Source organism: Mus musculus, chromosome 7 (assembly GCF_000001635.26).
Source record: "Mus musculus strain C57BL/6J chromosome 7, GRCm38.p6 C57BL/6J".
Taxonomy (NCBI): domain Eukaryota; kingdom Metazoa; phylum Chordata; class Mammalia; order Rodentia; family Muridae; genus Mus; species Mus musculus.
In genome coordinates, this window is record NC_000073.6 from 63,983,263 (window position 1) to 64,055,351 (window position 72,089).

Below are 72,089 nucleotides of genomic sequence, written 5' to 3' on the forward strand. Positions count from 1 at the left end.
TTATTTTCTTTCTCTGTTTAATTTATGTTGTTTTCTCTCCTTTTTGAGTTTCTTAGAGTAGAAATTTTGTCTTTGGGTTGAGGTTATTTGTGTGTGAGTGTTTGAGTGTGTGTGTGCACGTGCACATGCTTGTGTGGTACATATGCGAGCACATAGAGAACAGAGGTTGATACTAGCTATCTGTCTTAGTTAAGGTTTTACTGCTATGAACAGACACTGTGACCGATGCAAGTCTTATAAAAAACAACATTTAATTGGGGCTGGCTTACAGGTTCAGAGGTTCAGTCCAGTATCATCAAGACAGGGACACGGCAGCACCCAGGCAGGCATGGTGCAGGCAGAGCTGAGAATTCTGCATCTTCATCTGAGGGCTGCTAGTGGAAGACTGGTTTCCAGGCAGCTAGGGCGAGGGTCTTAAGCCCTTGTCCACAGTGACACACCCACTCCAACAAGGCCACACCTCCTAATAGGGCCACTCCCTGGGCCAAGCATATACAAATCATCACATTATCTTCCTCAGTTAAGTTCCACCTTCCATGCTGAGGCATAGTCTCACTTGATCCCCAGAGCTTCCCCATATGGCTAGTCTAGCTAGCCAACTTGCTCTGGGGATCCCTCTGCCTAAGGCTGGGATTACAGGTAGGCTGCTGTGCCCTCCTGCCTGGCAGGCATTTTCATGGACACTAAGGATCCAGATGCTGGTCTTCACTCCTGCATAGCAAGCACTTTAGTCAGGGAGCTACCCCTACTCCTCCTTTTCCTGTTTTTAAAAAAAATATGTTTATTAATTCTTTAAGAATTTATGTAACAAATTCTGATCACATTCGTTCCCAGCTCCTCCAAGCTTCACACACATGTTCCCTTTTAACCACGTTTGCAACTGTAGATTTTCCACCAGTTTCACTGACTCCACACAGGCGACAACATTGATAGTGAGAGATGTGACATGGATGACTTGGTGGGGCATTTGAACATCTTGGTGCCGGTCCCCAATTTTGGTATGAACCCAAAACTGTTCTAAGTCTATTTGAAGCCCTCCCTTTTTTTCTTGGAATGGTACGTTCTGTATGGGGAACAAAATAATAATGTCTGTCAGAAACAGTGTAGGCAGCAAAGAGTCAGATGTATATTTTTAAAGTCCTAGGAGCAAAATGCAACTTTTTTTTTTCAGCTGGCTGTGGTCACATGTACCTTTAACCCTGCCACTCAGGAAGCAGGGGCAGGTGGATCTCTGTGGGTTCGGTGGTGGTTTGGGGGGGATGGTGTGCTATGGTGTACATGTGGAAGTCAGAAGACAAATTGCAGGAACTGGTTCAGTCCCGGATGGGCTAGCATTGCCTCTGATCCACAACCCCAGCCCATTCTAGTACTTTTTAATGCTAACTCCAATGTACTGCCCACTAATCATATTTATAAATAAGTTTTAAATGGAACCCCCAGGAGTCAAACCATCAAAGTATACAGACATATGTATCTTGGGAACACTGACCTTGGCAGTCTGAATTGCTTCATTAATATTGGATAAAGTAGTCCTCAGAAAGAAGAATGTTACTGGACATAAGGAGGGGAGTTGCATGCAATTAAAAGTGTCCTTGTTTGTTTGTTTGCTTGCTTGCTTGCTTGCTTTTTTTGAGACAGAGACTCTAGACATAGTCCTGGAATTCACTATGTAGATCAGGCTGGCTTTCAACTCACAGAGATCTGTCTGCCTCTACCTTCTGAATGCTGGGATTAAAGGGGTGCACCCCCACACCTAGCTAGAAGTGTCCTTTGTTTAAAAAAAAAAAAAAGACATAGCCAGAGTATACTGAAGCAACAGCAGGAAAATCTTAAATTCCAGGACAGACTTGCCCTCAGATATATGCCCTAGTGACAACAAACAAACAAAGAAACAAGCAAGCAACAGCAACAACAAAACCCCAAACAAGCTATCACAGACTGAAGTGCTTTACCAGAAAATCTCTCTGTTTAGTTCTACCCAGGGTCTTGAGCAAGTCACTGAGGTTGAGAGAGGCTCTAGAGAAGAGTCTGAGATGGAAGGATGTGCTCTTACAACCAATGAAAATATGGTACTCATGTGTCTCCCCCAACCCCACATCCCACCCCACGCTGCCTCCATGTGTGTTCTGAGCCTCTTGGAGTTTGCATCTTGCGTCAAGCCGAGGAAAGGTTGCGTGAACACATAGCGGGAAGCCATCCCCAGCCAGGAAATAGAGCTTCACTTCACCATTACCCATTACCCAGTCGTGCCAGCACCCTTCCCAGCCTTGAGATGGGAATGAAAGAGTCTGTACTTAAAGTAGCCAGCCTAAGGTACTTTCCTATGGTGGACCGAGAAGAGGAAGATACCATTTTAATGCACATGCTCACAATCACAGAGCTTCAAGAGGCTTAGAGACAATACCATCTCTCGGTTCTCCTGGAGACCTGTGTCGCGGAAGTCTGCCTGACCCGGAGACACTGATGCAGTTTTTCACCCCTAAGATGCAGAAGGTACCTGGTTTTCATGGTCACTAAAACAGACACACAAGGGAATCAGCCAAGAAGTCTTAAGACATGGAAGAAGGCTGGAAATCATAAGAACAATGTGTCTGACTGCAAAGGAATGAAAAGAGAAATTGGTCACACCGAGACATGTGCAGAGTCCCCATATCTGTGAAAATTAAAGATCTTTTTCTCAAAACACCACAGGGAGGTAAAGGGGGAGGGGCCAAACAGGAAACTTGGTGAACGGGGAGTATCTGTGAAGACACAGCCTGCACAGATCACGGGGGTGGGGGGGGGGTAGGGGGATGGTGGGGGGGATGGGGTGGGGGGGTGGGGGGGCAAGTTGAAGGGCTTCCAGGGAAATGTGTGGTTTGTGACAGGGTGGGATATAACCCAGCCACACCCCAATGATGCTTTGTGAGATGCAGAGGGAACAAGAAAGACAAATGCTGCACTCAGTGCATGTGTGTGTATATTCATGCATGCGTGTGTATATGAATGCTGGTGTGTGTGCGTGCACGTGTGTGAGCATGTGCATATGTGCTCTGTGTCTTGTGTGTATCAGAGACATCAGAACACCAGGGAATTTTCCAGACTGCAGTTTCTGACAGACAGTGAATTGATGCTTTGAATGTGCTCCATGCTATCCAGATGCTTGCAGAGGCAGTGGAAACGCTTCGGTTGGTACCAGTAGAAGAGGCTAAGTTAATGGGTGGCTAAGTTAATGGGTGCCGAGCAGCTGGGACCTGAGGGTGTGGAGCTTAGCTAAGTCTCCTCTGCCTCCCTCTCCGACCTGACTCCCGCTGGGTAGGGGCAGGTCGGAGCTGCTATGTTCTGACCTCACAGTGAAATCTGAATAATTGATGCCCTAGTCTAATGTTTCACCCAATTGTCATAACGCAGAAACACAAGCCCAGTGTATGGAGGCTGCAGACAAAGAGCTGTTTTCATCGCTCGCTTTCCCCCAGCCTCAGGTCTGTGTGGCTCTCTCTCCAGCACATGATCTGCGACAATTATCCTGTGTTCTCCCACCCTTCCCCAGGGAACCAGGGGAGGAATTATTAGGGAGGTGGCTCCCCAAGGGCACAGGGGGAGGTCTGGAACCTCCTGCAGTGTGGCATGTGGACTGTGTGCCCAGCTGCTGCTTGACACTCACTTGGCAAGGCCTTCCCTCTGCCAGGGCTGCCTGCAGGGCCTCTGAACACAGGGCTCTCACCCAAACAAGCAGCCAGATGGGTCCCCAGTGGCTTGTGAGCCGGCTCCCTGCACAGGAGGTAGGACATGAGGGTGGGAGGGGCCACCTAGGAACTCCCTGAGCCCCAGGCAGATGGAAAGCCCAGCCCTGCTTGCGTTGCTTGCTCTGGCATTGGGGGCAGGGTTCATTTCTAACTCTCAGAGCAAAACAAAACACAGGAAATGAACTTCAAACACTGTTCGGGAAGCTGGGGACAGGTGACAATTCAACCTCATTTGGCTCTGCTGGAAAAACTATGACAGGATATCTAAATCGCGGGAGGACAGTTGGTGTCAACCATGGCCACTATGGAGCTACAAAGATCGGTGCAGAGAGAGGGCGGCTTGTGTTTGGTGTAAGGTTCCCAAGTCAGTCTCATAGGCCAGATTTGGGAAATCAAAGGAACCTTTGCGTTTAAGTTGAACACTCCCAATTGACCAGCAGCAGTCCCTTTTGTCGGTTTGGCTGGTTTGCTGGAGTCCAGGTAGCAGAAAGCAGGTGAGAGACTCTGGGCAGGACTATGCTGCTGCTCTTTGGTTTATTCCTAAGAAAAGGAGGTGTAAGTGGAGGAAAGCAAGGTGCAGGGAGGGTGCAAACAACCTGGCTCACGATATAGGAACAATGCTATTTGCTTGGCTTGAGGCTAGGTGTAGCTATGTAGTTCTAGAACTACATTCTCCTGTCTCCGACTCCTTAGCATTGGGATTATAGGTGAATGATATGATGTCCAGCCAATAGTATATTACTGAAAAATTACACATTATTAGGCTCAAGAGTACCTGGGGGACAGGTGCAGCTCTCATTAAATAACCAGGCTTTGGCTTGCATGTGTGGGGTGCCTGTTATTCAACCTTTGGGAACCAGGCTGAGCCCTGCCTAGCAAAGGTGCCTCAACGCTGGGATGGGGACAGATGGCCACAGCCTTTATTAGAGATAGGAGGATGTTAGCTCCGAGAGGCTCTCACAGGCTCTCTCCTCCATTGTCCACTTCCTTTACAAGGATCGAAGCATGAAGAGTTCAATGCCCTGGCCTGCATCTGAGAGAATGTACAGCCACCTGGCCTTCCACAGCACTGGCCCTGTCTGCAAGGTCTTTCCCCTGCCTCTTAGAGAATCTGCTCCCAGCTCTCAGACAAGGTGGTGGCCTGTGGGAGTTGAGGGGGCTGCTACAGAATGGAACCTGAGATAAGTCTCTCATGGCCTTACGGTGAGGAAAGAATCCAAACTGGAAGCGAATGGAAAGTAGACTGAGCTAGAGATGGGAGTATAGAGAGGGTCTCCCTTGTCCTTAGTGGTTCATTCCTACTGCCAGGAACAGGCTGTCAGTGGATTACCCTTTCTTCTTCCCCAGGAATTACATTCTGCTTTCAAGGGAAGCCCTAGCGCGAGACTCACTCCACCTCATCTGTGTCCAGTGCTCCACTAATTTCCATGGTGCAGATCTCAGCCCTGGAGGTTCATCTTCCTAAGGAATGCTGGGACTCCCTGGTCCTCTCTCCTGGTGCATGGTCCATTCTTCTTGTTCTTTACAGGCATGCTTTTCAAGACACCCAACTTTGCATGGCACTGCTTGTCAGAAGCCAGAGCCTAGGGCCAACCCCGGGTCCCAGATAGCATGTACCCAGCAAAACAGTCACTATCAGGAGGGACCTTGGGCGAAGGGGGCCTGCTGGCTGATGCAGCATCCTGACCTGTGAGTAGTTCCAGGGGTCTAGAGCTGGGACAACAGTCTTCTCTGAATACTACTCTCATGAAGAAGAGAGAAGACTGATTAAATTAAAATATGAAAGAGAGGGTCTCCCTGCAGCATCCAGGGAAACCCTAATTCTTGGCAGCTGGGGGGTAGTTGGGTAGGAGGAGTGTGAAAGGCTGGTTTGGAGGACAAGGCTATATGGGTATTGTGGAATCCTCAGCTCCTGCCTGCTGTGGTCTGCAATTGGGAGGTGTGGGAGCTGCAGGCTCCTGTGAGTATAACAGCCCCATAGAAGTGACCATTCTCGTCCCACTTGATAACCATGTAATGGTCTCAAGAAGGATAAGAGTCTAACCAGATAATGTTCATCTCACAGAACCTGCTTCTGTGGCCTCTCAGTATGAGATTACTGATAGGCAGGGAGGAACAGACCCCCATGCAGCCAGCTGGGGGGGTGCAGAACCCTTTGAGGGAGGCATTACAGTCTGGACATGAAGTGTCAGACTTGTTCCTCAGCTGGTGGAGCAAATCATCGAGGGTTACCAGCTAGTTCCTGAGGGCTCTGACCAAATAGGTTAGTCACTGATGGGTTCCTATTAATGGCATTACTGGCAGGTGATGGAAACTTCCAGCAGCAGAGCCTCCGTGAAATAAGTGGGCCATTGGGAATATGGTCTCAGTAGCTAAACCTTTACCCAGATCCCTCTTTGCACAGCTGTGAAATTCTCTCTCCCCACAAGGCCACAGCAATGGACCAGAACTTCATCTGGGAGCCCAAATGGGTCTCTCCTCCTCTGACATATTTATCTCAGGCATTTGTAGCAGCAATGAAAAATCTAGTGTAGGAGGCAAGTTGTTTTGTTTGTTTTGGGGTGTGTGTGTGTGTGTGTGTGTGTGTGTATGCATGCATGTGTGAGCATGTTTAATGGCTAATTGTTAGAAAATACATATAAGCCTGTCAGCACACTCCTTTAATCCTACCACTTGGGAGGCAGAGGCAGGTGGATCTCTGAGTTCAAGGCCAACTTGGTCTATAGAACAAGTTCCAGGACAGCCAGGGTTATGCAGAGAAACCCTGTCTTGAGAAATTAAAAATAAACAGACAATGTAAAACAAATAAATCACTTTTAAGTGCATAGGCCAGAGGTGGTCAGCAGACTTATAGTGCTGTGTGACCATCACATCTGTCCTGGTTACAGTTACTAGTGCTCTGATGAAACACCATGACCAACACTTTCACATTACTGTTTATCACCAGAGGAAGTCAGGACAGGAAGTCCAACAGGACAGGAACCTGGAATCTGGAGCTGACACAGTGACCATATAGCTATGCTGCTTACTGGCTAGTTCCTCAGGGCTTGCTCATCCTGCTTTTGTATAGAACCCAGAGCCAATAGCCCATTTACAATAGGCTGGGCCTTACCCAATGATCACTAGTTAAGAAAATGTCCTATGGGCTTGCCTAAAGCCAGATCTTATGGGGGCATTTTCTTCCTTTGAGATTCCCTCCTCTCAGATGACTATCAGCTGTGTCAAGGTGACCTAAAACTAGCTAGCATAGCATCCAAACCACAGAAGTCTTTTTCTCTTGCAAAACGGAAACTCTGCCTGGTTAAGCAACAAACTTCCCAACTTCCCTCCCAGCTCCAGACAACCATCTTCCCCACCTCTCCATGAAACTGAGGGCTCTGGACACTTTGGATGAGCAGAGAGAGCTATCTGGGTATGTCCTCTGTAACTGGCCGACTTCACTTTGTGTGCCTACCATCCGCAGCTTCCTCCATGGTTTGCAGCAGGTGTCACAGGGGAGGGAGGAGTTTCGGGCTGCAGATTTCACAGGTCCAGGCACCACCTAGAACAATAGCCTGTGCCCAGACCCAGGAAGAATGGAAGTGCGGATGGGTTAGAACCATCCCCATAGGCAGCCCTTCCCTGAGGCAGAACTTCCTATTCAGGCAGGGACCTGGGGCAACATTGCTCCCGTGTTATAGGATGACTCTTGGAGTAGCTGGGAAGGGACAGCCCAAACTACACGCTGAGGAATGCCAGGACCATGAGGAGAAAAGCGAGGAGAGGTGAGGTCCAAACCCAGGTTGCTGCATTTACTAATGTGTCAAAGAGGAAGCATTGTTGAGAAACTCAGTGTGACTGCCTTTTGAGGGCCAGGGATGACAGTAAAGCTGCTGTGGGTGACAGGGTGGCCATAGAGTAGTTGACAGGTGGTGCCACTTTATTGTCAGAAGCAAGGTGGCTACAATTATCTCAGTGAGTGGCCAGCTGGATAACAGCTGGGGCCACCATCCAAAGAGGTGGGCTCGTGGGAAGTCAGCTAGGGTACTACCCAGTTCCAAAAATTAATACCCTGGATGGACATCAAAGAGACTAGAAGCACCCTTTTCCCAAACCCTCTCATCCCATGCCGGTTCTCAGGCAGAGGATCCAGGTTGAAGGAGAGGCGCATTTAGGGCAGATGTACCACCAAGGTGAGTGTGTGAGTGATGAGCCTAGGCTTCCAACAAGGGACCCTAATCATTCCCATTTCGTTGGTTATCCAAGCACAGGGCCATGGGGAGCATCGAGAAGCCTTCAGGACTGGGCCAGTCTGAACTGACTCGGTGTAGAGATGGCAGGGTCTCCATTGTGTCTATTAGAGAAGACCATGGGGAACCAGGCCTGGTATCCCTGCTACATGAGGCAGTCCTGGGAGTAGTCTATCTCCTGTACCCCATAGCAGCTGCTCTTGAGTACCCCACTTACCATTTCTGTAAGGCAAGATAAGATTAAACTGCCCACCCTCCCTTTCAGTTTTGGGAGGTGAAGCCGACTACAAAGGGAATGGCTGTGTCTCTTTTACAGCTGCTCAGGCCTCATGACAGCAAGGGCCAGGCCAGGCTTGAGGAAAAAGCTGGAGTGGTTGGGCCCAGACAGGGCTCCATGGAGCTGCAAGGGGCTTGAGTTTGAAGTCCGCGTGTTGGCATGTGCAGCCCGCTCTTCAGGGCAGATGGTGTTCCCCAGGCTGTGGGTAGAAGCTCCTTTGTAGACAGCATTCACACAGCCTGGGTTTCAACCCAAAATAGCTTCCTCTCCTCACCCCGAGCAGGGTGGCCAGCTGCTCCTCCTGCGCAGGTTCCTGGCCAAGGTGCAGCTCCACCTGGCCCATGTGCGGGTGGCACCAGGCTCCTGTACCTGCAGGGGCAGGCCATATTGGATGCTCAGGGGTGGGGTGGGGGGGCTTCTGTGGAAACCACCCTTGTGAGTTGGCAGTCAGGGCCAAGAAGGGAGGAGCCTTGGAGAACATGATGTAAGGGATTAGCCTGCCCAAGCCTGGAGCCCAGTGACATCCACCTGCCTCCCAGGGCAGCTCTGGAGCCAAGGCTACCCTTTCCCTAATTCATTCTCTATCTGCCCCCCCCCCCCCCCCCCGCAATCCCACCCGCGCATGCGTGCGTGTGTGTGTGTGTGTGTGTGTGTGTGTGTGCGCGCGCGCGCTATTTATTTATTTTTTTTAAATCACCAATAGCAGCCTTCTTCAGAGGCCTCCTGAAAATTTACCTTTCTGTCCAAGTCCAAATTTAGCCCTGACTTCCAGGCCTCTTACCATCTGGGCCTGCCAGGCCTCTGCCAAATGGATCAACCTGCCACAGAGTGGAGAAAACCCACTGCCCTGCTGCTTCCTGCATTGGAAAGCCCACTGTTCCTGCAACACACACCCACTGGGTTCGGGAAAGGCGTCGCTGACGCAGGCTTTGAGGCTATGCCTACCACTCCCTGATCCCCGCCAGGACCATATGCCATTTCACGTTTCAGACCGTGGCCATACACGGTGATAGTATCCATTTCACTTTGCACTGGTGGTCTTTGAAACCAAAGCCAAGAAGGCTGGAGCTGGGATTGAAAACTTGGGCCACCTAGAGCCTCCCTGGAAGGCCAGGCCACCCAGGGAGTGCCCCATGTTCCTTTGTTCCCAGCCAACCTGGATTACATTTGGGCCTCCTAATCAAGCTTTGCAACCCAGGAGGTCAACGTGCTGGTATTTGTAGATCCGTGCCAGACACTAGCCTGGGGAATCAGAGATGTGGACTATAGGTCTCTACTTCTCACAGCTGGCAAAGATGAAGAGAGCCAGGAGGAGGTTGGTCAGGGTGTCTAGAGATTTTCCCCATAGTTTAGTGTAGTTTGTCTTTTATCTCTTGACCACTGCAAATGCCAAATCTAGATAGAAGGAATAGTTCCTCACAGGCAGGGTAGGAGGTGCATGTCCAATCCTGTGGCTCTAGCCCTTCTTCTAGAACCTTCTTGTTTACTTTTGTCCCATAGCCTTGTGGCTGGAGTTAAATACTGGCTTGGCTCATGGTCCACCTTAGTCAGCGGTCCACTGTCTGATTTTCATCTTCAGCCTCTGCAACAAATTGTCAGTGTGGCTCTCAACCTTGGCCAAGCCATGAGTCCATTTTCTAAGGACTGTCTGATACACGAGACAAAGTAAAGAAAGAAGACTGATTATTTTAGGTTCACAGTCTCCAAGGCTGGAAAGTTCAAGGTCATATGGCCACAGCTGGAGATGGCTACCTGCCGCTTCCTAGGCAGGTAGAAGCTGAAAGATAGAGAAAGTATGCGTGCACAAGACAGAGAGGTCTAGCCTCCACTATAGCTAATACATTCTTCTGAGACATCTGCCTTGGTGATCCATTCCCCGCCCCACAGCACAGAGGAACTAACGTTCCTACGCCTGATTATTTAGAGGTCACGCTCAAGCCATAGAATAACCAAGAATTAAGAACAGGACTTTGCAGGCTGGAGAGATCCACCTCTTTGCAGTTAAGATGTACTTTGTGTACTGCTCTCCCAGAGGACCTGAGTTCATGGCCCAGCACCTATGTAGGATGACTTACAGACACGTGTGATTCCAGCTCCAGGGAATCCAACTCCCTCTTCTGCTCTCCATATGTGTACCTATGTGTACATACCCATACATATACACATACTAAAAATAAGTAAATTAAAAAAAAAAAACACCACCACCACCGACAACAACAACAAAAACAGCAACAACAGAAAAACCCAAGAAAACAACTGGAGTTTCTTTTGTTTGTTTGTTTGTTTGTTTGTTTTTGTTTTTTTGAGACAGGGTTTCTCTGTATAGCCCTGGCTGTCCTGGAACTCACTTTGTAGACCAGGCTGGCCTCGAAATCAGAAATCTGCCTGCCTCTGCCTCCCGAGTGCTGGGAAAGGGAACTGGAGGATGCGGGCATCAATCCTGCTACCTCTCACATGCTAAGCGAGCGCTCTACCATTTGAGCTAATCCCCCTCTCAACTGGAGTTCTCAACCCGGCTAGCTGTACTTCTGAATGTTGACCGACTACGGATGCTTGGATTCTGTCCCCTAGGTTCGTGGGAATCCCCTTCTTATCCCATGAATTCTGTGACAGTCAGGGTTATGTAGGGGAACAGAACTGAGTGAGCATATAAAACAAAGGAAATGTATTAGATTGTCTTATAGGATATGTGCTGGGTAGTCTAGCAATGAAAGTCTGCACCCTGGCCAGACTGAGAACTGCGACCTGCTCAGTCCCCAAGGCCAGAAACCTCAATGATCCCAAGCTGGCACTGAGTTATGGAGGATTCCTGGAGATCTGATCTTTAGTTCATGGTGGAAGGTCAAAGAAGCTGGGTTAAGCAACAGCTAAGGATGGCAGCAGCAGAGGCAGCAACCAAAGGCTGCACTTGCCAGCAAGGTGCAAGGCAGGCACATGAGACGTATTTCTCACCTCTCTATGTCTGGGCAGCAGATGGTGGGTTCTACTACTCCGAGGAAAGGGCTTTTCTGTCTTAGCCAATGGGCCCAGGATATACCCTTGAAGACCTACCCAGAGGTGTGTCTCTTAGTTGTTCCCATATCCAGTCAAACTGACAACAATCACATTTACATTTCACTCTCCTTTCCCAGCTCAGCCTTCCTTCTTTAAAAAAAGATTTATTTATTTTTATTATGTATATGAATACACTGTAGCATTACAGATGGTTGTGAGTCATCATGTGGTTGCTGGGAATTGAACTCAGGACCTCTGCTTGCTCTGGCCCAAAGAATTATTTATTATTTTATGTAAGTACACTTTACCTGTCTTCAGACACACCAGAAGAGGGCGTCAGATCTCATTACAGATGGTTGTGAGCCACTATGTGGTTGCTGGAATTTGAACTCAGGACCTTCGGAAGAGCAACCAGTGCTCTTAACTGCTGAGCCATCTCTCCAGCCCTCACCCTTCTTTTTAACAGCTTGTTTTTGATGATAACCTCCAAGCACCAAAGCCACAGCATAGCCTAATGGTATCTTATCAATGACAGTCTTTTTAAGAAGATGATAGGCCATCTTCCCCATATTCCCTGGGGCTTAGAGGACAGAACTTACATACTTGACACACATGTTGCTGTGCAGCCTATTATGTTATGAGATCCTACAGGCCACATATCACAAGTGTTGGCGGACATGACAATTATTATTCTGTGTTTGGCAGTTGGATTGGGTTAGAAGGTCTAGGAAGCATACCTTTGCCTGCCTGGTGCATGTGTAGTCCTCCTTATTGTCCTTTCATGTGGCCATCAAGGTCTTTCTTACTGTATGGCAGCCTCAGGACAGCCTGGGCATGGTCTATGAGCCTAGGGAGCCAAGAAAGTGGGCATGGTTATAAAGGGTAAATGTGATATTTTCTCGACTTGTGACCTACTGTCAGGATTCGGGCTTCAGTGGTTGGGCACGTGTCTGATACATGTGACTTGTGACTGGGTAATGTCCTTTGCTCTCCTCTGAGCACCATGGGCTCCTGTGCATTTGTACCACATGGGGACAGTGGTGGCCAAAGGATGACTAGTAACCAGGCAGCATCCTTGGGAGCCCAGAGCCTCTGGGTTATAATAGCAACAGGAGTAACAGGGACTCCTTACCAAACCATTTGGGATTCTTTCAGCCCTTCCCTCAACAAGGCCTCAGCCTTGGCTTATAAAAAACTCTTAGACTTTTAGTAAAAAAGAATTTATCTGCTTCTTAACTTTCCCATGTTTGAACACAAAAAAAGCTGGGTGTGGTGGGACATGCCTTTGATGTCAGCACTCAAGAGGCAGAGATAGAGGCAGATGTATCTCTCTGAGCTTGAGGCCAGCCTCATCTACAAAGCCAGTTCCAGGACAGGCAGAACTATACAGAGAACTCATCTCAGAAAAAAAAAAAAAAGTAAAGAAAGATCAGTATAACTATTAACAGTTCAAGGCCACATTACTAGGATAACACAGACTGTAAGAATTTACCAGAGGAAGCTCAACATTGCTGCAGTTTACTGTGTAGTTCAGTCAAAACCTGGTTCGAGACAGGTAGGACCTGAGTTACCCCTTGTGAAACAGCTGATATCCAAATTTACAGTTTGTTAGTTAAGGGTGTGCAGCTCTCACCAGCTCCTACATTTCCACACCAACTTAGAAGCTTCTCTTTGAAATGTGAAACTTTGGGCCTCTGGCTTTGCTTCTTCCCTTATTCCTGTAGAGGGGAAAGGCCTGGAAGAATGCGTCCTTTGCTCCAGCCTCTACCACAGCCTCCGGTCAACAGACTCAAGAAATATAGAATACATTGTTGTAAACAGGAGCATCCGTCTTAGTTTTTTTCTCCTCATTGCCAGTGATAGAATACTCTGCAGGCAGAGCTGAGAGTTCTGCAGCTTCATCTGAAGGCTGCTAGTGTAAGACTGACTTCCAGGCAGCTAGGATGAGGGTCTTAAGCCCACACCCACAGTGACATACTTACTCCAACAGGGCCTCACCTTCTAATAGTGCTACTCCCTGGGCCTAGCATATACAAACCATAACAGGTACAGCCTTTGATGATAGTGAAAGGCAGGAACTTGAAGCAGCTGGTCATATCATAGCCACAACTAAGAACAGAGAGAGGTGAATGTATGCACCCCTTTCTCCAATTATCAGTTCAGGATCCCACTAGGGAATGGTGCTATCCAGAGTGAGTCCATCTCAAGTCGATGCTATCAAGGTAACCCCTCGCAGGCATGCCTATCCACTAGATGACTTTAGATTACATCAGGTTGACAATGTTACTGGTCACCTTCTGTGCCACCAGGACGCCAGAACTTATTTCTCTTATCTAACACCATTTTGTTACTTACCCTCCCTCCCCAGCTTCTGATAACCACCTTTCCACAATCTGTTTCTTTGAGATTGCCTTTTTAATGTTCTTCATCGGAGTGAGCCCATATGGTATTTGCGTCTCTGTGTCTGGCTGATTTCATTTATCATAAGGACTTCCAGTTCTGTCCATGTTACACAAGTGGCAGGATCTTATTCTCTGCTGTGGGCTGGAGAGTAGGCCACTGTATGCATGCACTACATTCCCTTCACTGGGCCATGGGCACCCCGACTGGCTGCGTGTCTTGGTTGTTGTGAATGTCTGAAGTGGTGGTTATGCTCTGATTTGCTTAGCGTACATTGTATCATGTAAGGAAATAACACATTGTACCCCATGAATCAGCCCAGCTAATGTGGACATCGGAGATGAGAAGGATAGAGTCTGCCTCAGGGCCTTACCATGGGGTGAGCCACTTTAGTGCACGTCAGCATCTTTCCCTGACCTGGGAAGTTTCTTCTTCCCTAGTTCTTGCTCAGTTCACTCCCCCCTGGTCTGCTTATTACAGAACCTTTCACTGCTGTCCAGAGGCAAGAGACCAGCATTGACACCTCTGTCTATGCCCTTGTTCTATTTAGACCAGTAGTCCTTAACCCTCCCAATGCTGCAACCCTTTAATACAGTTCCTCATGTCATGCTGACCCTCAACCATAAAAACATTTTTGTTGCTACTTTATAATCAATTTCGCCACTGCCATGAGTTATAATGTAAATATATGCTTTTTTGTTTGTTTGAGGGTTTTAGGTGACCCCTGTAAAAGGGTCATTTGACCCAAAGGGGTCATGACCCACAGGTTGAGAATCACTGATTAAGACTCTCCTAGTGAAGGCCACAGGCCAGAAGGTGACCAGGAGTGCCTGCTTGTAGGTGAGCCTCTGAACACAGGAAGGAGCTCCCAGGGACATGTCTTTACCTTGATACTCTTACTATTTGTTTCTTCTTCTTTTTTTTAATTTTTAAAAATTAATTTATTTATTATATGCAAGTACACTGTAGTTGTCTTCAGACACCCCAGAAGAGGGCAGGGGCTCTCATCACGGATGGTTGTGAGCCATCATGTGGTTGCTGGGATTTGAACTCATGACCTTTGGAAGAGCAGTTGGTGCTCTTAACCACTGAGCCATCTCTCCAGCCCTATTTGTTTCTTTTTTAGCCTTTGCTTGTGAGAAAACTCTTTTCAGGAGTGGCTCAGCCCTCAGGAGCATCTTGCCCTTGGGGCTCATCTGCCAGCGGGCAAGCATCTGTTGAGCATCTCCTGGCCTGGACCTCACTTGCCTAAGCCTGTGATGGACTGGCAGCTAGGTCCTCAAGGTCTCTAGCTTTCTAGCAGGTAGCAGAGAGAATGGGAGGAGAGTAGTGACCTGGAGTCCTTTATCTCAGGCCCAGGCCTGGAATTTCAGGGCCACCATCCTCAAGGATATGTCAGAGACTCAAATGGCTCTTTGGACAGGACACAATGCCAGGACAGGCAGAGCGATATAGCTTGTGAAATGAGGCATAGGCAGACGTCTGTGAGGACAGGACAGTGTTTGTGTGTGTGTGTGTGTGTGTGTGTGTGTGTGTGTGAGAGTGTGTGAGAGAGAGAGAGAGAGAGAGAGAGAGAGAGAGAGAGAATGTCTGTGTGTATTCCTATTTACATGTGTGTATGTGTGCATGTGAGTGTGTATATGTGTGTGCTTGCCTGTGTGTATGTATGAGAGAGTCTGTGTGCGTTTGTCTGTATGTCTATGTGCATGCATGTGTATATGTGTGTGAGTGTGTATATATATATGTGTGTGAGAGTGAGAGAGAGTGTCTGTGTAAGTCTATGTGTGTATGTGTGTGTGTGTGTGTAAGAGAGAGAGAGTATGTGTGTGTCTGTGTGTATGTCTGTGTTTGTGTGAGTTTATGCATTGATGTGTCTGTTTATCTGTGTGGCTGTATTGGTATCTGCATGTCTATTTGTATCTGTGTATTTGGGTCTTTGGCTACTAATTTAGTGTTTGGGGCATCCCTGGCAAAGGCCTGTGCACCCAGGATAAAGGGTAACAATTTCTGTTCTACTCTATAAGCATCCCTTCTATCTCTGTCTCAATCCCCAAACACCTGGCTTAAAACATACACTTCTACAGCAAAGCAAACAGCCTTTTCTAGACTCCTGAAGCCTCTAGTGCCCTCTTCATAGTAACACCCCCACAAACCTGCCTTGGCATGTCTGCTGTGGCAGCTGGGAGCCACTCAGCAGCAGCAGTGTGGTCCCTGATACCTCAAAGATGCACAGTGAAGGGACCCTGCACGCATCTGTCCCCAGCTCTGGGTCAGGCAGGGTGCCAGAGAGTGTTCAGTTCAGCCCAGCTAAGTTTACCTCAGAGATCAGAACAGAATGACAAAGAGCCCATGTCCTATGCCCTTAAGTAAACATCACTGTTCTCGACAGAGGTGGGTCTTCAGGGAACTTGGAACAGATGCCACCCCGGTAAACCCTTCTCTTGTGTTTAGCACAAACCTGCCAGCCCCACCTGCCTGACAATAAGAGGGAGGAGGAGCCCCAGAGCCCAGCTGCAGTGGAGTGGCCTTGCATGTTTTTCTCTTCTTGTGGTTTCATGGGGTTAGGCAAGGTTTCATTTCTCAGCACAACTGAAGAAAGCGACTCTCAATGCCATCTGTGGAGGGGCCAGGAGACCTGGGCAGGGCACTATTCCTCACCCTCACCCCTCACCCGTACTCTTTAGGCTTTCCCTGAGCCCATGGACTAACACAGCTATGTGGAACTCCAGTATTTCCCAGGAACATCTGGAGATGGCGAAGCCTGGCCAGGGAGTGTTCTAATAAGATTAGGACCCAACTGAAGGCTAAGGCTGGCACTGTACAGGGCCCTGGCAATGCTATCACCTACTGCATGCACAGGCATTTCAAGTGGGAAGGCCCACAGGGCCAACACCCCCCTTCTCCAATGGCATGGCTGAAGTGTCACAATGCCCTAGCTTCCTGGAAGTCAGACTGTCCCAGTTTCACTTCTTAGCTTCCTTATTCCCACCCCACAGCCAGGGTTGACTCTCTGTCTCTATTCCTGGGGTCACTCAGGAAGTCCCTGGCAGGTGCCAGGTGATCACCCAGTGAATTCAGGAAGCCACTCTAGGGTGGGAACAAACAACGGAGTAAGGCAGAATCTGCTTGACCCTATAGAGCCCTAGTGACGCTGTCGAAGGTCCCCCAGAGCACTCCTGTCAGAACTGGCCTGGATCTCACACCCAGAAGTGAGCACACTCCTCCCTTGGGGTACAGGGGTTCCCATGTACTTCATGGTGTCGTCAACCCAATGGGTTGCCCCAACAGTATCTCCAGGTCCAAGAATCTTCTGTTTTCTGTTAGTCCCTGTTTTGTCTACCTGTGGTAATATATCAACATTCTGCTCAGACATGATGACCAAATAGTCCCAGTGTCTGGGAGCTTGACTCTCTGCTCTTTCAACCTTCTTCAGAGCTAGGGGAGACCTGTGACCCTCACCATGGCCAGCTAGAGAATAACTGCTTTCCTGGCACAAACATTTTTTTTTTCAAGATAGGGTTTCTCTGTATAGCCCTGGCTGTCCTGGAACTCACTTTGTAGACCAGGCCGGCCTTGAACTCAGAATTCCACCTGCCTCTGCCTCCCTAGTGCTGGGATTAAAGGCGTGCGCCACCACACCCGGCTACAAACATCTTCTTACTCCTTGAGGTGGAGCAGGCTCTTGTAGCTATTGCATCACAAGGAAGGCCCAGAGATATGCTAAGACAACTGAAGTGGAGTTATTGTAAGCACAGGGGCCTGATAATAAAGAGATGGCCTCTGTGTTCTTACAGCCACGCCGACTTGGGCCACGGAAGCCCTGGCAGAGCAGATGGAGGATGGGATTAGTATCTTCTGCCCCCCCCCCCACTCCCGTGTGCCCAGCAGCCTCGAGGATGAGACTACCCTTATCAAGAGTGGCTTAGCCCACAAGTTGCTTCCCCTCTGCCTCTGTGTCAGCCTTCAGTAGCCCCTTTGCCATTTTGCCTGGCTCAGGGCTCGAAGAGGGCATGGAAGAAGGCAGGGGAGTTAGACACAACCACGCAAACTTTCTATTAGGAGAACGAGCCTGAAATCTTCGCATGTCTGTAGCAGGGTGACTGTCCATGCTTGCTGATGTGCATCCTCCATACTATTTGACATTCCATTCCTGCATTTCACACTCAGGACATCCAGAAACATCTCTTCCTGTGGTTCTCTCCCCAGGGCTCAGTCCAGGACAGAGAGGAGATATCTGTTGGAAGCCAGAGGAACCACTGGATGGACACTCTATGTATTCTCCCTCTGAGTGGGAGTGTGTTATCTCGGGGTGTGTGTGTGTGCATGTGTGTGTGTGTGTATGTGTATGTGTGTGTGTGTGTGTATATGTGTATGTGTGTGTATGTATATGTCTGTGTGTGTCTGTGTGTGTGTCTGTTTGTATGTGTGTATGTGTCTGTGTGAGTGTGTGTGTATATATGTGTGTGTATGTGTGTGCATGTGTGTATGTGTGTGTATGTATATGCATGTGTGTGTGTATGTATCTTGTGCATGCTCCCAGCACCAGATCTCCCTACTCTTCTTTTGCACCTTCTCTCTCAGTGCCTAAATACCCTCCTCTAGGTGCTCCAGTCAGAGTTTTTCCTCTATAGATTTGAAGCTAAATAAGTTATGCCTGTGTCTTGGTAAGATGTCGACAGAAGGAATCACAAGAAGCAGGTGAGGGAGGGCTGCTGGAAAGCATTGGTGATGATCACATGGGTGACCACACCAAGGCTGGTCTCCCCTCCCCCTGCCCCTGCCTCTGGACTGGCTCATCAGTTTACTGGCTAATACGGGCCCTTGCGTAAGACTAGGAGCTGAGTGTGGGAACAAGAGGAAAGCACAGGAGCCGCAGTGGGTTTCAGTTCAAGTTTTGGGCCATGCAGGGTGCTCAAGGCATGGGGAGATGCCAAGAGTAGGCGGAGCAAGCTTCCTCTGCATCTGATCTGAAAAAAAAAAAAAAAAAAAAAACCGACACGGGGAAAGGCTGTCCCCAGGTGCACAGAGGACTGATCCCCGGAGACCAGTCCCCAGCAGGCCAGCTGGGTGAGGAGGGCAAGGTGGGACTCCTTTGAGGCCATCCAGGGAACTTGTGGTGGTTGGCTGCATGGCTAGAACGTAGGTGGGGGAGGGGACGGGGTAGATAATGGGGCCTGGGAAGTGTAGGAGTGAGTGAGCCTTGTCAGGTGCCCAGTCAATGCACAATGAGTGACGGGTTCTGGAAGATAGTGGGGAGAGATAGCATTATGACCACGAGATTGCCAGGAACTCCTAAGACAGGGCCAGTCTGCAAGTCCTATAGACATCCTTCAGTTGACACAGGGAATATTCGAGCTCAAGGACCCAGGACATAACGAAAACCTGGAAAAGGAAGTCACCTTTTCAGGTGGAAAGCCAGCGTCAGGTTTCTCCTGTTACTTAACTCTAGAACAAATTCTTATTATCTCCTAGGTCTTCATACTCAGATTACCCACAGCAAAAGAGGTTCTGCTAAAACAAGCAGGCCTGGTAGAGGTCTTCTGCAAGTAACGGGTTCTAATGGTTTAGGTAAAGAAGAACTTGGGATAAGGAAACCCTGCTGGACTTCCAAAGAGCCCCAGGGCAGGGTGTAGTGGCTTCTGGGAATGGGAGCCTAGTGTTCCCAAAATCCAGGGTCTAGTAGGTTTTTTACAGAGTCTCAGCCAGCCCCTACAGCTCCTTTCTATGCAGGGGTCAGCTCAGACCCTTCTTAGAAATAGCTGTCCCTGGGAGCTCTGGCGGGTGGGGGGCTTGGTTAGTTGATATTGTTGTTCTTCCTATGGGGTTGCAAACCCCTTCAGCTCCTTCAGCCCTTTTCCTAACTCCTCCATTGGGGTCTCCGTTGCTCAGTCCAGTGGTTGGCTGCGAGCATCTGCCTCTGTATTTGTCAGGCTCTGGCAGAGCCTCTCAGGAGACAGCTATATCAGGCTCCTGTCAGCAAGCACTTCTTGGCATTAGCAATAGTGTCTGGGTTTGGTGTCTGCATATGAGATGGATCCCCAAGTGGGGCAGTCTCTGGATGGCCTTTCCTTCAGTCTCTGCTCCACACTTTGTCCCTGTATTTCCTTTAGACAGGAACAATTCTGGGTTAAAATTTTGGAGATGAGTGGGTGGCCACATCCCTCAACTGGGAGACTTGCCTAACCTCTGGATATGGTCTCTACAGGTTCTCCCTCCCCTTTGTTGGGTATTTCAGCTAATGTCATCTCTGTTGGGTCCTGGGAGTCTCTTGCTTTCCTAGCATCTGGGACATTCTGGTGACTACCCCCCAGTTCCCCATGCCCCATTGCTACATACCTCTATTCAATTTTCTGACCCTCTGTATCTCATCCCTGTCTCCTTCCATACCTGATCCTGTCCTCCTCTTCCCCTCCCCGTCCTCCTCTCTTCCTCTCAAGTCTCTCCCACCCTCTACCTCCTATGATTAAGAAGAACTGAAGCATCCACACTTTGGTCTTTCCTCCTCCTCCTCCTCCTCCTCCTCCTCCTCCTCCTCCTCCTCCTCCTCCTCCTCCTCCTCCTCCTCCTCCTCCTCCTCCTTCTTCTTCTTCTTCTTCTTCTTCTTCTTCTTCTTCTTCTTCTTCTTCTTCTTCTTTTGAGACAGGGTTTCCCTGTGTAGCTGTTCTGGAACTCACTCTGTAGACCAGGCTGGTCTTGAACTCAGAAATCTGCCTGCCTCAGTCTCTGGTCTTCCTTCTTCTTGAGCTTCATATGGTCTGTGAGCAGGGGCTAAACCAACCAACCAAAGGGTACATATGAAGGGACCCATGGCTCCAGCTACATATGTAACAGAGGATGGCCTTGTCTGGCATCAATGGGAGGAGAGGCCCTTGGTCCTGTGAAGGCTTGATACCCCAATGTAGGGGAATGCCAGGGTGGTGAGGTGGGAGTGGGTGGGTGAACACTTTCACCAAAGCAGGGGGAAGGGGGATGGGATAGGGGGTTTGTGGAGGGGAAATGGGAAAAGGGGATAACATTTGAAATGTAAATAAGTAAAATATTCAATTTAAAAAAGAAGAAAAAGAAATGGTTATCCCAAGTCTCCTCAAGATTGCTGTAAAATGGTTAGGAACTCCTAGACCAGATCTGCACTTCTCATAGGACATCTGGTTGAGTCTATCGAACATGAGCCATCTGGTCACATCTCAGCGTGGAGGATCTGAGCAGCAGCAGTAGCAGGAAACAGCTCCATGCATGTGTGAGCACTTTAGTGGGGCAGAAGTAGGGAGGGCACATGCACCTGAGTGTACACAGGGTGCGTGTACCCCTGTGGATGTGTGAGAGGCCCGAACAGAATCGGATGTGTTCCTCTATCTTCTGTTTTTTTTTTTTTTTTTTTTTGTTGTTGTTGTTTTTTGCCTTACTGCCTTGAGGTAGGGTCTCTCAATGAACAAGAAGCCCTCCTTTTTTGGCTACTAGGCATGTTGACTAGGGGCTTCTTAGGCTCTTCCTGTCTTCTTACCCCCATGTGGGGCTTATAAACACTCATAGATATGCCCAGTTTTCAATGTGGGTGCTGTGGGTTCAAACTCAGGTCCTCATGTTTGCACAGCAATGACTCTTACCCACTGAGCCATCTCCAGGCTTCAGCCTGAGTTCTCTTCAGAGATCTTTACTCAAGTGACACTAAGATTCTTGACAGCGTCCCCCAAAAAAGAACCGCAGGATGAATATGAAAGTTTCAGTTTATTTCTATTTTTAATAATTTATTTGTCTTAATTTCATGTGCAGTGGTGTTTTGTTTGAGTGTATGTCTGTGTGATGGTGTTAGACTTCCTGGAACTGGAGTTACAGACAGTTTTGAGCTGCCATGTAGGTGCCGGGAATTGAACCCGGGTCCTCTGGAAGACCAAGCAGCCAGTGCTCTTGGCTGAGCCATCTCTCCATACTTCCAAGTTTTATTTTATTAAGAAAAGATTTAAACACGGATTTAAACATGGACATTAGTTGAGAATGTTTTAAAATAATAAGGATTCTCTTCAGGTTTGGTAGAGAGATATGCCTGTGGTATTTCAGGCGATTGTCTCCTTAAATGATGTTGGGGGGCGGGGGCGGGACCTGTGGGAGGAGATCTTACAGCAACTGGAAAAACATGCTTATAGACTTTCGAGGGGAGGATCTCTGAGCTTATGGGGGTGTCTCTGAGGTTAGCAGATTAGCGAATATATATATGACTGCTGATAGGATGTTAATCCTATTGTCACATCCTACATCCTACCCCGGAGTTGTTGTCAGGAATTTAACAGTTTAGGGAAGGTACAAGATAGGATGTCAACAATCAGGCATGGCTGATCACCTCTGTGGAAGCCCCCCTCTGAGATCTCATGGACAAAGCAGGGTTAGGGAAAGGATAGTACATGCCCAAGTGTGGGCTGTCCAAAAGTCACATTTTGGTGGCCTTTGAAGTTACATTGTTGAAAGGGTTTCTAAGGACTCTCCCTGTTTGCCTCTAATTTTTTTTTTTTTTCCAGTGAGATCACAGGGTAACTTCTGAGACACACTGGGTGTGATTCCAGGCTGATCAGAGAAAACCACAGATCATGAGGTTTGCACAAGGGAGCTAAGACATTTTTTACTGTTTTTATGCCTGCTTATAGATTCCCAGAAATTGTAGGTTAACATCTAGGAAAGAAAAAGGTCATACTTAAAGATCATATACTCTTAGTCCTTAAGCATCTGTTGCTATTAAAAATGCTTTTGAAACATTACATAAAAGGGATATTGTCTCGATGGAGATAATCATATCAACATGTGTTATTAGTTGTATTGACTTTTTCAACTCTTAGCAGGTAGAGGACTTCAATTAGACCCTGGAGGGAGGGGTTCCTTTCCTTTCTCCTACATCCTTAACTTCCCTACCTTTCTTTCTTGCCTCAGAAATGTCTTCCTAAGTCTGCATCTGACCCCAGCAAAGTACAGGTGGTACTAAAAGTATGGCTATACCCACATTCAACACATGCACACAGATATGTGCATATAAATACCTACAAGCACACGATATGCATATACAGATACAGACAGTCATACAGAAACTGATTTCTTTAGCAAAAAGGGCACCCAAGTGTGTCTTTCTAAAATCAGCAGTGTTTGAATGTGGTGTCTACAGGATGGTTGCCAATACAGGGCAGGATGAGTTTGTTGATTTTTGTGGGATGCCCAAGAGTCTGAGCCACAGTGTGACCTTTTCACAGTGTTCAGTTTATATAGTCAACACCATCCAGACAGCCATGCCCCACCATTCTCTTCCTGGTCCTCAGGACTGTCCAGGTCTAAGAAGCCACACAGAAGACAAAAAGCCCATCCTTAGACTTAGCATTTCCATCTTCCTCCTGCAGAACTTCGTCCCTGGGCAAAGCCTTGCTGGTGTCTCTGGGGGGAATTTCAAGGAAACCTTCAGAACCAGTTCGAAAACTAAACAGGAGACTTGAACCCACTAGAGCTGTCTCCTCTACCCCAGGCTGTCCCCTTCTTCCTCTTCACTGAAGTTTTCTGAGCCCTATGACCTCCTCTGGAGCTGCAAGGCCTTTGACAGACTGTTCAGGAACAAGAATTGGCAGCCTTGGGGCCCTATGGAGGGTTTGAAATGAGCTCGGGGCATCCCCATTCCTCTATCCTTATTCTTCAGAACTGCTTGTGCCTGCACTCCTGCAGATTCAGCTTAGCATCTGCTCTTACTCTCCCAGAATCCCTGAAACCTCATCTAGGGCCCTCAGGGTTTCCACTGGACCAGCTCATTTGTGCCTTCCTAAAGCGGAGTTTATCTGTCTGTGTTTCTGCCTCAGAGGACAACAGCTGGCAGAGATACCAAAGGAAAGCAAGGCTCACTGTAGCCTCGCTTCTGCCATGTGTCAGGCCACTCGAACTTTATTAACTCTAGGAATGAAGATGTTTATATGTGACGAGACTGAAGCTCGACTTGTCATCTCTAAGTGCACGTAGCTGTGGATTCCTAGAACTGGGCAGCCCTGCTCTACAGTGCGACAACATGAAGGCCAGCAGTCATTGGACAACAGGTATCCATCCCCAGCGTGCCCCGTCCCATGTAGCTCTGACATCCCCGCACATGGACACTAACACTGTCTCACCTCAGCAATCCCTAAACAGGGGCCAGGGCCTGGGCCTGAGCAGTCACCATCTTCAGGGAGGCTGGTTCCCTGGGGGTCATTGGTGCTGCCTCTGACAAAGCCCCTTCTTTAGCTTCACTGACCACAACTTGTCCTTGGATATGACAGTTCAAGTTGAATGGCCTTTGAAACCTCCAGTGCCTTCTTGCTCTGACTCATGCACTCTGCACAAGGTCATCTTACCCAATTGTCAGATGTCTGCTTCTGTGACTCTCTCCCTATCACCCTTCCTTTGATGGCTGCAGCTGGGCCCCTGCTCCCATGTGTAGCCGGTATTTCCACCAAGTAGGCTGCTATGGCCTAAAGTATGCCCCGTCCCACTGCCATCATCCACACATTGAAGCCCCCAATCCCTCCAGCACTCCTCAATGTTGATTGTGTTTGGAAATAAGAACTTGAAAGGGATTAATAAGTTAAAATGAGATCACTAAAATGGACCCTGATCCTGTGTGACTGGTGGTCTCAGGAAGAGAGTAGGGCACAGGGATACTGAGGATGCCAGAGGGAAAAACCAGGTGCCCACAGCGGGAGAAGTCAGCCTTGGGCACTAAGGAGAAGCCTCAGCAGAAACCAGCTTCATAGAGACCTTGGGTTCGGCTGACACCCAGCCTCTAGAACTGGGAAATCCAGTTCTCTTCTTTAAGTTATTTCTCCTGGCAAGATGGCTCTCACAAACTAACAACAATAGTAATAATAATAAATATTTCAGGGAGAAAGGAGTTCAGCACCTGTGAAGCAAAGCCAAGAAGTGGCACCTGCAGGCTGGCAGAGCTATCGCTGGTCCTGAAGCTGAGAGACAGGTGTGTGTTATCCCTTCTGCAGCCAGACACCCAGCTGTCCTGGTTTCTTTCCTGTTGCAGTGATGAAATACCCTGCCAGAAGCAACTTCAAGGAAGAAGTGGTTGCTCCAGTTCCAGGGTACACTCCTTCACAGCAGCGAGAAGTCAAGGCAGCAGGAATCTGAAGCAGCTAGTCACATGTGTAGTTGAGAGCCTAGAGAGAATGATTGCCTGCCGGACTGGTGAGCTCCAGGTTTAGTGAGAGACTCTGTCTCAAAAATTAAGATGGAGATAGATGCAGGAAAACCCTCATATTGACATCTGATATCCACATGCACCTGTATACACACTCATGAATACACACACACACACACACACACACACACCCCTTATGGACTAACCATCTATAAACAATCTTTTCTTATTGCTATTCCCTAAAAAGGTCCCCATCACACCATTCTCAACATATCTGCAGTGTATCAGGAATTATACCTCACCTACACATTATCTTCAGTACATAGGGGAGTGTGCAAAACTTATGCTAGCAGAGTTATATGTATAGGAAAGTATATAAAAGCTGTATACTACCCAGGTCTTAGGGGGATTTCGGTTTCCTCGGTAGTCTTGGACCCAACACCACACAGGTCCTACAGAATATCTGTACATGAATCACAAAGCCATAGCCAGACACAGTAATGCCACAGCACTCATTGATGTACACAGTCACTCTAGAATTTTCCCTGTGCCCTTATAAACCCATTCCATCCATCGATCCTACCGCACTTTGGATGAATGCTCTCAAAGGTAGGCATGACTTCTTTCACTCAGTACGTGTGTATAGGGAATTAATCATCCATGCTCATTCCTTCTAAGGTTCAATTTCTCTCTCTCTTTCCTTCTTTCTCTCTCTCTCTCTCTCTCTCTCTCTCTCTCTCTCTCTCTCTTTCTTTCTTTCTTAAAAGATTTATTTATTTTATGTATGTGAGTACACTGCAGCTGTCTTCAGAGACACCAGAAGAGGGCATCAGATCCCATTACAGATGATTGTGAGCCACCATGTGGTTGCTGGGAATTGAACTCAGGACCTCTGGAAGAGCAGTCAGTGCTCTTAACCGATGAGCCATCATCTCTCCAGCCCTAAGGTTCAATTTCTAAAGATACAAGTATTTGTTTACTCTATTATTATTGATAGGTACTTATGTAATCCCTAGTGTTTTGGCTATTAAAGCAATGCTGTGGTCATTCTAGGGTGTCTTTCATGGGATGTAGAGTGTGTAGACCCCATGAGAGGAATTTCTGGGTCATAGCTTTAGAGACAAGTCTGTTCCTTAGAGTGATGGTATCCAGCGGCCCACGTCAACAGTGTGTGGGTTCTGGTTTTTCTTTTTCCCCAGCAAAGCTTGGGATTTATTCTTTCACTCCAGTGGCTGTGATGTCACAGTGAAGGCCTTTCCTCTCCCCTTTCCTCTCCTCTCCCTCTCTATTTCTTTTCCTTATTTCTTCCCCTTCTCTTCTCCTCCTTTCTCCTTCTCCTTCTGTTTTTAGCTATCAGCTTTATTGTGATACAATTTGTCTGTCTAAGAATATTCAGTTCATTTGAACATTCTGACAGAGCTGAGTGATCATCACCAGTCACTGAGTCCTGACTTAAGGTTTTACTGCTGTGAACAGATGCCATGACCAAGGCAACTCTATTTTTTTTTTTTAAGATTTATTTATTTATTATTATATGTAAGTACACTGTTGCTTTCTTCCGACACGCTAGAAGAGGGAGTCAGATCTCATTACAGATGGTTGTGAGCCACCATGTGGTTGCTGGGATTTGAACTCAGGGCCTTTGGAAGAGCAGTCAGTGCTCTTAACCGCTGAGCCATCTCACCAGCCCCCCCCAAGGCAACTCTTATAAGGACAACATTTAATTGGGGCTGGCTTACAGGTTCAGAGGTTCAGTCCATTATTATCAAGGTAGGAAGCATGGCAGCATCCCGGTAGGCATGGTGCAGGAGGAGCTGAGAGTTTTGAAGGCTGCTAGTGGAAGACTCCATTCCAGGCAACTAGGATAAGGATCTTAAAGCCCACACCCACAGTGCCACACCTACTTCATTCTAATAGTGCCACTCCCTGGGCTGAGCATATACAAAGCATCACAAAGTCCCCAAAGAAACACATAACCTTTGGCTAGTACACCCATATCCTTCTTTTTTTTTTTTTTTAAGATTTATTTATTTATTATATGTAAGTACTCTGTAGCTGTCCTCAGATACTCCAGAAGAGGGCATCAGATTTCGTTATGGATGGTTGTGAGCCACCATGTGGTTGCTGGGATTTGACCTTTGGAAGAACAGTCGCTCTTAACCATTGAGCCATCTCACCAGCCCTCCACCCACATCCTTTTTAACCCCAGTACTGGACAACTATAGACCTACTCTGTATCTCATATGAATTTTTCTCTTCAAAGACTTTTATATGTATGGAATCAGATAATATATGGTCTTCTGTGACTGGCTTCTTTCAATGACAAGTCTCCTTCATTCTCCATTCAAATATGGACATGTATCCCTGAATAGATGCACACTTTGCTCGTCCCATCATCATTTGAGAGGGCCTCTGAGTTATTTCTACTTTGGACCTCTTATAAACAGTATTGCTGTGAGTACTGGCTGTGTAGGGATTTTTTTTTTTTCATCCATTTTGGATGTACACCTAGGAGCAAAATTGCTGGTCAAGTCCCTAAACTTTTGGATAATTGAAGATTGATTGTTTCCTAAAGATCCATACCAGTTTACACTCTTGCGAGCCATGCCCCAGTCTCTCAGGATCCTTGCCAGCATGTGCTTTTGCCTGACTCTCTTTTCATGAAGTGTTGTGGATGAGATGGTCTCACGATGATACACTGTAGTTTAAATTCTTCCTTGAAGAAATGGGGTTGAGTTCCCTATCAGATTTGTTAGCCATTCAGAGATGTTCTTTCATGAAGTTTCCACTTAAGCCTTTAATGTTTTCTTTCCCCGTTGAAGTATTTGCTTCTCCACTCCCTTTTATGGTTCTGGGCCCAAACCCAAGACTTCATTTATGCCAAGTGAGTGCTTTACCACTCAACTGTGTCCTCAGCTTTTCTACAATCTTCTTATTGATTCTAAAGACCTCTTTACATATTGTAGACATCAGCCCTTTATTTGGATGTGTTTTGTAAATATTCTACACGCCCCCAAGTTGTACATGTATGCATGCCTTCTTCCTTCTCTCCTTCCTTCCATTCTTCTGTCCTTCTTTTCTTCCTTTCTCCCTCCCTCCCTCCCTTTCTCCTTTCCTCCCTCATTCCTTCCCTCCCTTCCTCCTTCCTTTCCTTCTTTCTTGGTCTATATGGTATAGTGGCCCATGCACGCCATATGGAGGCCAGAGGTCAATGTTAGGTGTCTTTCCCTGTAGCTCCTTACTTTGATTTTTGAGATGGCTTCTCTCACTTACCTGTAGTTCACTTTTTCAGATGGACAGACTTCCCAGTAAGCCCAGGGGCTCCATCTGGTTCTGACTCTGACATCTGAGGCCGTGCTACATACACAACCACCAGCCCTGGCTTTTTCTGTGGGAACTGAGGAACTAAACTAAGATCCTCACACAGAGAGCAGGCACTTTATCACCAAGCCTTCTCCCCAGCCTCAGCTTTTAATCTATTAATAAATCTTTAAACATGAGTTTCTAATTTTACTATGGTCACCTCTGTTTGCTTTTCTTTCTTTTCTCCTTTTCTCTCCTTTCCTCCCCTTCCTCACTGTTGCTGTTGCTTTGGTCATTGCCCTCTTTATCTTTCCTTCACAGTTTCTTAGAGGGAAGTCAGAAGTCGCCCACACAATCTTCACAGACACCAGCTTTACCATAACATTTGAATACAGTGGCAACTTCCTGTCCCGAAGCCTCGCCTTTTCTGGTACTTCTGCCCGAGCAACTGTAGGTAATAATCAAAGGACTACCCAGTGCCTCGTTTCCCATGGTCAATGAGTTCATCTCCACGTGCATGGTCAAAGAGGAGAAGAGCGAGCCCAGCCGCAGAGATCCAGCTCTGTGGTCTGTTCCCTGAGTCAGTCAGTATGTGTCTGCTCAGGAAAAACAGTCAGTGCCCGATTGCCTCACATGGGAACTGGCTACAGAGAGAGTGCGGAGGCCGGATGATGAAAGAGTTGCTGAGAGGAGAGGGCTGGAGAAGCAAAGGAAGAAGGCTGTGTGTGTGTGTGTGTGTGTGTGTGTGTGTGTGTGTGTGTGTGTGCTTCTGCTGCTAGGGTAGGAAGAGCACATACCCATGTCTTGGGTAATTGGTGCTACTGCGACAGACTATCTCAGACCCCACCCAGCTTAACTTAACTTATAAACAGCAGGGATTTAACCTGCACACTGCTGGGGCCTGGGGCACTGGTGAGCGATGATTCTACTGTAGGCTTCCTGTTTTGTAGTTGGTGCTTGTCTCAGAGTCTTCGGATGGTGGAAGGGCTGAGGGATCTACCCCCTCCCTTTTATTGTTCTCAGTGTGAATGTGTGCGTGCGTGTTTGTGTCTGTGCCTGTGTGCACGTGGGCACATACGGCACATGGCAGGACATGCCTGGGAAGGTCAGAGGAAAATCACAAATGTGGGTTTTCACTTTGTAGCTTATTTGAGAAAAATTCTTCTCTCCCTGTCTCTATAAAGAATATCTTTCGCTGGGCAGTGGTGGCGCATGACTTTAATCCCAGCACTTGAGAGGCAGAGGCAGGTAGATTTCTGAGTTCGAGGCCAGCCTGGTCTACAGAGTGAGTTCCAGGACAGCCAGGGCTATACAGAGAAACCCTGTCTCGAAAAACCAAAAAAAAAAAAAAAAAAAAAGCAAAAAACCAAAAACCAAAAAACTTTCATCCTTTGAAAATCTGTACATATAAACAATGTGTCTTGATCAGACCCACTCCCAGGTCTTCTTCCCTTCTCTCCCACTTCTACAAGGTACCTCCCAGCATTCCCTTCCTACAGAATGTGCTCTCTTTCTCACTCACTTTTTATACACACACACACACACACTTGCTCACACACACACACACACGATGCACAGTCATATGCACAGACACAGATACACACAGAAACACACACACAGATACACATAGGCACAGATATACATGGACATACACAGACATACACACAGAGATACATACACACAGAGAGAGACACACACAGGCACACATGTACACAGGCACACAGATACATATATACACAGACACATACACACATAGAGATACACACACACACACACAGGCACATACACAAAGATACACACACACACACACACACACACAGAGTTGACTGATCTTGTGCAGATAGCTATCATGGCAGAGAGCTCATAGGTGCAGTGCCATGCTGTGTAGAGATGACAGCACTTCACAGCATACCTCCTTATCTGCTAGCTCTTAGATTCCTTCAACCCCTTCTTTCACAAAGTTCCCTGAGCCTCGGTAGGCAGGGAGTCGCAGGCAGGGAGTCGTTCATGCAGACCTGTCTCACTCAACATTAAGTAATCACTTATTATCAACACTTTGACCAGTTAGGAGTTTTTACGTTAACTCATGACCATAGCAAAGAGAAGTTCCTTTGGCTAAGGTTGTGGGAAGGCAGAATGGATTCATGAGTATAAACATAGTATATATAGGAAGCAATTTTGTAACAGTTCCATTTCAAAAGGCAACAGTATAGTCGATTCTCCTCTTGCGCCTCTGACCTCAGAGCTTTTCGCTAGACTTATAGTACCAGCCATGAATTTCATCCTATGGAGCTGGCTTCAAATCTAACCAGAGAGTTGTTGGTTACCCCATAACCTTCCTCTCACCGTCCTCTGTCCTGCCTGGTCGGATGGTATTGTAGCACGCGGTGTTCGCTCCTGGGTAATACCGCAGATGGATTTTCTTCCCAGTAGCTCCATTGCACTTCGGTCACTGTGACACGTAGGAGGACATTTCCAGCTTGATTTTCAGATGTGTTTCTTTGTCCTTAACTGCTGAATAACCAGACTAGCTGGCCTGAAAGCATCCAGGTATTCCCTCCTATCACCCGATGGGATGCTGGGGGTAAATATGCCCCTTCTATCAGCCCACGGGGTGCTGGGGTTAAATATGCCTTCACTACATCTCCATCTTTTTACATGCTGGGGATTCCAATTCAAATCCTCCTGCTTCCATAGCAAGTCCTTCTACTCAACCAAACTCCTCCCCAGATCCCCTGTAGCCCCTTTCTCAAGGGCGCTATTCTAACTATGGGGGCCCTGCTCCCGGAGGCCTCACCTGCTAATACCACATAGGGGTGAGGATTCTCATTAGGAATTTTGTGTAATGAACAGTCAGACTTGTGCCCCTGAGCCAGAGCCCAGGGTTTGCCCCTGCCAGGGTCTCTTGAAGGAAGCTTCCATTGGGAGAGAAGCTGTACAGTGGTTTTGGATCTAGGAAGAGCTAGGTTCTCAGCCAGGGCAGCAGCTGCTGATGTAGGGCCCCGCCCCCGCCCCCCGCCCCCCATCTCCCCATGCCCAGCTCACCACTACTATCTTATCATAACCCACACTCCTCTTTCTGGTCTGCTTCCTGAACTGTTAAACCCAGAAGGCCCCGTATTATGTGAAGAACCAGTAGGCGAGGAGACCCAGCTCCAGAGTCTAGTTTTCCCAGCAGGGCACAGGGTAGGTAGGGACTTCGTGTCAGTCTCGTAGCAGTGTCCTGCACAGCTCTTTTTTTTTTTTTTTTTTTTTTTTTTTTTTTTTTGAGACAGGGTCTCACTATGTAGCCCTGGCTATCCTGGAACTCACTATGCAGACTACTAGGCTGGTCTCTGCCTCCTGAGTGTTAGGATTAGAGTGTGCACCACCATTTCAGGTCCTGCTCAGCTTTTTTGAGCCTGTCCCCCATTGCATTGCCCTGTGACTTACAGGACCTCCTTTGAGTTGGCTGTGGCTCACACCACTTTCTTGGCCCACATTGACTTCAGTGCCTGGCTATGGATCTTTCTCCCTAAGGATGGGTGATGTGTTTGATTTAGAATTAGCTCCTAGGCTCAGTAGATGGCAAATAAACGGGTAGGTAAGAGTGAAAGGCTGGATGAATGACAGGCTTGCCTGTGGGGACACCCGACTGGCTCCAGAGGAGGGGTTGGCTATCTTTGGAGATTCCTTTCCATGCCCTTCAGGAATCTTTTCTTTCTTTCTTTCTTTCTTTCTTTCTTTCTTTCTTTCTTTCTTTCTTTCTTTCTTTCTTTCTTTCTCTCTCTCTCTCTCTCTCTCTGTCTCTCTTTCTTTCTTTCTTTCTTTCTTTCTTTCTTTCTTTCTTTCTTTCTTTCTTTCTTTCTTTCTTATCTCTCTTTCTTTGCTTCTTTCTTTTTAAGATGTTTGTTTATTTATTTATTTATTTATTTATTTATTTATTTATTTATTTATTTAATACATATGCGTACAGCACCATTGCTCTCTTCAGATACACCAGAAGAGGGCACCAGACCCTATTACAGATGGTTGTGAGCCACCATGTGGTTGCTGGGAATTGCAGTTGGTGCTCTTAACTGCTGAGCCACCTCTCCAGCCCCCCACCCCCCACCCCCCAACACACACACACACACACACACACACACACACACACACACACACACTCACACACACACACACACACACACACACACACACACACACACACACACACACACACACGTAGTGTCCGGGTGATATGCCTGCAGTATCAACACTGTGTGCCTGATGCCAGTGGAGGGCATCAGATCCCCTGGAACTAGAGATACAGATGGTTTGAACAGACTTGTGTGTGCTGAAGTCCCCTGGAAGAGCAGCCATTCCTCTTAACTGCTGAGCCATCTCTCCTGCCGGCATGTGTCTGTTTCCTAAACATCTCCCTGACTTCACCATTGCATCTGGCACCCTGTCCTTGTTCTGTGCCTCCTGGGTACCATAGATTGGTGAGGACAACTGTGTCTTCAATGGCACAGACCCTGGCCTGGAGGCACGAAACACAGGGCTGCTGTTTACAACCAGGGCTATTTATAGAGGATTCATGGCAAAAGAGCTATGTGATTGAATAAACGTGGAAAATTCAGGTTTAAGCAGATTAAACGGTGCTGTTTATGGTGAAGCTGTTCAGGTCCTTAAGTTGTTAGAGTGACCGTCCTGGAAGCTGGGACATACCAGCTGCATGGCCCACACTATGACCACAAAATCACTCTTTTTCGGAACACTTTAGTAGAGTTGGTAAGGGATAATTTTAGACATATTTAAATGATTTATCCTTGAATATGTAATGTATGCCTGAGATTCAATGATTCTTAGTACCAGATTTGGTAGGTTACTGGTCTTAGGCAGTGGTTAGAGAGACCAGTAAGCCTCTGTGTTTTACTACAGCCAGTGGAGAGCCTTGCGGTTCTGGAGTGGCAAACATCTTTAGGGGGCAGGGTGGGAGACAGGGCTCAGTGGGAAAAGTGCTTGCTACACAAGTATGAGTTCAGATCCCCAGGACCCATGTAAAAAGCCATACGTGAAGCAGGGTCCCACTTTAATCTCAGCACTTGGGAGGCAGAGACAGGTGAACCTCTGAGTCTGAGGCCAGCCTGGTTTATAGAGTAAGTTACAGGATAGCCAGGGATATGCAGAGAAACTCTATCTTGGTGGTTGGGGGGTGGGGGTGCGGGGTTGGGAGACATACATGGTCACAAGTATCTATAATGTATCTTTAATTCATGGGGGGGATACAAACCTCTGGCTTTCACACATGTACACATACACATGAACATGTACATATGCATACAGTACAGTACAGTACACACACACACACACACACACACACACACACACAGAGAGAGAGAGAGAGAGAGAGAGAGAGAGAGAGAGAGAGAGAGAGAGAGAAACAGACAGAGACTAGCTTCTTGAGGCTGTGACCCTCAGAGCTGCTTGTTTGCAGGAAGAAAAGTCTGGGTCAATCCTCTAGGAGAGGAGGCACCCCAGAAGCCCCAGTTCATTCTCACTTCTCAGTGGAACAGACTTTCCCTGGGGTGGGTGGAGTGTGCAATGAAGGAGAAATGAATGGGTTTATTAGCTATCTGCTCTTGCATAGCAAATAACTCCCTAAGCTTAGCAGCTTAAAACAACAATGTCCACGCTCTCACCTGGTTCTTGAGAATCTGGAATCTTGGCAGTGCTGAGCTGGTGGGCTGGCTCAGCATCTCTCCCACACAGATGGAGTCAAGTTCTCAGTGAGGCACCAGGCATCTGGAGGTTGACATGTGCCTGAGGGGCTGCCTCCAAGTTTACCCTGTGGGTCTGGGCTGCTCTCAGATGCCACAAGCACATCTACATGGGACAGCAGAGTGTCTTCATGACATGGCAACCCGTGGCCTCCACAGCGAATGATCCAAAAAACAAACAAGGGGAGACTACACCACCCCTGCTTGAGCCAGTTTTACAAACTATCACATAGGCGGTTTTGCTACATTCTTTTGGTTTTGAGTTGTTTTACATTGTAGTATTTATGAAGGATAGTCAGCTCTTCATACTAGTGGGTTCCACCTCTGTGGTGGGTCACCTTCATTGTCAACTCGCCAGGATGTGATCCTATAAGAGCTTTCCAAGAAGTATAACGGGGGGGGGGGGGGAGACCCATCCGGAACGTGGGCAGCTCCACCCTATAAGCTGAGCTTCCAGTCTGCATCAAAAGGGAAAGTCAGCTGAGCCTCAGATTCATCTGCCTCTGCTTCCTGACTGTGGACAAAGCATAACCAGCCACTTCACACCCCTGCTTGCATTTCTACCATGATGGACTGCATCTCAAAGGTGAGCCAAAAGAAAACTTCCTTCTGTAATTTGCTTTTGGAAGGCATTTTATCACAACCATAAGAAAAGTAACTAGAGGGGCTCAGCGGTTAAGAGCACCGACTGCTCTTCCAAAGGTCCTCAGTTCAAGTCCCAGCAACCACATGGTGGCTCACAACCATCCGTAATGAGAACTGACTCCCTCTTCTGGAGTGTCTGAAATGTACTTACATTTAATAAACAAACAAACAAACAAATGAAAAGAAAAGTAACTAACATACTATCCATGGATCCAACCAACCATGGATAGAAAATATTCAGGAAAAAAAGGCTATGTATATTCCAAATACACATTGATCTTTTCTTGTCTATGGAGGTGATATACAGCATCGAGTATTCATGGAGCATTGGTGTTAGGAACTGCACATAACCAGAGATGATTTAAAGTCTACAAGTGGACTGTGCAGGCTCTATGTAAGCATTGTGGAAAACACTAGGCCGCTTTATACAAAGGTCTTGAACATCTGTGGATGCTAGAACATCTTCTTGCAAAGATGGTGGTACTGTGGTTTGGATGGGTTTGTCCAACAAGCTGTTGGAGGCTTGACCCCATTATTATGGTGCTGAGGTGGTGGGACCTTTAAGAGGTGGAGCCTAATGGGAGGCGTTGCATCACCAGGGACTTGATTTTGCAAGGGATTAGTTCTGGTCTCCAGGGAGCCTGGAAGAGATGTATAGAGCAAGGAAGGCTTCTCCAGTGTCTCCCAATGTGATACTTTCCTCAGATCTGGCTCTTTCTGTTTCTCTGTTGTGCTGTGACACAGCCAAGGCCTCACCTGAGTTGGATCCGAAGGATCAGGATCTGCCTAATCTTGGATGCTCAACCTCCTAACCGCCGAGCAAAAGAAAACGATCTTTCTTTTATTTCAGGAGACTCTGTGTGTGTGTGCTTCTGTGTGTGTGTGTGTGTGTGTGTGTGCTTCTGTGTGTGTGTGTGCTTCTGTGTGTGTGTGTGCTTCTGTGTGTGTCTCTGTGTGTCTGCCTGCCTGCCACAATTGTGTATGTGCTCTTGGAGGTCAGAAAAGGATGTTGAGTCTCCTGGAACTCAGGTCCTCTGGGACTGCAGTTATCACTCTAAATGGCTGAAACAGCTTTCTAGTCCCAAACTATTTAACATATACAGGTGGTGATATTACAGGGTTCCCAGGAACATCTTGACCGAGTTCCCCGCTTCCACGACACCACGGTGGCAGGTGCCGAACATCTCCTGGTCACCTGTGATGTATCAAATCCACAAATATCTCTGGAGAAACACCTCTGAAGGTTTGTTTGTTTGTTTTTCCCATTCCTCACGAAAGAAGCTGTTGAGTACCCAGGTAGAGTACATGGTACTGGGAATAAAAGAAGACATTGTGATCTGATCCCTGTCTTCCGGGCACTTACAGACCCTGCATGAGCATCCACTGGGGGAATCTCAGACACTAGTAATGGATATTCCACACTGTCAATATTGTGCATTCTTGTTGCTGGAAGTGAGTCACTCCATGTAGCTCAAACTCAGAGAACAGATTGACCACATGAGTTACAAAGAACTTGTGACCCTGCTTAAGAACTACCACAGGGAAATAGAGGTCTTGGTTGGGTTCAGCTAACCGCTGGTTGATCCTGATCTTAGGTGAACCTCTCTCGTTCAGTCTCTCTAACATGACCTGGAATGACATTCTGTGCTATTGTATGCCACCATAGGGCACTGGCGCTGGAATGGATTCTAGCCATACCATTCCATGTCTCTGAGCCTCAGTTTCCCTGTGTGTAGCATTACCTACCTCCTAGCAATATGGCACAGTGAATGATGATCTGTAAACTCAGCAAGTGCAGAGGCGTCTGTTTATTGGAGAAGGCAAGAGTGTTAAGGAGGCTCTTGGTGGTCACTGAAATTGAAGAACAGGCTGAAAGAAGGGATTTGTCCCCTTCACACAAAAGCTCTTTCAACTCCATAGAAAATTGCCTCAGCTTTAGTTATTTTCACTGGGTAAGAAACCTTCTGTGAATATAACTAAGCATTTGGATTCATAGGAAGAATCCAGCTACTCCTAGGATTGAACTATGACTCCAGAATGAAGTCAAGCACTCTTCTGCCTTGACCAATATTAGTCCATGTGCAAGCTATCAGAGGGAGAGCCTCTATGCAGGGCTGCAACATGGTAGAAGGTTCTGACACCATGTCTCTGTCAGTCTGGGAGATAGCCCAGGTATAACCTTCCAACAGGGGACAGAAGATCAAAGCTCAAAGGCTAGCTTGCTATTGGACCCTAGCAGAACCAACTTAGATCCAGGAAATGACATTAGCTCAATGTGATACCAGCTTAGAGCTGACAACATAGGATCAGGGGTGTGACAGGCATACCTATTTCTTAGTTACTCCTCCCATGGGAGGACAGGGACTCCCACTCCCATCCCATCCTTTCCAGATAGAGGCCCTTGCATGCAGGCCACATTCCCAGAATACCTCTGTACCAGCTGGGTGGATGGATGACTGGGAGGAGCCGTGTGTGCTTTCCCGCATCTAGATCTCTGCAGACCTCAGTGTGAGTTGGTCAGATGGAGGATTCAGACCTGATCTCCCACATCGGAGGACAGAGTGGGATCCTTGCTGTGGAGTTAACTACTGCTGTGGAACCGGCCTTGCAGACAGAGTGGCATGATTAAAATGAATCTGTCACAGTGAGCAAGGGTCTGGGAGACAACAGGGATCAACCACGCTGTTTTCACTTGGGGTCTGACCTGGTTAGAGTTGGATGGTGCCTGAGCCCTGGCAATCTCAGATGCATTTTTTCGCATATCTAGCTCCTGTGCAGAGACAGCTTAGACATTCAGGGCTTCTAGGTGTCCCCCTCTGCTTCTCCCTCCCTAGGGTCTTCTCTCCACTATGAACAACCTTCTTCTGGACATTTGAAGCTCCTAAGGGAGGGTCCTAAGAGAGGCAGGCAGAAGCAAGCATGAGAAGAACTTGGAATTTGCTGAGTGTCATCACCGAGTCTCAAATCAAGGATGGCCATTATGATTCGGCCTTTAGGATTGAATATAAGGGAGGGAAAAGCAGGGCTTCTTCTTTCCAGTCCTTACCTGAGCATTGCAGGGCATTAACACAATTGCCTGCTTCTGTTGCCTGCAGGGCCAACAGGGATAGTAGCAAGCAGCGGAAACTGTCCCTGAAGCCAAATGGAGCCTTCCCTTGGTCACCGTGGCTTTTTGGATCACCACATTTTCCTAGTTTTTCTACAAATCAATTTTCTTCAAGGAGAAGCGTTTGAATTTTTAGCTGGTACAAACAAACAAACAAACAAACAAACCAACCAACCAACCACCACCAGCCACTGCAGAGGCTACGGAAGCTCACTCAGTCTAAGGTAGCCAGCTTGTGCCTCCGGCGGCCCGGGAAGGTCACTATGGGATAGGAAAAGAGTTCACAAAAGTACCGCCTTGCTGCCCTGAGGTAGTAGGGGAGGGATGAGGAAGAGAGGTCTTCATAGAAGAGGAGGCCAGGGGTTGGAGAGATGGCTCAGTGGTTAAGAGCACTGACTGCTCTTCCAAAGGTCTTGAGTTCAAATCCCAGCCCAGCAACCACATCGTGGCTTACAACCATCTGTAATGAGATCTGATGCCCTCTTCTGGTGTGTCTGAAGACAGCTGCAGTGTACTTACATAAAATAATAAATAAATCTTAAAAAAAAAAAAAGAAGAAGAAGAGGCGGCCATGTGTTGCCTGAAAGACCTTCCATTCACACTGGGTGGTTTTTGGAGGGTGTGGCAGGGTGGTGGGGCTGCAGAGAAGCAGCTACCAACATCCACGGTCTCCAGTGTTCTGCCCATGTGCTGTCTGTCCACTCCCTCAGCAGAACATGCCTTCAAGGAAGACCCCAAGCTCAGCACTGTGGCAGAGCCCCTCCCCTCCACCCACTGAGCTTTGCTTTATAGGGAGCAAAGGCCTCTGGAGCCCAAGGAGAGAGCTCTCATATCCCCATCTCCAGTACCAGCTGGCAGCTGTGACAGGATTCCCAGGCGATGACCTCACAAACCTGTGCACTGTCATTACAATTGCCAGCACTGCCAGCCGGGAGCAGCAGAGCCCCCACTTCAGTGTGACCTACTTCTTCTGGCTCTGAAATCACACTCTGAGATTGCTGCCTCCTTCACTCCAAAGAATGCACACACACGTTTGTAGGGAGAGCACATTAAAGAGTCTCCGCCCCTCACATCCCACTGAAAGCAAAATCACACTGCAAGCAACTATAGCTAAGTGTGGGGGTTGGAGAGAAGGAGTAATGACTGTCATGGAGGCAGGGATTGCTCTCTGGGGTGTGGACAGACGCCCAGTGCCAAGCAAGGAATGAGGGTGTGGCCGCACTACTCAGCTAGTCCCTCAGACAAGGGGCTCAAAAGAGCATCATAGCACATGTTGGTTAGGATTCTCTATAGGCACAGAGCCCCAATTGGGTGAGTACGTATTATGCAGCCATTGATTAGATTGGCTTATATGATAGACACAGCCCAGCAATGGCTGTCTGCATGCTACCAAGGCTGAAAACACATTTACTGCTTATTAGTCCAATTGGCTACCTCAGCAGCCCCAATCTAATCTAGTGCTAAAGGTCTGAGGAATCCAGGAGAGTCTGGTGTTCTGTCCATGGAAGATGGGCTCCAAGGTCAGCAGCAAAATAGGAAGGACACATTTACTAGCCAGAAGCAAAGGCAATCTGGGAGTGGTGAGATAGGCCTTTTCTGTGAGTTTGAGGACAGCATAATCTACATACAGGGTGTGTGTGTGTGTGTGTGTGTGTGTGTGTGTGTGTGTGTGTGTGTGTGTGTGCAAAGGCAAGCAGGCAGGTGACTTTCTCTGACCTCTTTCTGTCTGGGTTACTGCTGCTGACAGGAACTGTCCACTTGGGGTAGAGCCTTCTCTCAGTTGACTCTTTCTGGTAGATCTTACAGACCTGCCCAGAGGTCTGTCTCTTAGTTAACTCTAGAGCCAATCATGTTGATAACCAGGATCCACACAGTGAGAGTCCAAACCATGTAATCTCACATTTCCTGTTGCAACTTTCTAGTTTCAACACTCCCAACAGAGATGGGCTCTGTAAAAGGTTGTGGACAGATCCTAATTCAGGCTGGCCACAGGTGTCATAAGGGAGGATGCTTGAGCTTGAATATGAACTTGAATTTCCCCCAGAGGCCTGGTGTGGAAGGTGTCCTTCCTACCCACGTGGTGCCTTTGAGAGTTGGCGGACCTTTAAGAGGTGGGGCCTCGGAAGAGTTCTGTTACTTACTCTCTGGGGGCATTGAAAGGAAGTGGGACCCGCCCCTTTTTTCTTCCTTTCTGTGGGCCCTGAGGTAAAAGGGATACTTGCCCCACCCTTCCACCTTGATGTCCTGATAGAGGCCCAGAGCAAAGGGCTGGCTGACCACCTCCCCAAATGAGCCACAATGACATATTTCCCCCTGTATATATCGATGTATTGCAGAGATTTGTCACAGGAATAGAAACCTGGCTGACAAAGGAAGGTTAGACACATGGGAAAAGACCTGCAGAACACATGCACAGAGGACAGATCATGTGACCAGGTAACAAGTGGGCAGCTGTCTGCAGGCCAAGGAGAGTGGCCTCCCAGGAGCCAGACTTGTCAACACCATGGTCTCAAATTTCCACTCCCTAGAACTGTAAGAAAGTAAATTTCGGTTATTTACACTGCCCAGTAAGTGGCATTTTGTTACGGGAGCTCTAGAAAACCAATACATACACCAACACATTTTGATTTTTTTTTTTTTTTAAATTTACTGGGTAGGATAAGTCAGCTGATTTCCATTGCTGCTGCTGGTGCCGGGAAGTGCAGAGCCAAATGATCAGTTGGAGTGACCACAGTGCCTGGAGTGAGTCCACATTTGGGGAATATGATACCAGATCAGTATAGGAGTGAGGGAGTGGTAAGTGAGGGGCGTGGAGAGTGGGGGTGTGGAGAGGGAGGGGTAGGATACATTCCTTGTGAATATGGTTCCCACCTCATAAAATGGGTTTGGTTTCTCTAGATCCCCATATCCCAACTTCACTGCTATGGGTGACATCTGGGACACTTATATTCTCAAGTGTGTATGCTGGCAGTGTATATGTGCTCTGAGCTACGGGGTGCCCACACATTCACCTTTCACTAGGGGACACAGAAAGGACATTTTTATTTTTAGATTTGTGTGTATGTGTATGTATGTATGCCTGTATTATGTGTGTATATGTATGTGTGCAATGTATGTGTGCATATGTGTGTACATGTGTGCATATATGTGTACATGTGTGCACATGTGTATGTGTATATGTGTGTATATATGATTATGTGTATGTATATATGTGTGTATGCATGTGTGCATATGTGTGTATATGAGTGTATGTGTGTGATATGTGTGTATGTGCACATATGTGTATGAGTATATATGTATGCATGTGTGCATATGTGTGTATGTATGTATGTATGTATGTGTATATGTGTGTTTGTGTGTGAGTGTGTATGTGTATGTACATGACCATGGAGGTGAGAAGAGGGCATTGGATCCCTGGGGAACTACCAGTATGGAAACAGGAAGGGGAATGCTGGTGTATAGCTAGCTTTCTCCTGTTTCCCCTTTCATTCAGGCTGGAGTCCAGCTCATGGCATGATGCCGCCCACATTTGGAGTGAACCTTTCCTCCTCAGCCAAATCTCTATGGAAACACCCTCACAGACACATCCAGAAGTGTGCTTTCTAGATAACTGGAAGTGCAGTCAAGTTGACAATCAAGATTAGCTCTCATCCCACCCAGCCCATCTGGGTTCAGGCTCCAGACATTCCTGCATGGAACCCAGACTCCTGGGGAGAAGCACAGCCATGAAACAATGGCTAGAATCCACACACGGTGAGGGCTGCCAGCTGCTCCAGATTTCCATGATCATGCACCAGACGTCTGCCATCCCACGGTGTGGCCTATGTTGAAGCTTCCTTAGTTCCAGAATGGTTTCCAAGCTTGGTTCTGTGTCTTGGCCCCCACTTCCCTGATTAAAGGACAGTTGGGCTGATCACTAGGCACTGGGCCCATGAAGAGGAACATGTTGATGTATGTGAGCATTCCCAAGAACAAAGCACTGATCCATGATATAATGGGCCAGGCAGTAGCATTTAGTGGAAGCCCTCAATTCTTCAAGGTGGGTGTAATTAACATAATGGGCTTCAAGTTCTCAACAAGGACAAGGGGCAAGTGTCCTGACTTTCAGAGCTGTAGGGAATGGAGGTAAATCCTGGAAGAGGCGTTCTCTGTGGCCCAGGGATAGCCTCTAAGACACTGCCTCATATTGGAAATCGGAAGAGTGGGGAATGGTTTCTCATACAAATGCCCATCACAGGACAAATGTATAAGCACGTGTAGCATACTCAGTCAGGAACAAAAACTCATGCATCCGTTTGTGTGGTTTCATTTGCATGGAAGTTGGTTTTCTTGGGAGAATCCATACAAAGTATAGTCAGTTCTCCATACTTGTAATAAGTCTATGGAGCTATGTGCGTTTTAAAGATATGAAAAATTTCTAGCTCACAGATACGGAAGCTGAAAACCCATGACCAGATGACCCCATCTGTACCACCCCTGCTGAGAGTCCTCTTGGCTGGCAGATGGCAGTGGGGGGAGTTAGTGCAAGAGGAAGAGGTCACATGGTAGAAAAGGGAACCAGAGAGAGGTGGGAAAGGGCCAATCAGGCTCCAACAGGCCTTCCTTTTTAAAGCCCCCCCCCCCCCCACCACTGAGTGTCAAGCCAGACCCAGACTACAGGATGAGGGTAAGCAGGTTAGTGATGACAGGGTACCCAGGAGCCATTAGCACAGGGTTTCATTCTGTAGTGACAAAGGGGTCCTCGAAGCAGACAGAAACAGTGAATGTGTAGCCCTGGGTATCCTGGAAACTGCTGGCTGGACATTTTAATGGGAAAAATTTGGATGTTTTACATGCTTTTTGTTGTTGGTGGTGATTTTTTGTTTTGTTCTTTTGATTTTCATATCAGCTGCTAAATTAGGTTGACTATGTTATAAGACATGCCAACCTATCATTCAGTAGCAAGCAAGCTTTTTAAGCTTTTTTTTAATATAAAAACCCTTTTTATTCTTTTTGAGTTTCCCATTATGCACCCCAGTTTCTCTCATCTCCCCATCCCCTCATATCCACCTTTTGCCCTTGCAACCTCCATAGACAAAATAAAAAACACACAAGCAAAACAAAGCAAAAAAAAAAAAAAAAAAAAAAGAAAGAAAGAAAGAAAGAAAAAAAGAAAAAGAAAAGAAAAGAAAGAAAAACTTCCAAAGCCTAGAAAATATCTCATCATGGATGCCATAGTGTTTCACACCGTGTCCCACAGTATATCCCTCTGTCCACACATCTGTCCACATATCTTCACTTGCAAATGTTCATTGCAATAAGTCATTGATCTGGTTTGAGATCTCTGGCTTCTGTGACACCATCAATATTGGTTCCTAACCAGAACTCCTCCTGGTTATCCTGCTGTTGCCCTGGGTCATGGAGATCCTGCAGTTTTGGATCAGCAGGACTGGTCCTTTCATGCATCCAAACATTTTCAGATGATACGGATTTTGGAGCGGGCCTGGGTGGTAGCTGATGTGATGAGCATGCTGACTTTCCTTTCACCAACAGGGCAAGCTCTCCAGTACTGCTCTGGCTAGACCACCCAGTGCTATCATTCCGCCATAGCAGGAGGCAGGTTCAGCCCTCTTGATCTTGTGCCCTCAGGGCTGGCTCACCCACACTCCTGCCTCCCAGGCCAGCTCCACTGTGATGTCTACTACAGGCTCAGCCTGTGAGGGGCTGGACTATCTTTCTTCTCACACACTCAGGGCTATCTTGCCATGTGTCTTCACCATCAGGGCCAGTTCTACTCATATCCCAGATGAGGAGTAGGGCCTATTATCCTGAGTGCTTCAACCAGAGAGGGCTCTCATGGCCTTGGAGCCAGCTCTCCTAATTACCGCAGGTGGCTAGCCGGGATGGCATCACTTCCACAATCCCCTCACACTGGGGCCAGCTATTAGACGCTCACACCCTTGGGGCCAGCTCACCTATGTCTCTTCCATCAGGGCCAGCTCTACTGTACTGCTCAGGTAAGGTGCAGGGTGGCGGGGGCGGGGGTGTGTGGGGCTCTCCCGAGTGCCCCGCTGCAGCCCACAAGGGGCCGGGCCAGCTCTCTGGACTGCTGCAAGCGGCAGAGGTGGGAGAGGGGGCATTACCCCCCGCAGCACCCCCTTCCCCCCTGCACCCATTCTACCTCACAGCAGGGCCAGGCTTTTCCACACTGTTGCCTTTGGGGCTGGCTCACCTGTGCCCCTAACACCACGATCAGGTCTGCTGTGCTGTCCAGGGGAGGTGCAGGGCCTGCTCTCCTGAAAGCTGCAGCTGGTAAGGGACATGAATAGCTTCCCAAGCTCATGACCTTGCAGACAGTTTTCCCAACTACTGAGAGTGGCAAGGAGCATGGGGGAGGACATCACTCCCACACGCGTGCCACCTCACAGCAGAAAAGTGGAGGGATCAGCTCTCTCACACTCATGCCATCCGGGTGGGCTCACCTGTACCGCACCCATGCCTCCAGAACCAGCTCCACTGTGCTGGCCAGTCAGGGGGCGTGGCCAAGTGCTGCAGCCTTCCAGGGACTGGGCCAGCTTTCCTACTCTCCCATTCTTGGGACTGGCTCACCCATGGGCTACTGTGAAGACCATGCTAGGTGCGGGACCCACTCTCTAGAGTGCTACAGCTGGGGAAGGACAGGGCCATCTCAGCGGCTCTCATGACGCCAGCTCTTGGGACTGTGAGGGTCGAGGCAGGGGAAGGACATATCCCTGCACCCCACACCCCCCAGGATCAGCTCTGCTGTCCAGGCGTGGTGCAGGGCCAACTCTCCTGAGTGCTGCAGCTGGTGAGAGGAAGGTTAGCTCTCCCACACTCAAGACCGGATAGGCAGCTTTCCTGACTGCCAGAGGTGGGGAGGGGCAGAGGTGGCATCACCTCTGAGCCCATGCTACCTTACAACAGGTGAGCGGTGGGGTCAGCTGTTCCACACTCATGCCCTTGGACTGGCTCACTGCCCCCGCACCTTCAACCAGGACCAACGTCACTGTGCTGTCTGGGTGAGGCATAGGATTTGCTCCCATGAGTGCTGTCACTGGTGAGAAGTGGGGTTAGCTCTCTAGAGCAACACAGTCAGGGAGGGAGGAAGTTTTGTATAGCCCTTGAACACCCACATGGTCCTCCATGGCTGCCCTAACCAGGGATGCCCCCATGTAACCTAGTGGTAATATGACTGGGATTATTTGTATATGCTTGACCCAGGGATTGGCACTATTAAGAGGTGTGGCCCTGTTGGAGTAGGTGTATCACTGTGGGTGTGGGCTTTAAGACCCTCATCCTAGCTGCCTGGAAGTCAGTCTTCCACTAGCAGCCTTCAGATGAAGATGTAGAACTCTGAGCTCCTCCTACACCATGCCTGCCTGGATGCTGCCTTGCTCCTGCCTTGACAATAACTGACTGAACCTCTGAACCTGTAAGCCAGCCCCAATTAAATGTTGTCCTTGTAAGAGTTGTCTTGGTCATGGCATCTATTCACAGCAGTAAACCCTAACTAAGACAATGAGCCATGGATATCAACCCCTGCTGCTGTGTAGTTCACTATGGCCCCAGGTGTCTGGGCTAGCCACTCACATTAGGCTACTCCTCTGCACTTTTGAGTCTCTTTTCCATCTCTCTTCAAGCTGCTCCACTTCTCTTTGTTTCACATCTGCAGGTTAGAGTTTTTGAGAAGTGTATTTGTGACTGGCTATGGTAGACCACAGCCATCAGTCTCCTTTCCAGTCCTAAGCCAGTGTCCATTAGGAAAGGATCACAACACAAATCAAGGCTGGAGGACTGGTCGATTCAGCCTTGCTGGGCCTCTGAGGATGATCTCTGAGGACAGCCCCACACCTCTTGTTGAGTGTACACAGTTATGACTCATTCAACTCTTCCCAAAGGACTATGACATGTCACTTGGGTGACCATGTTGTAGAAAAGGCAGCTAGCCAGGCTTTTCAAGGTGTTTAGATGTAGCACAAATTGACGAATTTAAAGTGCTTTATGCTTTGTGTTAGTAAAGGGGCATGTGGAATCAGGAGACAATGGCTTCCTAGTCCTGATCCTTCCACATCTCAGCATGTGCACTAGACACATGATCTAGACTCTCTCTCTCCCCCTCTCCTTCTCCCTCTCCCCCTCTCTGTGTATGCATGTATTCACATTGTACACATATGTATATGTCATGTGTGTGAGCACATGTTCTTGTGTACATGCATGTGTGCATTCACATTTGCATTTAGAGGCTGCAGGTCAATGTCAGGTGTTTCTCTCAGTAACTCTCTACCTAGTATTTTTAGAAATTTCTCTCACTGAATCTGGAACTCACCAGTTTAGCTGAGTTAGCTAGCTAGTGATCTCTGAGGCACCCCTCACCCAACATTGGGATTACAGTTATGATTCCTCATGCCAGGATTTTTTATATGTGTGCTGAGGCTCAAATGCAGGCCCTTATGATTGCGTGGCAAGGACTTAGCCCATTGAACCATTTCTCCAGCACATGGCCTGGGTTCTTGAGTTGACTTAACCAGGCTTATCTGGTCACAGACAAGCTTCATTCCTTTGCCTGTAGAGAGGGCTGATGCCCAGTGGACATCTTTGAGGTTCTCCAGATAGCCCAGAGAGTAAACAAAAACCAATGACTTCTGTCTGAGGGAATGAGTACAGGGGACCATCAGTGGATGCCACCCTCCTCATGACCTTAAGGCCATGACTTCAGGTCTTTTTGTTATGAGAATGCTATAGCCCCTGTTCAGTTTACTAATACTTAGCTGAACTCACTGTAATTTAAACCATCAGTATCTACCTTCAAAGACCTTAGAGTACACAGCACTGGTGCAAAGACGGAAAAAGTTTACTTGGCTACTGCTCAGTCACAGCTAATGAGCCACATGGGGTTTCTACACCGGAGTAGGCTTTGTGACAGTTGATCTGATGACCACTGTCTCCTGCCCTGGAAGGAGGATCCTAGGCAGCTTGCACTCCTATGCTGGGAGCCAAGATAGTTTTCCTGAGTTTCTCCAGGATACCAGAGATTCTCTGCTTATGTTCTACTGGAGCTGCTAGAAGGTATGGGACCATACGACCTCTTATCTCCACATGGGGACATGATACAATGGCAACCAGACCTAAACAGCAGCAGGTGGCAGGCATCATGGATGGCATGGAGCATCATGAATGGACTGCATATTCCCTGGCAGTGAGGAGAGCCCTACCCTGCTCATAGTATATAACATCAAGTAGCCTGGGAAGAGATAGGTCAATAATGGTGCGTTGTAACATCAGGGCAGAAGCATAAGGTTAGTGTGTCTTTTGGGTGTGGAGGTGCAACAGTTTGTAGAAGAGTGAGTATCCCTCTGGGCTCCTAGTGTTGGGGGCTGGCTCCTTGGTGTATAAGGTGTAGAGACAGTGGGACCTTTAGGAGGTAGTCTAAAGGTAAGCCCTTACTTAACCCATTGGGTACCATCCTCAGAAGGAATTACAAGACCACACTCTTGGGACCCCTTAAACAGCGAGTCTGTAGGAACACACTCATTCCTTGAGCAGCTCTCTTCCTTCTACACACATTCCAGTGCCAGTGTGGTGCTTCTGCTGATAGGCCAGATCCAGCAGACCTCAGAGCTAATTAAACTTTGCCAAGGTACAGAGTTGTGTTGTCATCAGAAAGCACACCGCCCGAGGCATGACGTTGCATGCTCAGGAATGAATGGCTGTACTCAATAGTCTCAGGAGGTGCTAACTGTGTGGGTACCCAGTGATGCCCAGGACACAGAGGGGCTCTGCCAGGCCTGCTACGTCTGGAGCTAAGAACCGCACATCCTCCCACCCACCCATACTATACTTCTGTCCTCACCTTGGATCTCATGTCTCATTCCTGAGGCTTCTCAGGATCTGTGGCCAGAGGTGGAAAGACCCAAAGGTAAAGATGCCTCATGAGGCAGCTTGGTGTCAGACCACACAAAGATGGATGTTCCTGTACCTCAGCCCCACATAGTGGTTACCACTGACTATGGCAGCAGAGAGCACCCTGCGGCAGAGTCATATCTGTAGGTCCAGAGACTACTCTGGGAAAGTTCATTCCCTGTCTACTTGCCTCACCCTGTAACTTCTCACTTGGGCCTCTGCTCTGCAACTCTGATAACTTCCACCATAAGACCTTCCCCGAAGCTGAGCTGATGCCAGTACCAGGCCCTAAACTTCTAGAACTCAGAGCTAAATGAACCTTTTCTCTTCATACATTAGCCAGCCTTAGTTATGTCATTATAGTCAAGAAAAATGGACCTGTGCATCTTTGTTTTCTTATTTATGTTTTTACTAGGCATGTTGGTGTGTGTGTGTGTGTGTGTGTGTGTGCGCGCACACACACACTCACAAGCGTGCATGTATGTGTGCATATATGGGCATGCTCAACTGTGCTGGCAGGCATGAGTAGAAGCCCAAGGTTGAAGTTGGAATGCCTTCTTCTGTACTTGTCTACCTTAACTTTTAAGGCTGGGTCTCTACTAAATCTGAAGCCTGGCATTTGTTTAAACTGGCTGGCTGGGGAGCCTCTGAGATCTGCACATTTCTATGCCCTAGCCCAGGAATTGCGGGCACACACTGCTATGTCTGGCTTTTACTAGGGTGCTGTGTAGCTGGCATTTTATCCATTGAGCCATCTCCTCAGCTCTGTGTATCTTTTCCTTTCCTTTCCTTTCCTTTCCTTTCCTTTCCTTTCCTTTCCTTTCCTTTCCTTTCCTTTCCTTTCCTTTCCTTTCCTTTCCTTTCCTTTCCTTTTCCCCAGAGCTGAGGACGGAACCCAGGGCCTTGCGCTTCCTAGGCAAGCGCTCTACCACTGAGCTAAACCCCCAACCCCTGTGCATCTTTTCTTAACCTTTGGTTTTCAACTTTTCTCTCACCCTGTGTTTCGGAAGTCTTTCCAAAAACACACAGCCATACTTTAAAAATTCCAGTTTCAGTTATATCTTTGTCTTTTAGTTGGAATACTTTATATGTTTAATTAACTAATTATACAAATTTAATTATTGATATAGTTGGGCTAAAATCTGGCCTTGAAATTTATTTTCATAATTTGACTCTATTGAAATTGTATGTAGAGGCTGGAGAGATGGCTCAGAGGTTAAGAGCACTGGCTGCTCTTCCAGGGGTCCTGAGTTCAATTCTCAGCCACCACATGGTGGCTCACAACCATCTATAATGGGACCTGATGCCCTCTTTGGGTACGGAAGATTGATATATATTCTTCTTCAGAGACATCTTGGAATATCTTGGAATTCTTACTATATGTAAAATTAAGAATTATATTTATAAACCATGAGCTCAACATTTTGCCTTTCCCACAGTGAGAGAGGACCTTAGCCTTTGGAGCTCTGGCCCTGCACTTGGTGAGATGTTTCCCTGAGGGTTGCTCTATCAAAGCTGTGACTGTCTCAGCCACACGACATGCTATTATCACCAAGTTTCAACCCACTTCTTTTCATTTATCCTCACGGAGCCTATTAGGCCTTCAATCCTTCTACTTCAGGCCTGCCTTTAGGATCGCTTTTCTCGTCAGGAAGAAAAGATGTAAACTCTGTGCTCTCTGTCTCGCCCTCTTCTCACAAGCTCTCTTCTCTGCAGCTCTACAGTGGTGCTTACTTTCAGGCCCTGACAGCTGCACCCTATGCCCCCTGTATTTATCATCACCCCTTGAATACCTGGTCTGGTGTCTTTGGCTGATGTCCAACATGGCTTCTCAGTCACCCTCCTGACTCAGTTGTACCCTGAGGGTGCCAGCCTTCATGTGCACAGGACCTCCACCCTGACTCCTTCCTGGGTGGCCTGGGAGACTTGATTGTTCCTTAAGACCAACAGTGGTTCGGAGGCCCAAGCATTCCTGTCTTTTCTAATGAACATATTCCACAGGATGCTGTGGACTGTTGAGTAAGTTATGTGCTCCCAGGAGTCTCCAGTCCAGTATGCAGGTGGCTTGTGAAGTTAAGGTTGTCTGTTTCTCTAATTGATACTAAGATTCTACATGGGCAACACATTAGTGTCTGGGGCCCCTTGTTGGGGTGAGAGTTGGGGACATGACAGTGCCAGTAGACTCAGCAGGATTCTTGGCTCTGAGGACCTGCTCTTTGACCAGAATCCCTGAGAGGCTCCTAGGAAACTCACCCAGTGGACATCTGCCTGGAGTTCTGTGGCAGGCTGGGATCCAGTCCTAACTTTTGCTCTGCTCTGTCCTCTACTGTCCAGTGATGACACTCAGGATGAAAACCAGGCACAGAAAGGACATGGCGGCTGCCAGCTGGGCTCCTTGCTCCCCCTGGGCTTCCAGGGCTATGGGGAGCTGGCAGGCTGCGGTGCCGGGAAAACACATTGTTTGGGGGCGTTGCGGATACAGTACAGGATATTTTTAGCAGATTGTTCTGACTTAGTGAAAAACCTGAAAGATAGTGTTGATGAGCCCCTTGTTTTAGCTCCGCAGATGGCTGAGCTATAATTAGACGCTTGTTTCTGGGCGACTCTACAGTTCTGTAAGAAGACACCTTGCGGGGTGCAGAGCACATGGCGGGAGGGCGCCTTCGTGGTTTAATTTGGGGCTCAATTTTTTACTCTTTACTCTCAAACCATTAACTGTGTTTGTGACAAAAAAAAAAAAAAAAAAGAAAGAAAAGTAAATGATTCATGGGTTTCTCTAGCTAATCTCAGCCTGGAGAGGTCAGAGGTTGACCCCTTTGTTTTCTGACTTGGTGACAAGCTGTCAGGCACCCTCCTCCTACTCAAAGGTGCTTCTGGGGCCTCCGCCAAGGCAGGTTCTCTGTGCTCACCTGCTCTGCCCTTTCTTTTCCAACAGGGCTTTCTTTTGTGCTTAAGTGTGAGACACCAGGCCTGTTCCTTCTCTTGCTCTTCCCGCTTCACAGGGAAGGGGCTGTGGCTTTTCTACTCCTAATTGTTCTGGTGCTTAAAATGGGGATATATGCCTTTAGTCACCAGCTCCATCTCTCTTCTTCTCTGACCCATGGGCTCCCTGAAACAGGACCAGTGTTGGGTCTGTCTTTATGAGTTCATTTCTTCATGCAAGGAGAGAATTAGTGAAGCACGCTCCGTGCACAATGCATGACACAGGGAAGATGCAGACGAGATTTGAGAGAAGATGGGCCAGATGAAGCTGAAGACGGGAGCCAGCCACTCTACTCTTACGGCTGGGATGGAGATACAGACACAGTCCCAGGCAGGAGTGGCCACTTATTGCCACAGGCTGACTCCCACGACCCTGACTGCCTTCAGAGACCAGTCACAGAAGGCAGAGATATGCTGACCTGTTTCCTGTCACTGTCGCAAATGTCCAAGGTGACAAACTTATCAAAAGCATAGGCTTTGTAGCTTGTGGATTTGGTGTCTCGCTGAGGGGTGTGTGGCAAAGCAAACACTTCACCTCACTGGGGGAGTACAAAAGAGTGAGGGTCCAACAGTCCCCACAATCCCAGACTCTGAAGGCTTCTCTTGGCTTCATCCCATAAATAATCTCTCACAGCACCACTGGGGCAAAGCATTTACCTTACTGATCTTCAGGGGATGCATACGGTCTCAACGCCATTAAGAAAGGAGGGCATGCCACTTCCTTGGCCTGTGTCTTAGTTTGTTTTCTCTTGATAGTAACACCATGACCAAAAGCACCCTGGGGGAGGAAAAGGCTTGTTTCAGCTTACATCTTACAGTTCAGGTTCCAGGGGAGGCCAATTCAGGAATCTGGAGGCAGGAACTAAAGCAGAGACCATGGAGGAATACTGCCTACTGGTTTGTTTTCTGTGGCTTGCTCACCTTTGCTTCCTAACAAAATTCAAGACCACCTTCCCAGGGGTAGTACTGCTCACAGTGGGCAAGGCCTTCCTATATCAATCATTAACCCAGAAAATGCCTCACAGGCTTGCTGACAGGCCAGTCTGATGGATGCAGTGTCTCAGTGGAGGTTTCCTTTTCCCAAATGACTGTTGCTTGTATAAAACTGACAAGAAAACAAAACGAAACATCCCCCCAAAAACCCAGAAAAACAAAAACCAACCAGCCAAACAACAACAAAAAAGACAAAAACAAAACAAAACACAAAATAACACACACACACACACACACACACACACACACACACACAAACACAAAACTAACCAGGAGGAATTGTAAGGATGCCATGCTGTATCCTATGTCTATACCACTGTCAGCTTCTACCTCTGTCTGGTCACTGGCTCTGAGAGAAGCCAAGTTAACAGCAGTTATCTGAGGCCTGTGGGGTGAGGAGCTGCCTCCCTCCTATAGTCACGGGTATGGCTTGAAAGCAAGACCTCACACACAACAGCTTCCACGGACCACTGTCCCTGTCACTAGAGGCCTGATGATCACCAGGACAGTCTGATGGTCAGTCAGTCAGAACTGCTAGCTGAGCTCTTCCCAGCCCCCTGCCCCCACTGCTGAGGCCAAGTGAGCTTTCTAAGTTGTCAAACTTCCCGTTGACAGATAACAGACACACCATACAATCTGGATTCTGCCAGTACCTGAGTCAGGGGTGGGGGCTCAGTCACCCTCCCCGTAATCTGTTATCCCCCTGCCTCTCATCTCTCTGGCATCATTTCTTCCTTTCTTTGCAGGCTAGTTTTCAGCCCTTACCAACACAGATCTCCACGTGGCCAACATCCACCAAGATGGGGAACGACCGAAGCCACAGGGAATCACAGAGGCCAGGGAGTCTCACAGCTCTGTCCCCCGCCTAAATTAGAAGCATGGTCTTGTTGATATTTGCCACAATGACTATGCCTGGTTCCTAAAAGAGGCAGGACCCTCTATGTTCTCTCACAAAGCCATGCCCTAACTTCTCCAAACCACTAAGGCCCATTTCTCCCTTGGTACCCCAGCACTTAGGGACTGGTGTTCTTGAAGGGTTTTCCCAGCAGCCAGTGCAGCTGCAGACGCTACATGAGTTCAGGACCTCTGCCTCTAGGGAGCCCATGGGGGAGTGTGCTTCCATTGGCTATCTACCAGTTCCTCAGGTCTCCTGTGCCCCGCAGCAGGTAGGTGCTACCCACTCCCGTGGCACATCCTAATCTTGCACACTGCTGCAAGTGGGAAAGCTTTCTTTCCTTTTGTACATTAGAAAAGTGTACCACACGCAGAGTGTACATCCCTAGTCATACAGACACAGAGTGACATAGCTGTTCTTTGCTTGTCTCTTATTTCATAAAGCTCTTTTCCCTATGGGAAATCCCCCCACCCCACCCAAACTAACCAGGAGGTATTGTAAGGGTGTCATTCTGTATCCTATGTCTATACCGCTGTCAGCTTCTACCTCTGTCTGGTCACTCACAGAGAGAAATACAAATGCTGGGCAGTGGAGATGATTTGGTTGGTAAAGTTCCTGTCACACAAGCATGAGGATCCGAGTTCAGATCCCCAGCCTCACATTAAAAACTGGGCGCAGAAGTGTAGGACTGTAAGCCCAGTGAGGAAGGGGTGGAGTTAGGTAAGCCCAGAGCGGAAGGGGTGGAGTCAGGTAAGCCCAGTGCGGAAGGGGTGGAGTGCAGAAGAGGTGGAGTTAGGTAAGCCCCTTGCGGAAGAGGTGGGGTCAGGTAAGCCCAGTGCGGAAGAGGTGGGGTCAGGTAGATCTCTGGAGCTTACTGATTAGGTAGCCTAGTTGATAAATGTGCTCCCAGATCAGTGAGAGACGCTGAGAATCTAGCTCACTGTGGAACACTGACCCAGCATGTCTGCCCACGGTTCAATCTCCAGCACTGCAAAACAAACAGAATAACCCCTAACTTCTTGGACCAAGGAGATGGTTTAGTGGGCAAAGCATTTGTCATACTGTATGAGACCTACAGTCTCCAACACCAACACGAATGTTGGGTGAGCATGATGGCATGTCTGTAATCCCAGCGAGAACGTCTGGCCTTGACATGCACACATATGTGTGTCCACACATGGGTACATACATGCCCTCTCCATACAAAAAAGTCAAAAGAAAACTAAGGCAGTTCTTGGGGAAGACACCTCATATTGACTTTGGCCTCCACGTACCTACATACACATGCACACACATATGTGCCTATACTTCGAGACATACAAATGTGATGCACACATACACACATAGAAATGAAAAGAAAATGGAGAGTGATAGAGGATGTCATGTGAGGCTGACCTTGGGCCTTCATGTACATGCATAGCCTTGCTCAAATGTGTACATAGCCCACTGTGTACTGTTGAAATTGGCATGGCCATCTCAAGGACCCCATACCCTCAAACCCACAAGGAATGGTAAAGCCTTCTCCCCAGAGTGAGCCTCAGAAGGAAATAGCAAAGCCTTCCTTATAGACCTCAGAGTGAATGTTGACAGTATGTGCAGAAAACGCCCAGCATCACTCTCTTCCCGCTGAGAATCTTTATGGCCTCAAGACTGATTGGGTGGAGACTGCCCCTACTGGGATTATTAGCTAATCCTGTTTCCTTGATCCAGCTGTATACCATAAACTCTGTCTCCTTGTTAGCTGCAGGCACTAACTTCACCTCTCTGTTCAACTCTATAATAACCACACTAAACTAGGGTGCTGCAGTTTCTCCAGTAGAGATCCCAGCCCACCAGATCCCAGCTTTCTGTCCATGTGTCTCTCTGTCTGGCCCATTTCTGAAGCTGCACTGGAGGTGGCATCCTACACACACACACACACACACACACACACACACACACACACACACACACACACACTTTTAAATAATTATTCCTGAAACCATAGGAATATAGTGCTATACTTAAGATGAAGGACTGCCTCTCTTCTAGCAGCTAGTTGAAGCCATGGTTCTGCCTCCTTTTTGTTTTCAGTCATCATCTCTGGTTAGATTCACAGTGATACACACCCAAGATGCAGTGTCATGCACACCACATCGCCAGCGCTGAGCATACCTCTTACCCACGGTCACTACCTGAATGCCCCAATGCTAACTTCCCTAAGAAACCATCCCCTGTCAAACACCTGTCAGTTGTTCAGACTGACATAGAACGCCCCGTAGGCTTCCCTCTTGGCCTCTCACTCCCTGTTCTGTCGGAGCTTCTCTGTCTTCTCTGTCCTCTGTGTTTTCTGCTGCCTGACCCTAGGCTCCCCTTTTTAAAATGAGTTTACTGTTTTCATGGGCAAGTCTTCCAGGGTCTCCAGAGAGATTTTAAAGTCACCACCCATTCAGTGGAAGGTAATTATAGTAACGCAAACTGTCAGCCTGAAAGACAAAGATTGCATTTTCTCTTGTTGATGGGTTCTAGACTTTGAAGATTCACAAGCTCATGTGTGTACAGAGGAAAGGAAGGCAGAAGTGAAACTGTCTAGGGGGATGAAGGGACTATGGGAGGGGCGGGGAGTGAGAAAGGAAGTGAGGCAAATGAGCATTATATATGTATACATCATATATAATATATTATATAGCATATATTATATGTCATACATCACACATCATATCTTTCTTTCTTCCTTCCTTCCTTCCTTCCTTCCTTCCTTCCTTCCTTCCTTCCTTCCTTCCTTCCTTCCTTTCTTTCTTTCTTTCTTTCTTTCTTTCTTTCTTTCTTTCTTTCTTTCTTTCTTTCTTTTTTTTGTTTTTCAAGACAGGGTTTCTCTGTATAGCCCTGGCTGTCCTGGAACTCACTTTTTAGACTAGGCTGGCCTCGAACTCAGAAATCCGCCTGCCTCTGCCTCCCGAGTGCTGGGATTAAAGGGGTGTGCCACCACCGCCCCACACATCATATCATGTATCATATATCACCAATCCTATATATCACACATTGTATATCACATATTATATATACCTTTATGAAAAGGCCTTGTGTGACAGTATACCTCTTTAAACTTGGAAAGTGATCCGCCTGGTCATACAAACATGTGTTGAAGATTATTTCTCACCATTATTCAAAAAGCCTTGGGTCACTGCTTCTGCCTCTGCTTCTGTCCTCGTGAAATCTAATGCTAGTCTTGATGCTCAACCCTTCGCTGTGCTGTCCCCGGCCCCCTCTGTCAGCGTGTGCTCGATTTCCTCCTGATGGGCCTGCTGTGGCATTGATTCTTAAGCTCTTCCCATGGCTCGGTTGCTAACTTCCTTGTATTCTTTCTCTGCGAACCTCTGTCTCCCCTTTGTTTTCGCTGTTTTTCTCTTTCATGACCCTAGTTAGTAGAACTTCAAACAACCAACTGACCCTGCATCTGCCTTTTATCTCTTACTGCCCATCTCTTTGTCTTTCCCCTAAGCATGTCCGTGCCCCTGCCTCTGTCTGTCTGTGTCCTTGCTGTGTTTTGCTCACTCTTTCCTCTCCCTTTCCTCTTGCCTCTGGAGTGTATGTGTGATCAGGGCTTCAGTCTCAATCGGCTTCGGCTCCCTTCTAATGCCTACGAGTCTTTGCTGTTTCAACAGCAGTCTGTTTTTGCTCCTTGCTGGCAACTCTGTTGCCTGCCCCAATACCCCAGGACATGCTCCAGAGTTCCCTGGACGTTTGTTGGCAGAGCAGTGGCTTTAGATCACTGTCCAAAGCAGAGTTATCTCTAGGGTGATCTTTATATGTAAATGTTTTCAAGTCTTTCATCTGGGGACATGGGGACCCAAGGCTGTTGACTTTCTGGAGGCTCAGTGAGGGAAGGGCTTTGGGGGGCTCTTCCTGGTGTGTTTGAGGTCTTTTCCTTTATGTCTCAATCTCCTTTACTGCTCAGACTCCTCTCACACTGGTCTCCTGTTGTTTCTGAGGTCCTTGGGCTCGGATGCATCCTTCCTCAACTTCTCCACAGGCTTCTCTGTGGAGGGCAATGGAAAGGCCTGGGAACATGGCTTTCTCCACAGAGTGTGGGCCAGCCCTGCTGCTCCCCTCCCCTCCCCTGCCATATCTTGCCTACAACTATTTCTAGAGTCACATGAAGGAATGGACCCTCAGTATCTCTGCCTGCTCTCAGCTTCACCCTCTACCACTGTACTTGAACCTCAGTCAGAGTCCCCATGCCCCAGGACTGCTGTGAGAACTAGTGAGTTCTTTACTGCCATAGTCTCACAGTTGGCTCATCGAGACACCCATCTGACTAGCTCTGGTCCCTGATTCAGGCTCCACTTTGCCAACATAGGGCAAGGAAAAGAGGCAGTGCCTAGTGATGGTGTGCCAGCCCAAGGTTGTGTGCATAACCATAAAAATCCCCACAGTCTTGAGCCCCTGTCAATCATGCCTGACCCAGTTACCAGCCAAGCGTTGGTGCTAGGGAATGGATATGGTCTCCCCAGTGAGAGAGGCCCTCCCCCAATTCAAACCAGCAATCATGATGGCATGAGACAGCAGTGGAAAACTGCATGGTTGCAGAAAGGCTCTCTGCCACTTGCTGTCTAGCCAACAAGGCAGTTGCTTTTATCTACCTCTGAAACAATGTCTGTCTTTGGCAGAAGCAAGTACTGGTGTGATACTGATATGGGTGTGCACTGATCCAGGGTAGTCATGGGGCCCAGGCTACTAGGGTTGACCTTGGAAGAAGAGTCTTTCCTCTGTTGCTTCAGGTTTCCAGTGAGGCAGCACAGGGATCATGACCCTGTATCACCGTGGAGACTAAGCCTGCTGCTGGGATCCGGGTTGAGCTGCCTTCCATTTCTGCGGAGGGCTCTCTGACGTATAGCCTTGCCCTGAAGCCTCAGATGCCTGGAGACCAGGTCAATCCCAGACAGTATTATCGGATGGTAGACACAGCCATTTCCCACGGCTGTGTTCCTTGTAGATTATATAGAGCAGTATTGTGGTCACAAAGCTGGGTATCAGGGAATCCAATAAACCTGGGCATCTTGCTGGCTAATCAGGGCATTATCCAATGCTTACCTGGACACATAGACATTTAGCTCTAAGTCTGATGGTGGAAAGAAAATGCTACTCACAAGTTCTTCTTGCTCCCAGAGCTCCTTTGTTTTCCAAGGGAAAGAGAAGCAAGGTGTGGATGCTGAAGAGACCAGAGGGCCGAACACTACTGAGACCTTGCCAGGAATGGGGGGACATACAGGTAATTGGTGACACATGAGCTCCAGACACATTCAGAAGTCTCCTCTGAACAGTTTGAACTGACAGCTGCTGGGTACATCACCAGCCCCCAGCACAGACTGCCCTGCCAGTCATTGCCCCCGGGGATTACCACCATCCAGGGGCATCAACAGTGCCTGGGTAAGTGCTCACTACTAGGGAACATGAAAAAAATAGCAGTCTATTGCAAGAGTGTGCAGAATTCTGGCTGCATGACCTTGATATCTCACAGACCTCAGCTTAGGATGGGACACTGGGTGTGCTGTGATTTGTTCCCCAGAGCCAGCAGCCTCCCAGATCTAAATATGAGGAGTGGCTGACCACCAATCCCTGCCAGCAGAGCCCGAAGGTGGGATGGGGTGGCCGTGGCTTCTCAAAGGCACAGAGCTGGCTGTTTAAAGAACAGGACACATACCTTCAGCTTGGACTGAATCACTGCAGCAGAACAGAGGATGCGGCAAAGGGGGTGCTCTGGTACCACCCCCCTCAGAGCCCCTCGCAACTCCACCCCTTCTCCTGGAGCCTGTGTCTGGGAGGGCTTGTCAACACTGGGCGCTTACTTCTCGAAGCTCAGTCATGTTTTGGTTTGGATGTAAAATGTCCCTCAGAGGCTTATGCGTTCAAACACTTGGCCTCCACCAGGTGGTGCTGTTCTGGGAGGTTGTGGGCTTTCTGAGACCTGTGTCTGTGCTAGCAGAAATGGAACGCTGGAGGGTCCTTGGAACATTTGTTTCTGGAACATTCTAAGCTGCTAAGATGGGAGGAGCTTCTATCACATGCTTCTGTTTCCATACTGATAGAAGAAACTGTTTGCCTCGGGGCAGCCAGGAGGCAAAAGAGAAAGAATCTGATGTCCCTATATCCAAAGGCATGTCCCCAATGATCTGCCATCCTCCCACCATGTCATACTTCCTAAAGGTTTCATCACCTGCCCAAGTGCCCAAGATTCGGGACCACACACTACCCTTCCACAGCAGCTACCCAGCTTGCTGGTTGGAACAGGATCTCACTAATGTATCTTTTTGCATTTTTTTTCCTTATTGTGATTAGAGTAAGCATATTTTTTAAAAGTGCAGAGGAATTTTCCTTTTGGGCAAGGATTTCTCTCTACTGTCCATTTTCTAGCTCCACGCTTGGATTTCTGTCTTATCGATTTGTAGCGATGACGTCAGCTACAGGCATTTTTATGCAGAGGACACTTGTCTATGACAGACACACATGTATCTTGCTATTCCCTGTCCTGCATGGTGACTCTATCCTCAGGAAGGAGATAGCATATTGGTTTTTTAGCTTGTTTTCCTTTTTTTACGACTTGCCTTTTAACTTTAATCAGGACACTTTCTGCCATGCAATAATAGCTGGCTTTTGCCTGATAGAAGAAATCAATGATGCTATTTATGGCTTTGAGATAACATAATAAAAAGCCCCAACGTTATACATTTAAAAAATTTGCTTCCATTACTCTATGGTCCATGTCTTTTTCCATTTATGTCTTTGATCTATTGGGGTCTCTTTGGGATTTATTTTGGCTCCTAAGAGGTTCATTTGTATTTTCTCTAATGGTGGGCCAGTTGTTCATCACTGTGTTGCCTTTCTGTGCAGGGTGAACCCTATTCTCTACTTCCATATCCCCACAGCATCTGTTGTGTGTGCCTATCTGATCGTCCGCTGCAGGAGCTCGGCAAGGAGGCATGTTGCCTAACCACCCTCTCCCAGTTCTAGGCAGAACATTTCAGTTTTTCACCTACAAATAGGGTACCACTGTGTCAGCCCTTGACATTAGCGGAGTCTGTAAGACCCACACCAGTTTTCAAATCATCTGGCACCACCATTTACGGCCAGTCACCCTCATTCACACCCATCTCCTATTTTCTACGTATAGCTGGCCTCCATTTCCCCATCACAGGTCCAGAGGGGGAACTATACTTGTACGGAACAGCCCTCCAGTGTAACAGAGCTGTTTACATTTAGGTGTTGTGTCATTTAGAGATCACTTTAAGTGTGCTGTAGAATGCTCTTGGGTTCTATGAAAACACGATGCTGTTTCCCAGAAGAAACACACGCCTCTGTGGGTTCAGGTATCTGGGGTCCTGGATACTGTCCCTGTTGCTGGTTCATGAATTTAGTCCTCACAGTGTTTTTTATGTCATTTCCTGCCACAGATCTGAGCACATCCTGTGCCTCTAGGATGTGGGGTAAAGTGCACAGCTAAGCCCTGAAAGGTGAGTCCCACATGGGGGTGGCCAGCAGATATAAGGTTCCCTATCAACACGAACTCTCCCTGAGCCCTGCCGGTCTGTGTAGCCACAGCAGTTTTCCAGCACAGTGCCCATCCTGTCTACAGGACAAGCAGGGCCCTGGAGGGCAGGGCCCAGACTGCACTTCAGGTGTCTGAGCATTCCCTTCTGTGGTCCCAGCCATGGCTCTCATGTTAGAAGGTCAGGAAGTGGTTGTCTCTTGCAGGGCTGCCTTAAATTATTTCAGCTGCACTGAGGTATTTCAAAGTCAGACCAAATAAACATTTGCATCTAAAAAAAGGAGAAACAGGGTCATTTGAAATGGAGAAGAAAGGCTTTCCCATGTACCGTGTCCGGAGGGAGGGTGTGGCCACACTTTCCAGAAAAGTGGGTTTGCTCTTTATACTTGAGCCAGGGCAAGGAGCTCAGCTGCCATTCCTGGGGGGGAAAGGGTTCGCTTTTAAGTAAAATGCGAGGCAATCTGTGTCTCCTTACCCCATCTGCTCCAGAGTCACCCTGGGCCTCTCTGCTGTTGGGATAGCATCTTTTGGGTCTTGTCTGCTTTCCATGAGAAAACAACTGCATTCAATGTGATGCTATCAAGTCACGGAGGGAGGGAGAGTAGTGTCCCTCAAGCAGAAAGAATCCCACGGCATCCTCCATGTGGGCTCTGCTGGTGTGTGAATGCAGGCTTCTCTCATAGGCTCATGGTTGAACTATTGGTCCCCAGCTGTGGGCACTCTCTTAGAACATGGTGGAACCTTTAGGGACATGCATTCAGGTTTCACTGCCTGGCCCTGCTCCTTGTCTGAGAAAACAATGTGACCAGTCACCTGACACTCCAGTTGCCACACCTTCCTGATAACTGTCCTTTCAACTTTTAAGTCAGAATGAATCTTCTCTTAAGCAGCTTTTTGCCAGGTATTTTGATCACAAGGAAAGAAACTTGCACAGTTCGTAGGGGACAGAGTGAGACAAGAACATGCTATGGCATATGTGTGGAAGTCAAAGGACAACTTGCAGGAGTTGATCCTGTCTTTCCATCATGTGGAAACTGATGTTTCTTGACCTGTGCCATTATCTGCTGAACTATTGGGCTGTCTGCCTAACCTTTCCCCATTTGAGACAGGTCTGACCTCAAACTCAGGTACATTTCCTACCCAACCAAACCTTCTGTCTCCTTTCTAGTCAGTAGATGAATAAATTAAAAATCCTTAGGCACCTTTGAGACTTAGGAGACTTGACCCTTAAAACAACAACAGGAGGATGTCATGAAGGGGCCAGGTAGGTGAAGCAGCAGAGCCTAGAGAGAGCCCAGGGCTCAGCTCTTAGAGCTCCAGAGTCCCAGAGGAGAGGGAGTGGGTCATGGGATACAGACAGGACCTTCAAAGTGGCTTAGAGGGTGTCCTATTTGATTTCAGTGTAGGGTCGATAGTCACACTGACAGAGACCTCCAGAGCCAACACTACCCACCCAAGTCACTGTCAGGTCGATATCAGCCAAAATGAGAGCGAGGCGAACTGCTGAAGACCAGAGGCTACTCTTCACCCTCACAATGTGTGCTTGTGTATGTGTGTGTGTGTGTGTGTGTGTGTGTGTGTGCATGTATGCGTGTGTGTGTGTATGTGTATTCATATGTGTGCATGTGTGTGTAGGGGTTTGAGTATGTGTAGAGGCCAGAGGTAGACATCAAATGTCTTCCTCAATCTCTCTCCACGTAACTTGTAAGACAGGGTCTCTCTCTGAACCCGGAGCTCACTGGCTCACTAGGCTGCTTGGACAGCAAGACCTAGGAATCGCCCTTCCATTCCCACGTGCTGGGATCATAGGTGCTCACTGCTCAAATTTTATAAGCATCTTACCAACTGAGCCATCTCCCTGAGCCCAACCCTTTCTTCTTATAAGTTGGTGTCTTAGATATTTGATATAGTTATGGATACTGACTGACACAGAAAACTGGGGAAGTGCCAGGCGTGGTGGCACACACCTTTAATCTCAGCACTCGGGAGGCAGAGGCAGGTGGATTTCTGAGTTGGAGGCCAGCCTGGTCTACAAAGTGAGTTCCAGGACAACCAGAGCTACACAGAGAAACCCTGTCTCAAAAAAAAAAAAACAAAAACAAACAAACAAAAAACATTTACTATGGTAGATGCTCAAATGAATTAAAAAAAAACAACAACAAAAAACCCCAAGAAAACACCACAATATTCATCTGTTTTTTAAAAGAGTAGTAACAATGACATTAATTAAAATATTATTTATGAAAATAGCTGCTTGCAATAAAAAGAGTGACAATGTTTTATAATTTTTGAAGAGCTCTCCAATGTCTGGTTTAGCAGACAGCTGGATTTCCATATCTGAATTTGCCACCAAGCTGTTGTGATATTACACATCGTGCAGGCTTTGGAAAGCTCCTCTCAACACCCATGGGGGGAAAAAGTCTTATTCCCACTGAATCATTTCAACTTTTTAGATGCCTTGAAAGAGACTCAGGAACCCACGGGGTGGACTTTGGGAGCCATTGTTCAGGTGCTCACAAGTGGGATGAGAAAATCAAGACTCCACACACGGAAGGAACTCAGCAGAGGGCAGAAGAAAACCGAATCCAGAGGAACACGGGGTACTGAAAGAACTAGAAGGTGATGTCAGTACTAGTGTAATTAATCCACAAGAGGCCCATGGGCTCTAAGCGTCAGTGGAGACCAGACACAACAAATAAAAATCAATACTTTCCTTGTGTATCAAGAAGGAGATGACATTCACAATGCCAACAAAAATCAGAAACAGTTAAAGACCTAATCAGACCTTTCAGAGGCTTAGGCAAGGAAACAAAACTAATTTTATTTAAAGAGATATAAATTGAAAGATGTCTTGCTTCCAAATAATATCTGAATATGATTGTAGTTACATGAGTTTCTTGGTATATAGCCCTTTGCATGATATTGCATTGAGTTGGATTTCTGTACCATTGTAACTAGGAGCCAGCTGGTGAGAGTGCTCAGAGGGTAAAGGTGCTTGCTGCCAAGCTCAGACCTGACCCCTGGTACTTACATGGTGGCAGGAGAGAATTAACTCCCGCAAGTTGTCCTCTGACCTACAGGAGTGCTACAGCACCTTTGCCCATCATAGGCACATGAAGTAAACAAGCAAATGTAAAAGAAAAGTTTTCAAAGAGTGTGACTAATATGCATTACAGGACGGATGCTGCCTCCAAACAAAACAAAGGACCAGATGACCTCAGCAAGAACATACTTATAGCACCTCATATATTCAGAGGTTAACACCCTTTGCATTAAAAAAAAAAAACAAACCTCCTGGAAGGTCATGTGAAGAAGATGAGGAATCTTCATACACAGCAGTGTCACACATGCCAAAGTCAGAAATGGCTGCTCACATGGAAAAAAAAAATTACCAGCCTCCAGTTTTTTTGGGGGGGGGTCATGGTAAGGTCCTATTCTTGTATCAAAGAAACCTGGCAGCAGAGAGGTTAGAACTAACAAGGTTTTTTTCTCAGGTCATACGCCTACACATATGCACACACAGTCCCAACTTAATGGTGGTTGGACTTAACAGTTTTCCAACTTTATCATGATGCCAAAGTGACACTCATTCAGTCAAAGCCATACCTCGACATTTCAGCAGGATTCTGTCAGGACCCCAGCTCAAGAATGTGCTGCCCACAGTTAAGGTGGGTCTTCCTTCCTCTATAAACTCTATAACTCTATAAATCCAGAAACTTCCTCATGGATAAGCCCAGAGGTGTGTCTCCTTTGTGATTCTAGATTCATTAAGTTGACAATTAAAACATCACACTGGTTAGGTGAGTTAAAGTCATTTTATTTTAAAACTGTTTTCAATTTACAGGGGTTTTATTGGGGTACGACTTTACTGTTATTCAAGATGCATCTTCTTTAAAAGATAAAGAATTCTCTTTCTTCTTTGTTTTTATACATTTTACTGACTATTGCATGTGCATGATCTGTGTGTGTGTGTGTGTGTGTGTGTGTGTGTGTTCGAGAACTAGAGTGTATGCAGTGCACATATCATGTTATACACGTGAAGGTCAGAGGATAACTTTGTGGAGTTGAATCTTTCATTATTTCTACAGTGACTTTCAGGGATTGAACTCAGGTCATTAGGCTTGCTCAGCAAGTCCTTGAGCTACTGAGCCATGCTTGATGATCAAAATCACAATCGGAGATGGAATGTTTGAGGATAATAAAGAAATCTTGATTCTTTAGCCCTCCCACAGGGTCCTAGGCAGTATGGAGTCACTACCTACCCACTATCAGACTGCCACCAGACTTGATACCACAGCTGGACAAAGTCACCCTCAGACCATACTTTGTTCTGTTTCCAATTGTGACATCTAGATCTTCTGGGGGTAGGCATGTCTCAGCCCTAAGGTCACCTAGCTGGTTTCCAAGGTCAGTGTGGGTCTCTGCCCTTGACTCTTCTGTATCCCTGACCTGAGGGGAACCTTGGGTCTAGGCTTGTGGACAGGGTCACATAAGGAGCAGGCTGGCTGCAGGACTCCCCCCACTGTCCTGTAAAAGCTTCAGTTGTGCAAGGCTACCACTTCTTCCTTAGGTGTCTTAGAAAGGTGGCAGCAAACAGTACTCTCAGTGAGAAAACAATTCATGTAACATAGGCACTGGAAAGGCCTAGTCTTTATCTTACTGTTTGAAGCCAGACAGACTCCAATCCTGGCTGTCTTGCTTGTGTGAGCCAGGCGTGCAGTCCACTCTTGCAATGGCTCAGGCTCCTCCTTTGAAAAATTCGGAGGACAGTAATGAACCTTTATGAGCTATGTGTGAGGTTAAACTGAGGTGTGCCCAGACCCAGACCATGGCTTGGCCTTTGGTAAATACTTAATCAGCCTCAGCTCTAGAACATTCTGCTCCAGTTTCTGTGAAGAGTGTGTTAGCATGCATCCCTGTACTTGGTGAATGTCCTTTTGTGAGGGACAGTTTGTGAATGTTCTCCAGCAAGCCATTAACACGCATTGAGCACCTGAGCCAGACAGAAGACATTCTCAGGTGTGATGTTAGGCAGCTAGGCCACTTCAACTGGCCTTTGAGTGTCCTCTGAGGACAGAGAAAGAGGCCACAGGACCCGTGTTTCCCAGCGCCAGGCTGACATCAGTTTCAGTCACCTTCTTCCTTCTTGCACCACGGACCCTCAGTTCCCCAAGTTTATAGGCAATGAAGAAATGGTCTTGTTCAAAAATATCCAAGCCTGAGGAAGACTAGCTAGGGAGATGAGTGTTACAGAAAGGGGAAGACCGAGTCTGGAGCCTCTAGGGCAGGAGCGTGGAGTTGGAGTTCTGGAATCCTTAGCCTGGGGCTGGTGTGCACTTTTGAGTTTCAAGGTTTCCTCCTTAGCTGGCAGCAGGCACTGGAGTGGCCTCCCCCTCCTTCCTCCTCCTCTCCTGCCTTCTCTGTCTTCCCTCCACCCCTCTTCCCTCAGCCTCCCTTCACCCACTTCCCCAAACCTCTCATGCGAGGGGCGTGGGGGTAGGGAGAGCGGGTGGCACCCACTCTGCTGGGAGGCTGCGTGTATTCTGGGCTCTGGCTGGGGTGGTGGGAGAGAAAATGGGTCAGCACAGGCAGCGACATGGCTGGGGCTGGAGGACAGGGCTTCTGTCTGCTGGTGTCTCCGGTGCAACTGGAGATGGCACGTGACATGGGTGGGCGGGGCTGCCTGTCCACCGCGGGAATGGGGGCTTGAGCGGCTGCTGCGAGACTTCAGGACACCGGTGACTGCCGCCTACCGTCCCTGACCCAGGCCACAGGCTCCCAGATTAATCTCGGAGTTGTCGCTTGTCTGACTACACTGTTCTGGGGACTGTTGGGGAGATGGGTGTGCAAGACGCCCTAGTGACCCCTGTCTTCTGCCTGCCTGTTGTTCTAAACGGCTTCCTCTGGTCAGCTCTCATTCAAGGTGCCATCTTCCTCCCTGCCCCTGGTGTCAGCCACATGTTTCAGCACCCTAAGCCAGTTTCCTGGGGCGGGGCGGGTAGGTTACAGGGTGCTCCATCACCCATCCCCAGGGACAGATCTCTAAATGTCTAGATGGCTCTTACCCTAGCCACTCTGGCTGTGGCCATTCCTAAGGCAAGCGTGACTGCGTTTTGCCCTAGCAGTCCTGAGATGCCTGCCTCTGCAGAATAGCTTAGAGCAAGAAATGGCCCCCAAACCTAAGGACTAGGGGTCTGGGCTAGCCCTAGTAACTATTCAACTTGTCCTTAGTATCTCACGATGTCGGACAGTGTTCCAGGCACCCTGAACTCTCCTGCCCTGGGCCTCTGTAGAAAGAGATAAGAAAGGCTTTCACTGAAAATTTCCCTGCCCCCCTGGTTCCCTCACGTAATCTGGAGGCCTTGTTAGCTAGCTTGCCACAGTTCCTGTTGCTGATAGTGGGATGCTGGCCTTAGACAACGCTTTGCTTGGACTAAGTCTCTCTGAAAAGGGAGATCTTGAGGGGCTTGGGCTTGGCCCAGTCTCCCTCCAGGACTGCCAGGTTTGAGAAGTTATTTCCTGGTCAAATATGAAGTCTATGTTTACTGCACCGTGGTACACATACACCCTTTTGTGTATTCAGCTCCATTTAGCGCTATGACACAGGCAACCGCTTCTGTCCTCTTACTATCCCAACCCCCCCTCGTCTGTATCTAGGTTGGTTGCCAGTGTGGCCCCATTGTTTGGCAAGCACTAGTTGTCTCCCAGGACTGCTGTTAGTTTGTGAGCTGTCCTCCTGTGTGTTCAGTCAGTGAAATACCCCAAGGGGTAGGACAGGGAAGCGGGACAGGAAGAGGGTAGAGAGAGGAGATGGGTGAAAAGTGTCTGGGGCTGAAGAGGCTCTGGGGAAGTGACAGGCTCAGCTCTGCTGAGCAGTAGCCTACAGCCAGACAGAACTGCTGATGAGGGAGCTATCCTGTCTCTTCATGCCTCTCCCTGTTGAGGGAGAGAGGAAGGGTCCTTACCTGCCATTCTCAGGGGTACCTAGGTCGGCTAAGCCTAGGTGCTACAGAATGGAAGAAATATTGACACCCCACCCCCCCCACACTAAGTCTAGAACTCTCAATCTCCCTATTAAATCCACCCACTGACCCCATGATCATGAATTTTTTTTTTCTCCTTAAGAAAATGGCAAATAGGACAAAGTTATATGGCTTTTGAGCGTGACCCATAGAAAATCAGAACTCTTTGTTTCTGATCCAGCAGGCCTTTGAGGAGGGAGAGCTTGGGCCCTGTCTCCGCCCACCCAGGATTCTTCACCTCTGGGTTGAACTGTGGCCAGTACTGCTGATTCTGCCCTTGGCGACACACGGGCCGCACCAGGCTCTGCCAGCTGGCTGCAAGGCTCTAGGATTTCAGACCAGTCATCAAACATAAATACAGAGCCCTGTGGGCCTCTTGAACACTACTCCCAAGAAAAGCAAGGCAGGGGCCCTGCCAATTCAGTTATGAGAAAGATAGCAATTTAGTTTAACTTTGTTGTATTTGGCTTTTTAGTCTACTTATCACCTTCTAGAATCTTCCTTCCTCTCCCTAAACTCCAGCCGAGTTCTAAGGTTCAGAAGTTCTCAGGGAAACCAACACTGGGTATAAAGACTTAGAAGACTTTTTAAATTTTATTTTATTTTTATTTTTTATGAAGTAACTCTCTTTAATGTCTGTTTATGGTCAGGAGCTGTCTGCAGCCTCCCATAGCAACGTCTGATTAAACAGTGCCCAAGCTATCCTGGGGCAATAGACAGATAATTGCCCTGCTTAATTTCCCCATTTGATGCATAATGAAAGCCTTGCTCATTTTGAATGTGTGGGAAAGAGACAACTTCAATATATTTGGACCTGAAGATGAATTTTTAGTATTGCTGTCCTGGCACACAGTACTGTGGCCCTGGTTATCTCTGTCATAGGTATTACACACATTTGAAAACAGAACAAGCTGTTGGTGCCAAGCAGCAGAAGAACAGGGTGTGGAAGGGAGGCATCTTTGTCTGTCTTATGAAATACAATGCACATGCATGGCAGGACATGTTTTCCCCCAAATAATAGGTGAAAATCATTTGTCATCGACAGTCTTGCCATTTCCTGTTGCCCCTGTTGCCTTAGACCAGCTACAGGTTTTTTTCTCAAGCAAGACGCAATAGTCTATCGCTTCCTCTTCTGTGTGATTGTTGGTAAGGGAGAGCCAGTAACAAGGTCTGCTTGGACCTAGCTGTGCTCCTCTGGACATTTTACTTTGCTTTTCTGTGTCTTGTTTTTATCTGTCAATGGATTGAAAGCTCATTCTCCTTTCCTTCCCCTCCACTCCTTTATTCTTTGAATCATGTGTGCACATGTATGTGTGTGCATTCCTGTATATTTGTATGCATATATATGTGTGTGTGTGTGTGTGTGTGCACATGCGCATGAATCTGAAAATCAAAGCATGCTTGTGTGAAATCCTGCACGTGTATGGCATTTGTGTGGAGGTCAGAGTGGAACCTCAAGTGTTGGTTCTAGTCCTCCACTTGTACATATGCCAGGCCTGCTGTCAGATGAGCTTCTAGGAGTCCTGTTTGTGTCTCCCATCTCTCTGTAGTCTGCTGGAGTTACAGATGTGTGTGCCCACCACCCAGGTTTACCTTGGTTCCATGGATCTGTACTCGTAAGTACCTTACCCACTGAGCCATCTCCCCAGGCTCCTTCCTCTTTTAATTCTTCCTTCTTTCTTTTATTCTGTTTTTTGTTTGTTTGTTTGTTTGTTTGTTTGTTTTTTTGAGACAGGGTTTCTCTGTATAGCCCTGGCTGTCCTAGAGCTCACTTTGTAGACCAGGCTGGCCTAGAACTCAGAAATCCGCCTGCCTCTGCCTCCCGAGTGCTGGGATTAAAGGCGTGCACTACCACGCCCAGCTTAACCTGTTTGTTTGTTTGTTTTTTTTTTTTTTTTTTGAGACAGTGTTTCTCTTTATAGCCCTGGCTGTCCTGGAACTCACTTTGTAGACCAGGGTGGCCTCGAACTCAGAAATCCGCCTGCCTCTGTGCCACCACGCCTGGCTGGTTTGTTGGTTTGTTTGTTTGTTTTTTGTTCTTTTATTCTGGAAATTGCTATTTCAAATATTACCAGAGGTGAAACAGGATGAAACCCTCATGAGCTTCACTGTCAGCATAGAGCAAGTCCTGTTTCATCTACACCTGCATTCACCGGCCTTCAGAAGTAAGTCCCAGACATCTGTAGGTTTATCAATGGATGGCCTCTGTAGAACTATGGGATGTTGACAGTGGAGACTGATGAACTCTCAAAGGGTTAGTTCTTCTGTCCATCTTGTCTAGGAATCAAGTGGAAGCAGCCAGCTCATGTCTTGACTGGCGTTGAAGGGCCTTTCATAAGGTTTCCTTCCCTCACTGGTCTGGCAGTCTGGCAGGGTGGCTCAGTTCTCCACATGGCCTCTGCAGCAGGCTAGCTTGGGCTTGCTCCAACCGTGGCGGCATTCCAAGAGTTGCCAGCGGCAAGAGAAGGCAAGCCCTAGTACGCAAGGACTTTACAAGCCCCTGCTTGCATCATATTGGCCAACGTCTCATTAGCCAAAACAAGTCATACAGCCAAACCCAGAATTAATGTAGGAGGGGATATGCAAATCACCTTGAAACAGGGCGTATCGCCTGGAAGGCCATTACTACAGCAATTGTATGGCAAGAACGGATTTCTAAGGGTAATGACTCTTCTCCTTTTTCACCTAACCCAGGTCCATTATCGCAGCCTACCCAATTAACTACAAGTCTTTACAATTGACATCCACTTAGTACTTAGGGTTTTCTAATTGTCACACAGATTGTTTTTAAATGATCGGTGCTGTGGTCTCGGGGTTCACGCATTGACCGCTTGGTCCTAGCCAGTGGCGCTATTTTGGGAAGCCCTGGAAACTTTGGGACGTGGGATCCACTCTCCAGTTATGTCTAAGAGTGTGCCTTTGAAGGTTATACTTTGCCTCTTTTCCCTTTCCTTTCTCTGCTTCTTGTACTCCATGAGGGGAGTAGCCAGCTTCTCCCTCCACATGCTCTAGCTACCATGATGCTCTGTTCTAAAGCACGAGGCTGGGCAATCACGGAAGAGATCTCTGAAGGGTGAGACCAGGGAAACGTTTATTCCCTGAAGCTACGTCCATCAGATGTTTGGTCATAATGCCGACAGTGGTTAATGCTGAGTACAGTAACTCACATAGCTGCTTTAGATCAAAGGAATCTAAATGAATGTCCATTGCATTTGCATATACCCCACAAGTCTACCTTGCATATACCAGCACCATAGACATGTAGTGGAAAGGCAGAACTTGAACTCAGCTCAGAACATACTCCCACAATGCCGATCACCTCTGACACCAGCCACCTGCTACTTTTTTTTCAACCAGCCATTCCTGGGCAGACACCAACTAGGTATCCTTTAACCTAACTGATTTGTGATACTACCTAGTAAACGGTCACATCCCATAGGTTGAGGACTGTTTCCAGCTGTCTCCTCATCACTACTTGTCTTAGTTAGGTGTGGGGCACCGGTCGTGGCGAAATAAAGGAGTGGGAGAGACCTGAGTCCCACCAGAGCTCGGGTAAGGATGGGTGTTGGGCCTCACAGGCCACACAACCCCGCTCCAGGGGGTGGGAAAGGCACAGTCTCAGGTCTGGCTCTTGGGCAACACAGACCGCTGGGTATTGCGGGAGAGACGGTTTTTGGTCCCTGGGCCACACAGTGTCAAAGGACGACTGGTTCTGGCTCTTGGACATCCCAGACCGCTGTATGTTGCGGAAGAGCTGAGAATGAGCCCTCAGATGGACTCTGGTCGGGGGTGGGAGGCAAAGGGGAAGGTAGGGGGAGAGCTCTAGCAGGTTACCACAGGGACCGAGAGAGCCTGGCTAGCTCAGGCTGCTAGCTCGGTGGGTGGCTTGGGTTGGCTGGCAGCCATGGCTGGAGGGCAGGAAGGTCTCCCGGCAGGAGGTTAGACTCCTGTGGGTTACTTAAAGGGAAGCCAGATCCATTGCTCTAACACGGTGAACAGAGACGGTCCATGGCTTGAAGGTGTTCATTGTAGAAATGGAGAGAGAGAGAGAGAGAGAGAGAGAGAGAGAGAGAGAGAAAGTAGAGGGGCTGAGTAGCCCGGTTTATAGTGGGCTGGGCTACCTTGCTGTTGCCAGGTAACTGTGGGGAGGAGCTTACCTGCCGGAATACTAGGAGCTTGGAACATTGTCTACGTGACTGATAGTTACAGGATGATGATGGAGTTGAGGGTTTGTGGTGTCAGGCATCTGTGTCTGGGGGCGTATTTCACTGTTCCGTCCCTTGTAGAACTTTCTACTGGGTCTCCGGAGTAAGCCTTGCTCGACCAGAACACAGACTGCCTTTCACGGTCCCACAGTTAGGGTTATTATTGCTGCCATGAAAAACCAGCAAGTTGAGAAGGAAAGGGTTTATTTGACTTACACTTCAACATTATAGTTCATCACTGAAGGAAGCTAGGACAGGAACTCAAATGGGACAGGAACTTAGGAGCAGGAGCTGATGCAGAGGCCATGGAGGGGTGCTCCTAAATGACTTGCTCTCCATGGCTTGTTCAGCCTGCTTTCTTATTGAACCCAGGACCACCAGCTCAGGTTCACAATAGGCTGGGCTCTTACCCATCAAACACTAACTAAGAAAATGCCCTTCAGGCTTGCTTGCAGCCTGATCTTATGGAAATATTTTCTTAATTGAGGTTTCCTCCTCTCAGATGTCTTCAGCTGTTTCAAGCTGACATAAAATAGCCCTCCATTTAAGATGCCCCAGGCTGTTTTATCAGTGCAATCGATCTCTGTGGGGTTCCACAAACCCCTCAGGCTTCAGTAGGTTGCAAGAGGCTGGGAAAACACTTTCTCAAGCTCACTGTCAGAAGATACATATGAAGACAGGCAAGCAGTAAGGTGCGGGGGAGGGGGTGGGGGAGGGGGCTAGACCCTCTTCCAGCCCACAGCATCCAGACCTTCCATATGCTCTGCCCTCAGGATGCTCTGCGAACCCCATCCTGTGTCTTCATGGAAGCTTTACTACAGAGGCATGGTCAATTAACTCACAGACCACTGATGATCAACCCAACACAGAGCTTTCTCCCGTCTGCCTCAAGGTCAGAGGCTGAGGCTGAGTCAAGTACCTTCCTCAGATGCTTTCAGGGTTTCTCACTGAACTTGGAACTGACTTGTTGGCTAGGCTGGCTGGCTAGTAAACTCCAAGACCCGACTGTC

General features: G+C 47.9%; 1 long non-coding RNA gene across 3 annotated transcripts; it reads left to right on the plus strand.

Moving 5' to 3' along the window:
* Positions 1–3,572: 3,572 nt before the first annotated feature.
* On the plus strand, positions 3,573–38,147 carry Gm32633 (predicted gene, 32633). Of its 3 annotated transcripts, NR_169109.1 has the most exons (6): positions 3,573–3,761; positions 23,542–23,677; positions 24,498–24,588; positions 28,387–28,519; positions 35,570–35,694; positions 37,547–38,147. It is a non-coding gene; the product is annotated as a predicted gene, 32633 (long non-coding RNA). The 3 variants fall into 3 exon arrangements; NR_169110.1 differs by lacking the exons at positions 3,573–3,761; positions 28,387–28,519 and adding an exon at positions 18,642–18,706; NR_169111.1 differs by lacking the exons at positions 3,573–3,761; positions 28,387–28,519 and adding an exon at positions 18,642–18,692.
* Positions 38,148–72,089: the final 33,942 nt, after the last annotated feature.